At 33.5% G+C, this 72,089-nt stretch overlaps 5 protein-coding genes, 1 non-coding gene and 1 pseudogene across 10 annotated transcripts; 4 read left to right on the top strand and 3 right to left on the bottom strand.

Annotated features, from left to right (window-relative positions):
* Positions 1 to 5,315: 5,315 nt before the first annotated feature.
* On the bottom strand, positions 5,316 to 6,088 carry LOC133299981 (nuclear speckle RNA-binding protein B-like). The gene has a single exon (XM_061499469.1). The coding sequence runs from the start codon at positions 6,086 to 6,088 to the stop codon at positions 5,402 to 5,404; it is 687 nt and encodes a 228-aa protein (XP_061355453.1). The 3' UTR covers positions 5,316 to 5,401.
* A 10,632-nt stretch (positions 6,089 to 16,720) lies between these two features.
* Positions 16,721 to 19,024, top strand: LOC133299993 (LRR receptor-like serine/threonine-protein kinase RGI1; annotated as a pseudogene).
* Positions 19,025 to 24,379: 5,355 nt separating this feature from the next.
* Positions 24,380 to 26,086, top strand: LOC133299992 (uncharacterized). Its single transcript, XM_061499482.1, has one exon. The coding sequence runs from the start codon at positions 24,380 to 24,382 to the stop codon at positions 26,084 to 26,086; it is 1,707 nt and encodes a 568-aa protein (XP_061355466.1).
* A 13,346-nt stretch (positions 26,087 to 39,432) lies between these two features.
* Positions 39,433 to 43,381, top strand: LOC133299984 (uncharacterized protein C57A10.07). The gene is made up of 3 exons (XM_061499476.1): positions 39,433 to 40,415; positions 41,610 to 41,734; positions 42,939 to 43,381. Exons 1-3 carry the CDS (start codon positions 39,815 to 39,817, stop codon positions 43,254 to 43,256), a joined length of 1,044 nt encoding a protein of 347 aa, XP_061355460.1. The 5' UTR covers positions 39,433 to 39,814; the 3' UTR covers positions 43,257 to 43,381.
* Positions 43,382 to 46,186: 2,805 nt separating this feature from the next.
* LOC133300000 (small nucleolar RNA Z221/R21b) lies at positions 46,187 to 46,272 on the bottom strand. The gene has a single exon (XR_009750011.1). It is a non-coding gene; the product is annotated as a small nucleolar RNA Z221/R21b (small nucleolar RNA).
* A 3,490-nt stretch (positions 46,273 to 49,762) lies between these two features.
* On the top strand, positions 49,763 to 53,579 carry LOC133299983 (probable splicing factor 3A subunit 1). Of its 5 annotated transcripts, none has more exons than XM_061499475.1 (4): positions 49,763 to 49,892; positions 50,240 to 52,415; positions 52,533 to 52,827; positions 53,522 to 53,579. In XM_061499475.1, exons 2-3 carry the CDS (start codon positions 50,271 to 50,273, stop codon positions 52,800 to 52,802), a joined length of 2,415 nt encoding a protein of 804 aa, XP_061355459.1. In that variant the 5' UTR covers positions 49,763 to 49,892; positions 50,240 to 50,270; the 3' UTR covers positions 52,803 to 52,827; positions 53,522 to 53,579. The 5 variants fall into 5 exon arrangements, with proteins under 5 accessions (XP_061355459.1, XP_061355458.1, XP_061355455.1 ...); XM_061499474.1 differs by lacking the exon at positions 53,522 to 53,579 and adding an exon at positions 53,002 to 53,216; XM_061499471.1 differs by lacking the exon at positions 53,522 to 53,579 and having other exon boundaries at positions 52,533 to 53,216.
* Positions 53,580 to 56,611: 3,032 nt separating this feature from the next.
* LOC133299994 (protein LAZ1 homolog 1-like) lies at positions 56,612 to 64,012 on the bottom strand. Its single transcript, XM_061499483.1, has 9 exons — positions 63,885 to 64,012; positions 62,723 to 63,236; positions 62,540 to 62,596; positions 60,988 to 61,096; positions 59,218 to 59,402; positions 59,017 to 59,105; positions 58,329 to 58,584; positions 57,268 to 57,513; positions 56,612 to 57,167 (listed from the first exon to the last, which is right to left on the bottom strand). The coding sequence occupies exons 2-9, from the start codon at positions 62,861 to 62,863 to the stop codon at positions 56,880 to 56,882; spliced, it is 1,371 nt and encodes a 456-aa protein (XP_061355467.1). The 5' UTR covers positions 62,864 to 63,236; positions 63,885 to 64,012; the 3' UTR covers positions 56,612 to 56,879.
* Between the last annotated feature and the right edge of the window lie 8,077 nt (positions 64,013 to 72,089).

Here is a 72,089-nt window from a genome sequence, read left to right as displayed (position 1 = left end):
CTTTCGATTTCAACAAATAGACATGACAATATCTAGAAAAATTGTCTACGAATGTTATTAAATACTTCTGACCACCTCTAGTAATATAATTTCTAAAGTCACAAAGGTCAAAATGTATCAGATCAAGAAGTTGTGTGCTTTTAGAAACTGACTAAAAAGGTTTTCTAGTGATCTTAGTTTGTGCACATACTTCACATTTGTCAAATCGAATAGGAGCATTTAATAGAGTATCAAGAGTTTTAGCTAGACGTTGCATTTTCTTGTAGTTCACATGTCCAAGTCTATTATGTAACAACTTTGGATCAATTAAAGTTGAACTCACATGGTTTATGCTCACAGTATCTAAACTCAATCTATGCATACCATTAATCATGAATGCGCAACCAAAATAACAAGAGTTAACAAATAAAGTTACTCTACCATTCATAGTTGAGAAAGACATACAAGCTTTATCAAGCAAAGATATAAATTTTCTTTTAAGTAAAAGTACTACTCTAACTTGTTTTAGAGTTAGTAATTTACTTGAAGAAAGCACCAAATTTACAGTTCCAACATGAGTCACATCTGTCTCATTACCACTGCAATTTTCTACTGTGTCTCTCACTTCTATGACCTTAGTGAGTAAATTTCTATCATTAGTAGTATGACAGGTAGCACCGCTTTCCAACCACCACTCAAAAGAGACACTGGCCTTTCCATTCTTCATCATTCCAATGAAAGCTTGAGGCTCAGGTTCATTAGTTAACATATTAGCCTCATTTTGTGGTGTGTTGTTTTTTTTTTAACTTATTTGGTAGCTTACACTCTGCTGCCCAGTTATCTCACTTTCCACAGTTATGGCACTTGTCCTTCTTCTTCTTTTGAAGATAGTCGTTTTGGCCTCTAACTATGAAGAAGATTCACCTTTTGGTGACTTGAACTTCTTCTGAGTTTTATTGGAATGTGAAACTAAGTAGGCAATTAACTTTTATTGTCCTATTTGTTCCAAACTCTTCCTAGAATAATTTTGATCCTAAATATAAATAAACCCCTTTAATTTATCCAGTTCACTTTGTTCTTTCAGTCTTGAAAGAACTCTATTCAGCAGATAGTTTACTCAATGCAAGATCGACAAAAAGATTATCAGACATATCAAATTTATTATCTTTTAACTTGTTCCTTATGTTCTCAAGTTTAATTAACTGAATTCGTATTAAATTTGAATTCAAAGAACTTCTCTGCTATGAGAGCTTTGGAGAGCCCCTCTTGTTTTGGAACTAAGCACTCAAGTGATTTCATATCTTTTTTCATCGTCTTATATTCACTACAAGTCATAGCGAGATGAATATTTAGAGAATTTAGCAAGCAATCCCTACAAAATTATTCATCTTTGTTCCATTGATATTAATCCACAATTTTCAATGGTAAATGCAAGATCATTTAATATATTATAGAATATTTCATGTTCTTCCATGCCAAATTGAACATGTAATTTCCAACCATAAAATTCAATAACATCAAATGATTTCATTTCATAATATCATAGGAATTATTTTTAGGCATTTTAATCAGAGCTAAGAGTTAGAAAGAGTGCACCTTGTAGCTCTCTCAGATTTCGCAAATTAAAGCAAAAGCTCCAACTTTCATCAACTGCTCTATAGATTTGGAATTTGCCAAAACAGACCCCAAAAACAGATCCGGAACGCCCAAAAACCTTAAGATGAACTACCCCTATGGCCAGAAACTCACCGGAACATTTTTTGATTTTTAAAATGTCCCATACAGAATATTCCTTAACAAACAGAATATTTCCTCAGAATATTCCTTTTCGCAGTAATATTCTTTTTAGCATAAAAGTGTACCTATAACTTCAAACAGTCATATCTCCTTCCTCTGATCTCCGTTTGAGGCAAATGACCACTCAATAGGTTTCACTTTCTGAAATTGGCTAAAATTTCCGGGATCTGGACCAAAAGGTTGCGGCTGCAGTATCTTCAAACTCAGATCCTGGAAAATCCTTCCGTCGAATCACGAAAGTGATTTAAAATATGAGTTCCTTTCGTTGAGATCTTTGAATAGACACCTTACTCGCTCAAATCCGACACCCGAAGCTAATACTTTAAGATTGTTGGAGGTTATGAGGTTGAGAGAGAAGGGTTCAGAGGTGCTTAAAGTATTACACCAAGAGACATCAAGTTTGGAATGCTCAACAGTGTTACCTCCAGCTTAGGAAACCCTAGATATAATACAAGCTATTGGGCTCCAGCCCATATGGACCCAAATAACCATGCTTTCAACTATTGGGTTTATATGTGAACATACTATTATTGATTATACTATTAATATATCCAACAAGTCTAACCTATTTACACCCCTACTCCCAAACAAAGCCCCAGTGTATCACGTTCAAAGAAAGTTTTTGAATTCGTAGGTTGAAATCTCGCTGTAAATAGTTCTCCTTTTGACAAGCGATTTGCAAAGTTTTGATTGAAACTTGTGATATGTCTTATCTTTTATATTGGCAACTTCCATCTTTACAACAACAAAAAAAAAGTTTGGAACTCCCTAGTCCCAGCTTGTTTCTAATTCACTGTCAAATAATTATTCTTTCAGGCACTTCTTAATTGTTGTTGCCAAATTGATCTTTAATGTCCTTGTGTTTTCTTTCTAGAGGAAGGATATTTTTAATAAAGTAACTTTTTACCTCTAACTGCTCCCGCAAGTTGCTGTCAAATAATTATAAAATACAAAGATATAAACAAAATTTGGTTGAGTCTTGTGCTACACTTTTTGACTTTGAGGCTCTAAATCTAAATCGTGCTTGACCGTATTTATGTCTCTTGAGGGGGAATGAGCGACACTTTTTTTCCACCTTGTCGGACCCAGCTTCATTGTGCAAGTTACTTTGTCTTTTGTTTTGGGTAAGTGAAAGTTCTTTTTTCTCCAATGTTTTGATTTGTGTGTCTAATTAATAATCCACTAAACTGATTAAACTAAAACTTTACTTGCAATTAATCACAAAATAAAATTTTCTGATCCGCATTTTAACTATACTTAAAACTATTGCATGTGTCAAACAAAATGTTCAACTCGCTTCCCATGTCAAACAAAATTGTCATTTTCCTTTTTGGTTTTGAAGCTTAAGAGCCACTTTTTAAAACGACGAAGCAAAAAGGTCAAACTAAGGTGTGGGTTCCGCAATGAGAGAATGGTGTGTGGTGACCATTGTTTGGCTTGTCATTCAGTAAATGCTGGCCCCATATCCTGATTCAAATGAAAGAAGGTAATATTAGGACTTTCAGCAAAGTCCTTTTGATTCAATAAATGCGGGTTAATAAAACATTTTCAATGACTTATCTGTGAGCAGAAGAACTGAAGATTTAGGGTCCCCTAATAGGGACAACTTCAAAAAATAAAACTCAATGGTCCTATGAAATAGGGGTCCACGACTATGATTTACCCGTAAATGCAACGACAGGTTATACTTATTACGAAAGGCTAGCTAAAGTAGTAACCAACATCTTTATCCACCTCTTCCCTAGAAATAGAGATAGGCAAAATAATCAAAAAATTGAACCGAACCGAACTACTCTTAAAATAATCGATTTTTAAAAATCAGTTCATGAATCGAACCGGTTTTAAAGAACCAGTTTATGAACCGAACTGATTTTTAGAACCAGTTTAGGAACCGAACCATTTTGAACCGAACCGAACCGTTTTCAAACCGAACCAAAATTCTTATAACTTTATTTTTTAAATTTTTAAATTTATTTTTATTTTCAAAACAGGGTCAACCCGAACCGATTCCGAACTGAACTGTTTCCAACGAACCGAACCAATTTTGAACCGAATCAAATTATTTTTAAACTGAATCATTTAAACCAATTCGGTTAGATTTGACCGTACACAAGGAATACCTCTTTGAATAACCACTTTAAAACGAAATAATAACACGTTAACCATATGTTAGCTTGTGTTACAAAGAACATATTTGTCATCCCTTTATTTCTATGGTTATGTTATTTACAAAAAAGAATTTCTCCCTAACTTCACAGACATCTAATCACATCTATTCGCTTGTTCCACAATTTTTTTTCTCTGTCCCACTTCCCCCCCCCCCCCCCCCCCCCCCCTCTCAGTAATTAGTAGCTCCACATTGCTTTATGTGAGGTTCTATGATGAAATATGTTTTTGCAAGAGACATTTTCGTTATTTTTAAATTTTTAATGTAAAAACATAATTATTAAACAACCAAAGAAGAGTTTACATCTATATGAACCAATTAAAGCCATAACATATTAATCATATCTTGTGATTTGGACTAATACTAAACGACATGCATGGAAGGTCCAATCCAACAATGGCGCAAAATAAAGACTTAATCCATAAGGAAACACGTTAGAAATGCACAATCCCATGAAAAAATAGCTAACCTCCCAGAAACACATGATTGATAAGCCTCTTCAATAGAAAACGTGGTTCCAACTAAGTCTAGGAATCACAGCCCCACCAAAAGGCATCGCGTGTGAAAGTAGGCTAATAAAGCCACCTGAACCAACCATTGGGTAGACAGAGAACACCGGGAAACTATATGTACATAAACACTACTTTTATTTAGTCTCATTTTAGACTTTATTTAATTTTTAATTTACTTACTTTGATATTTGGATATTTGATAATCATACATTTCGTGTAATTTCAAACTATATTAATTTGTTGTATATTAGAAGATACTTTCCGTAACTCAAATAGTTCCTTATTTTAAACAATGATACTAATCATATATAGAAGAGCACGAAATTTTTTGTTATTGGATTTTCTTTTGGTTTGGAAGTTACGACTCTCAAATCTCCCTCACATTTTCAAACCATATCATTATTAAGAGCTGAAGAGCTCTTGCACTCATTGCATATCATATATTATTTATGCCCCTAATTAGGCCGGCTACAAATTATATCTATACATATTGCAGTCTTCTGAAACAAAAGTTGTATAAAAGGTTGGTAGATGATTTCTACTTTCAAGGTTCGAAAGTTGCAACCAAATGCATCTAACTCTTGTATCATAAGAAGAAAGAATGGATCATTCAAGAATATATATGTAGTGACCATGTCTCAACTAACTAAATTCAATGTGTAAGTTCATGCTATATATAAATGGTGTCCAAGGTGAAGGTCAAAAGATAGTTGAGCATAAAATGGACCTTTAATAAATAAATTCATTAAAATTGTATCCCCACAAACAAACAAAAAAGAAGAAGCTACCCACTAAAATAATAAAAAAAATTCCATTCTATTACTTTTCTAGGTTATTTTCCCAGTATGAAACTACTCCCACTATAAGGTAATTAAATTAGGTTTATTTCTCTGTATCTGTGGTAACAATTAATCGTCTAAATTGAACAACAAAAGCAACAAATTCATCAATCTAAGAAATTGTTGAACAAATCTATCTTTGGAGTTTGAGCTGAAAAAAAGTTTGAAGGGCTAGCCATGATGAAACCACCTTCCATAAAATTTATGTTACTGTGAAGGACAGGGCTCAAGTTATGAAGGAAGTTAACCATGCTCGGATCCGACGGCGGTGGCGAGAAGAAGCTCGCCGGAATGGGAGACATCGAAGCCGGTGCCGGCGACAAAATCCCATGAAACATGCTTGGTTCTGCCCCTCCTCCAACATCGACACCATTATTATTAATCCCACTTTGATGTTGTTTCATCCCTTGAGGAGTTCTAGCCTTTTCTATTGTGGCGTAACGTGCCGCAGGTGATATTGCACCGTGACCATTGTTGTCACTGATTAAAGGATCGTTTGTTGATACCTTATGGGAATTAGAGGAAGAGGAAGAAGAGGAAGATGAAGAGCCTGTGAGGCGTTGAACAAGGCTCATGAAGTCACCGGGTGTGGTGTGGATTATCTTTGGAGATACGGTGTAGATGATGATCGGTTGGCGCGGCGGAGCATGTGGTTGTGAGGGTTGAGGCGGCGGCGGCGCCAACGGTGGCTTCTTGATCTTGCGTGAGTCCTTGTTTATACTTAAAGGGGTGGGACGAGGACCTTGGAGTTCTCGTCTTGGTGATCTTCCTGTGGGGATGTCTGAAAAGCTCATGATTGATGCTAAAGAGGTGGAGAAGATGATGATGAGCAAAAGTCTTTAAGTTTTCCAATTCAAACTGAGGAATATAAGGGGCTGACATGAAACATATAAAGAGAGTTGGTCAAAGGTGAAGAGGGATTATTTTAATACGAGATGCATTTGCTCGTAAATTTGGCTTCTACTATGGTAAATTTTTTAATAGGGTTTTATACGTGAGGACTGTTTCGTGATGCTTTGGTTGTGTCATGTGTGAACTTGTCTATACATGTATTCCTTTTCTTTTCTTTTCTTTTTTTATAAAATTTTCCAAAAAGTCGGAAAGGGTCGTTCCCACATCAAAGAGGTTAATGATCGATATGTGCTATGATGGACGAGTAATTAATTAAACTGCTGATGTGGATTTCGGATAATAGTGGATAAGTGTGTTGAGAATTTGAGACTATGTGTATACCTGGGGCCTGGGGGCTTTACTTGGTATTAGTGAGTCTGTGGTTTATGTATAAAGTGTAGTGTACCCAATTAAGTCTCAATTCTTTTAGAATGAGCCTAGGCTTTTCATTAGCCAGCGACATAGACTAATCGATAGCAAATTACGGCTGGGGACTGACCTAGTGTTATACAATGGCTTGTATCATATTTGAATAGTTATTGTGGCATTTTTGGGTTTGGTGTCTTAAGTTCATTTTTATTTAAAAAAGAGAGGATAATTCTGAAGCTGTAGGGGGCTATTCGATTGTCTACTTTGCATATCCATTTGTGCGTGTAATTTGTTCATGAATTCTCTTACTACAAGAATTAACTTTTTCATATTTTGTAAAGACTGATCTATAGACATACACGGCATTTTTCTTTTACCTTTGATTATGCATAAGATATTTAAAAATATTTTTCACACCAAACACCCAAACATTAATAAAAATATTTTCTAGAATGATATCTCTTGTATATCGATGTTCTAAAGCACCCTGAGTGGCATCTAGTATATATTTCGCTATATAACTTCGAACGAACTTTCGAATTATATTGAGAATTGAGTTGTTCAGGAAGTGAATATATATATATATATATATATATATATATATATATATATATATATATATATATATATATGGATAGGATCAACTTACACCGGTGTAAGAATAATAAATCTTACACCAAATCTTAACCGTTGATTTCCGTGCATCCAATGGTTGAGATTTATTGGGAATTAAAAATTAATTAATGAGTGAGACCTAATAAATCTTAACCGTTAGATGTAGAAAATCAATGATTAAGATTTGGTGTAAGATTTATTATTCTTACACCGGTGTAAGATGATCCTACCCCTATATATATATATATATATATATATATATATATATATATATATATATATATATATATATATATATAGGATATTCTTACACCGATGTAAGAGTTAGAAGTCTTACACTCAATCTTGACCATTGATTCACTTGTATACAATGCCTCACATTACTACAAAATGTGAATCATTAGATATAAGTGAGATCAGCGGACAAGATTAAGAGTGTAATTTACACTGGTGTAAAATGATTCTAAGTCATATATATATATATATATATATATATATATATATATATATATATATATATATATATATATATGTATGCATTGAATTTTTATGTTAGATAAATATTTGGATCTTTTTCAAATGGTCATTTCTCCTCGTCGCGTTTTGGCAAGATAGGGCTTTGTTTTGCATGTTAGCTATGCATAGAAGGTTCAATTTCCACGGGTGGAAATAAGGGGTGGTTATCACGAGAAAACATATGAAAGTAACAATATTTGCTATCAAGTACTGTTTGCCATAGACAGTATTTTAAGTTACTGTCTGTTAGATCTTCTGCTTTTTGTCCCTTTTGTTAGTTGAAGACGTCTCTAATCTTCTACAAGAATTAAATTATATCTCACAACGCTATGTCTCTAGAAAAAAAGTCTTGTTTGACGGCGCACTCGAAGTTGCTTGCTTTGAACCCCAGCTATCTCTTGCGTTTAATATACATCTTAAGTAACCCATATTTCCATATTAAGAATTTAATTACGCACATGTACATATTCAATAGTTAAATACGTTCATGAATGTTACCTTTGTTTTGTTTTTTGATACGTCAGAGAAACATTTACCACCTATACCCTTTATCATCATATTGGGTGGAAGACTTTTCTTTTCTTTTAAATTTCAGCAATATAAACAAAAACATATAAATGAGATTACACAATTAATCTACCCAAGATCGATGTCATTGATCGTTTTACTAAGCAAGAACCATTACCTGCTACTGCACAATTGCTCTGCAAGAGAAATTGCATTCTAAAGGTCTAATTTCCTATTGTCAACGGAGCAGCTAGCTAGGAACTCTCTCTCTCTCTTTCTCTCTCTAAAAGTAGTAAATTGCTATTGTAACTTTTTTTTTTTTTAATAAACCACGTGCATCTTTTACGGAAAGACAATCTTATTTCAACCGTGAACATTTATATTATGGTGGGGTCAACTCTCCCCAAGTAAAAATTTTGTATTCATAAGTATTTGAACTCAAAATTAAACAGAATCAAACATGTACACTTGAACCAATCTCTTTCGGTATTGCTATTGTAACCTAATGCATATTATACCCATTTGAAATGTTTGATTGATATCAATTATCATTACCTCCAAAAAAAAAAAAAAACCATATTGGAATAATATCTCTAAAAGTATTTATTTTATGGATTAGTTTTTTCTGAAGTTACTGCAAATAACTTATCTGCAGTAAGCTCAATACGACGTTGTTTTGAGACGGAAATCATGTTGTTTTTGAAATTTTAATTTATTTTAGGGTTATAATAGTCTTTATATTTATAATTTTTTAAGATTTCAATACCAAAACAACGTCGTTTTGAGAATAAATGCAGATAACTTATCTGCATTAAATGTATAAATATTTTTTCCTTATTTTATTAGTATAAAGCAAGACATGTCATTAATTACGGTAAGTTTTAATTCACTAGAAGCCGTGTTCGAAAATTTTGAATGAATCGTATCTGATACTCGTCTTATCTACGACATCCTAACCAACCTCACCCGTAGTCCGATCTCACACAACTAGCTCATTGAAGTTGTCAATGAACTGAACCAATCAACATGAAGCCAAATAAGTAGCTTTTAAATATTTATTTGACTTTGATTTAATTTATGCATAAAGGGCGGATATCAATGAAAATATATTACTAAAACACGAGTATGACCCTGGGACAAAGTTCCACGCTTATAAAAATAAATGAAAGGCCATTTGAGTTTATAAATTGCACCTCAGAATTATAGAATTCCAAAATGTCAAATGAAATGCTATCTCGAATTAACATTTCTGCTGTGATACCAATATATATAGGCTACGCATGGCTACGAACGCGATAATTAATCTAACTAAGATTTTAGGAACCTTTTCATACCTTTTTTTCCATAGATTCTTTGACATTATATTTGGTTATATATGCAACCTTTTGGTTTAAAAGATGTACCGGGTCTGACTGGACGTAGGAATAGGAAAAATGTTGACTTAGCATCACAAACATATACGAACAATTTTATTTTTTTCACATTCTTTAAAATTGTATTTTTATGATATATATGAAAACGTTTTATCTGACATTTTACCCAAAAGAATAAATTTCTGATTCTCTTAAAATAAAAATATATTTGATAATTGAGATATCATTTTTTGCGTATCCTAAAATTACAAATTAACAAGGCTGTAGCTCATTATATTTTCAAAAAACATCACCTTAAACTTTGGCTAAAGTGCGATTTGTCCCTAATTAAGAGTTAAAAATGATTTGAAAAAAAATAATTGAACTTTACTAATTGTCCAAAATCCCCTTGATTTTTTTTTTATAATTTTCAATAAACCCCCTGAATCTATTAAACATTCATTCAATTAATAAGAAATTGTTGAGAATCTAAATATGAATGATTGAGTGAAAAAGTCTCATATTGATTAAGAGTGGACTAAGTGTACCATATAAGTGAAAGGACCTATGCATCTAATGCCTTAAGGTTTTGAGTTTGATTGTGGTGTTCTAAGTCCACTTAATGTTGCTGCTCACTTAGTCTATGGTTGGCGGTAGGAGTGTAAATAGGCTAGATTAGGCTAGACTTTGCCTTAAATATTCTAAGCCTATGTAAGAAATATTGGGTCTAGTCTGGCCTATTAGCCTGTGCATGCCCCAAATTAAAAGTTTGATTTGACCTATATTTTAACAAAAAGAAGCCTTGGCCTAAAGCTGTTAGCTTGTTTAAGGTTTTTTTAAAAGTCTAGGCATGTTCTATTTTACTATTTATAATAGGCCAAGTTTGCCCTAATATAGGCTAGGTCGTAGGCCTCTGCAGGTCGACCTAGCCAAATTACACCCCTAGTTGGCGGTCTCCCCCCGCCACGAGATCTCCCTGCACGGCCCAACAATTTGTATCAGAGCTAATGGTGGATTTGTCTATGGTGATCCTAGTATGTCTTAATGTAGGAAGCCAAGGTCTTAGTGAGTGTAACCAAGCCTTGACGAAAGAGGCAATGTTTGATGAGAAGCCAAGCATTTATGAATCCCATGAATACTCGAAGAGGCTTCTCCTTGAGGGGGAAAGAATGTGGGTCTAGGACTTACACTTGAGGGGAAGAAGTTGAAGAATACAAGTGTGAATGATTGAGTGAAAAAGTCTCAAATTGGTTAAGAATAGACTAAGTGAGCACTATATAAATGGAAGGATTCATACACCTAATGCCTTAAGGTTTTGGGTTTGATTGTGGTATTTCAAGTTCACTTAATGTTACTGCTCACTTGGTCCATGGTTGGCGGTCTCCCCCGCCACGACCTCTCCCTGCACGGCTCAACAGAAATGTTATGTTTACATGCTTGGTCACTTGAAATTATGATCATATATATAAATACTTCAACAGCCGTGAAAGCACCCGTTTAAATAGCATCAACAATTTTAGTTTTTGTGAACGCAAAATATTTCTTTGGGAGAGGTAACCCGACCATAATGACGATGTTCTCTCGAATAGGATTGTCGATCTTAGAGGATACATATGATTTAGATTTGGATGAAATTTAGTTCTAAATTTTATGATTTTAAACATCTTTTATTGTTAGTGTTGAATTTCAGGAAAAGATTAAGAGGAACAGTGACCATTGTGCCACTGTTCCAAGACAAATTTACTTAAATGCCACGCCAAAAAAGAATTTTACCAAACTGCCACGAGGGCAAGTTCGCCCAGAGTAATAGCGAACTTGGTATGCTATGTGTTAGCTTCCTGGTGGTGGCTGAGTTCGCTTCTGACACAGGCGACCTCTGCTGCATGCAAGCCACGTGGCCTGGCAGGTGAGACATTAATTTCAACCGAGGTCGCCTGTGTCAGAAGCGAACTCTGACACCACTAGGAAGCTGACACATCAGCATACCAAGTTCGCTACTGCTCTGGGCGAACTTGTCCTCGTGGCAATTTGGTAAAATTGTTTTTTGGCATGACATTTAGGTAAATTTGTCTTCTAATAGTGGCACAAAGGTCACTATTCCAGATTAAGAATTATGGTGTTTTCAAGTGATCACGTAAATTGAGTAAATGGGAAAAACATACACAAAAGAGAGAGAAACTATAAAGAAATGAAAAAGAAAAAGTAATGGAGCCTACTATGTTTTTTGTGTCCATGGCAAGCAGAAATAGTTTCCCCTTAAGTAAATATGACATTTTCCAGTAATGAAGTGGATGTTTGATAAACGACGAAAAAAATTGAACATTTAATAATTATTTAATAGGGTTCACTTTTTTTGCAGTTATTGCAGATAGTTATCTGCAGTAAACCCAATATCACGTCGTTTTAGGACTGAAATCATGATATTTTTGTAATTTTAATTTATTTCAGGATTATTTATAATCTTTATAATTATAATTTTTTAATCTTTCAATCCCAAAACGATGTCATTTTAGAAGTAAATGCAGATAATTTATCCGCATTAACTGCAAAAATATTTTTCTATATTTAATATCTTTTTCGACGATATAATTTCATGGGATAAATCGCACATCAAACAAAGTTAAAAGGAATTTCTTTTCTTTTCTTTTACGTACGTAAAGAAATCCTTTTTTTTTTTACATTTTACCATATCCTAAATATAAGATTAATATTTCTCATGTTATAGAAAATAATTTTATCTTCTATACATGCATAAAAATGTTAGGCCATTGAAGAGAAGAGAGACAAAAAGAAAACATAGACCCCTTGTACTTTTATTTGTGTATAAGAGATAAAATTATGCTCACAACATGAAAAACACTAATCCTCCTATATACATACTTACAATACAGAATAATAAGAATTGTTTACCTCATTTTTAGGGATAATTATATTACTTTAATTTCTAAGTTATTGATTTTAAGAAATTAGCCTTTGGTTATGATTTTGATCACTTGAATTACGAACAATTTTTACATGCTTTATCTTATTCATGCTTTTGGTAAGTATGTAAGCACATGTTAGTTAAAAGATTATCATGAAAATCCCGAATACTCTTTAGCAGTGTTTTAAAATTCTGCCCCATCTCCCGGGTTGACTCGGGTCAACCCTGACCCCTTCCTTCTGAGGGTTGGAGTCACAAGTTGGACCCTATATGCATATCGACCCCTCCGACCCCCAAAACCCGGTCGAGTTTCAGTAACTCTCGGGTCAGAGGGGTCAAAGGGGGTCATTGCATTTTTTTTTTAATTTTTTTTTTCATGAAACAACATTGTTTTATTAAAAAAATAAATAAAAATGCTTGGAAACCTAAATCTAATTGTTCTCTTCTCTCCTAGTGACCTAAATGTTTTCAATCTTCACCTCACTGCCGTGAATCTTCTAGAAAAGGTAAGAATTTTACCCCTTCAAATGAAATCCTTACGAGTTGTCGATGGAAAACAATAATTCATTCTTATTTCCTTTAAATTTTCCTTTGTCAGAGACCTTCTCAAAAGAGGCAGAACCGGGTCAGTGTAGTGACCCCATTAGAATATGAGTTTTGTACTTTGGTATCTTGATACTTTAATTAGGTTGTATAATATTTGACTTGTGGTTATAATTGGAGAATTATGTTAAGTATATTTTGAATCTTTGATGATTGGTGGTTTGTTTTTTAAAATTTTCATATAGGATATATCTATATTTTTTTTTTAATATATAAAACCGGGTCAGCGTAGTGACCCCCTGACCCCCCGGTTGAACCCGTGACTCTGTGACCCCTGACCTCAGCCGGGTCGATGACCGGGCCAGGTTTTTAAACACTGCTATTTAGTTCTTCTTGTTTTTGGGGTCGTTAGATGTTTAATAATAGGATATTAGGAAAACTATATAAAAAATATAATTTTTTTAATTGATTATTTGTTTTAACATAATTGACATAAGTTGTTGGGCGTTTGGTAGATGATACATTTTTTTTTCTGATTTCCAGGAATATGATGGAAAAGTCATTTTTCAAATAATGTTACCAAAAAGCTATTTGGTAAGACAAAATATTATCAAAATTTTATTCTAAAAAAATATAAAAATTTTCCCACACATGAGGTTCCAAGAATACCACCCTTGATATTTTTTGGATGGCATTTTGAAAAAATCACAAATGTCATATTCTCGAAAAAAAATTCAGAAATTTTATACCAAACATAAATAAATAAGATTAACATTATCACTTTACCGTGAATGTAAAAAAATTATATCCGCCAAATACCACTTTAAAGTTTTCATTTCCCCCTTCAGCTTTTTTTTTTTTTTTTTAATTTGTGAATTCCTCTTCTTTTGCTAGCTATTATTGGGAGTCATCAGTGAAAGGGAGAGAATTGAAGATATAAGAAGTTGAAAGTGACTACCCAAAAAAAAAAAAAAAGTTGAAAGTTTCAATTGGGGAAGCGCAGCCAGTATAGGGTCAAAGACTCAAAGGAGAGGGTCCAGTAAAGAAAAGAGTAACGGTCAAGATTAAAAGTTGACAAACTGCCTTAGACCGGAACGGACCGTGACCACTGACCAAGACACACACGGCCTCTACTTACTCTCTTCTGACTAAGCTCACCGCAGCAATGCCATTTGTTTCTTTCAGCTTTTTTTTGTCTCATTTCATCCTCAACTTGATGTGATAGTTCCATTACGAAACCTTTGTGTTGCTATATATAGAGTTACGAAGAAAATAGGGAATGTTCTTTAATTATTATTTCTTTTACGGAATCATTGCCAAAAAATAATAATTTAAAAAATGAGATAAAATAAACAATTATTTAAAATTCTTGGTCAAAAATTAAAAACATTATGTAGTTAAAGATGTTAATATATTGTGAGCTATTTGTGCGAGGAGATGGATTCATTATAACCTAGCTTAATTATAAAAGTAGTTAACATTTGGGGATCGAGTAAAAAAAATTCTCGTAACTATATGTAACATGAGAATCATAGACAAATTAAAAACATTATTTTCTAAAATAATATTTATTAAATTATATAGATAGTACTTATACGTAATTTTTCTTTTTAATATAACTTACATGACATCAATTAATATATTTCGTAGGAAATATACTCCATATATATACTATTTAGATAAAAGATGCTCTTGGGAAAATTTGTAATATGGGACTTGTTTGAATAGTTTTTAAAATTTATTTTTTGATTTTCTGAACAAAAACTCATTTGGTAAAGCCTATTTTATAAAAAATATATTTAAAAACGATAACTACTTTTTTGTTTTTAGAATCAAATTTAAAGAATATATATAACTTGTTTTTGTTTTATGTTTTGATTTTTAACTTTCAAAACAAAAAAAAAACATAAAAAATAACTATTTCCATAACTATTTTATAAAACAATTTTAAAAACTAAAAAACCAGAACAGAATCAAACAATTTGTTCGGTTCTAAACTTCTAGTAACGATGAAATCTCTCCTTATTAAAAAAAAGTCAACATATTTTCTGTTTTTTCCCTTTCACTTTCCTTTTTTGGCTAAACTTACATTATGTGACTAATGTTAATTCCGTACTCAAAGCTAATAGTATAACTGAATAAGATGAAATTGTAAACATCTAATGCGGCTTAATACTTTTTTTCTTATTGACAAAATCATTGTAGTATTTTTTTTTCATCATATATATATTATTATTAAGTTACTCAACATCTCCTTTAAGACCTATGCTACTGAGAAATCGATCATTTTCTGTCTTCTGAATTTTTTTGTTCTTCATATGAAAGTTCTCTTTGCTGTTATCCATTGGTTATTTCCAATTTATCATACACATCGAAAATGTCATATAATGATAATTTAGAAGTAATACTGAATATCTAAGCATCCGTGAAAACCTTTGATCCACATATTTCTCTACACGCCCACCATGTAGTATGGACCCAGAAGTAAAATTAAGTTGGACGGCAAAATTTTCATTTTCCCGAAAATTTGATCTGATAATTGATATATAATCTATTGTTAAAATAATAATTTCTCCAAAAGAGTAAAATTTACATCACTGTAATTTGGAATGGACAAGGATCATGCATCGGAGGAAAGTTATATATATAAGTTGATAAGAAACAACTTTAATTTATCAAATACAAGTTGATTTTGAGACCTCACCATGCACATATAATATAAAAAAGGTTGAGGCCTTTTGTGTGTACCACTTTATTATTCATATATGTCTATTCTGTGCTTAGTAGGTGCTGCTTGGTCCATCTCAGAACAAGGAATGTTATGCCAAGTTAGATGAACCATCTTTTATGATGGGTTGGTAGATCAATCACTGAAGTTTCGCTGCTCAAGTTTCTACAAGTACTTATACAGTCAAAATAACATCATTTTTTTTTCTTTATTTTATTCTATATAATAGTGCCATATAAGTTTTTGAATTCTCTTTACTTCTGCACTTGTTGATTACATATATATGCTCATATAGGGAGAGAAAAAGAGACCTCAGACAACCACCTTTTATGCTTAGTACATTTAGGTCCATTTTATTCACCATAAGAATGTTTTGCAAATTATTGTAATTTTGTCCTTTTGTTTTGTTGAACTAGCTATTTTGCTACATATAGCAGCATGTGCCTATGACCCAGAAGACACTAAAACAGCCAATGCAGTCATTTTCACAGTCGATATCCTTTCACATAATATGTTGCATGCTGCTATATCACGTTCTGTTGAATCATATACGAAAAATTTTGTCAAGATATCTGGTAAACAATTTAGTGCACAACTTGTTCATGTATTTTCCTTTCACAGTCAACTATGTAAGTTACTGCAATAAAGGGTTAACAGGTTAATAGATCAACTTGACCAAGTAAAGTAGACGAAAACATTTGATTACCAAATTAGCACATTTCCTTAATGGCTTTATCCATCTCTCTGATTAATGCTTCAAATTTGTATGTTTCTTCAGTCTTTTACTCTTTTATCTAAATCTACTTCAAATATAAACGGTAAATAGTGAAATAGTGTTTGAGGTTGAAGAATAAAGGAACAGTCTGCATGTTTATCAGTAACTTTATATATATGAAGAATAAAGGACATAAAGAGAAACTTCAGGAGACTAATGCTGCAATTTTTGGAAAAGATTGAACAGTAGTAGAACACGGACCTCATCATGTCAAGCAATGCATTTACTCTTTTTATCTTGTTTCTTATTATCTCCTTGTTTCCAGCCACCTTCTCTCTGAACCAGGAAGGTGTTTCTCTACTTCCATGGCTTTCAACATTAAATTCCTCTATTTCTGCTACTGCCTTCTCTTCATGGAATCCAACCCACAAAATTCCATGCAGATGGGGTTATATAAAATGTTCCAAAGAAGAGTTTGTTTCTGAGATCATAATAACATCCATCGATCTTCATAGCCACCGTACCACTCTAGTCATCACAAATGGTAATCTTACTGGTGAGATTCCTAGTTCAGTGGGAAACTTGTCATCTCTGGTTACTTTGGACCTCAGCTTCAAAGCTTTATCAGGAACCATTCCAGCTGAAATAGGAAAGCTATATAAACTGAAGTGGTTATCTTGGAATTCAAATTCTTTACACAGTGGAATTCCAACCCAAATTAGAAACTGCTCAAAGCTTAGGCTGCTTGAACTGTTTGATGGCCAGCTCTCTGGCATGATACCTGGAGAAATAGGACAGTTGAGGGATCTTGAAACACTTCGAGTAGGTGGAACCTGGGTATCCATGGTGAAATACCAATGCAGATATCAAACTGCAAGGCTCTAGTTTTTCTAGGACTTGCAGATACTGGTACTGTTAGAAAACAAATTTGATTTTGCAACTATCCACCGCCAAACCAGAAAATTTCGGAAGCCATGAGATGTATGGAGAATGAGGCATATGGAAGATAAAAGAATCAAGTAGAAAATTGCACCGCCATTCAAGAAGTAGCTACTACCGCCATATCAATGTTCTTGAAAGGAATAGGAGTTGAATGGTTAAAGAAGCAAAAAGATTAAAAATAATAAAAGAAAAGACAAAGTTGGAAACGAAAGAAAGTTGTAGAAAACTTCAGAATATTATATGTTGGCAAAGTAAGAAGAAAAGACGGATGGAGAAAGTTGACGAAAGTTGTAGAGTTTAAATATTATAATATATTAGGAAAAATCGGTTAGATGAAGTCTATAAATATAGCTGCATGTTGTAGTTTTATTTATGTGAGTGAATGTGATTAAGGAATTAGAAGTGCCGAAGCACTAATTGAGAGTAAGAGAAGTATATGTGTGTTAGTGGTATTAGAGAAGAGCGGAATTGAATGAAAAGAAAGGAAGTGCCGCAGCACTTAAGAGAGGAAAATAGAAAGAGAGAGTTCTATTAGTGTGTGAGAAAAGAGAGAGAAGAAAAGAGAGTTTAAGAAAGAGTTTTATCGTTGAAAGAAAAAATTAGTCATAGTGTTCTAACACTTGTGTTCTGTATTGTGTTTTGTTTCTATATAAAAGTTTGATACTATTCTACTTGTTCTGTTTATTATTCCATCTTCAACAAGTGGTATTAGAATATACCATTAAATTTTTCATAATTAGTATATGAGGAAATTGAAATTTTCCTACAATAGTTTTTAAAATGTCTAGTGTTTTTAAAATGTCTCCTACAATAGTTTTTCTGGTTCTCTTCCTGATACAAAGTTCTTTCGGGATCTCCCAGCTTCTGCACTTGCTGGCAGCCCTGACCTTTGTATTAACAAGAGTCAAGTAAGTGGACATCGCCAAGGCATCAAGTCAATAAGAAATATTATAATCTACACTTTCCTTGGTGTTATTCTAACTTCAGTGTTTGTAACTTCTGGAGTAATTTTAGCTCTCAGAGTTCAAGGGGGCACTTTTGGGAGGAATTTCGACACTGGTGATATGCAATGGGGCTTCTACTCCATTCCAAAAACTCAACCTCTCCATCAATGACATTGTCACAAAGTTATCAGATTCAAACATTATGGGAAAGGGTTGATCCGGAATTGTTTACCGTGTAGAGACTACAATGATACAGATTATTGCAGTGAAGAAGCTATGGCCACCAAAGAATGCTGAGCCACCAGAGATATCAGTTTTTTACAGAAGTTCATACCCTTGGATCAATAAGGCTTAAAATATAGTGAGTCTTCTAGGATGCTACAACACTGGAAGAACTAGATTGCTCTTGTTTGATTATATATGTAACGGGAGTTTGTCTGGATTGCTGCATGAAAATAGATTGTTCTTGGACTGGGATGCAAAGATAATACTAGGAGCAGCTCATGGTTTAGAATATCTTCATCATGAATGTACCCCTCCAGTCATCCATCGGGATATTAAGGCTAACAACATCTTGGTAGGTCCACACTTTGAAGCTTTTCTTGCAGATTTTGGCCTTGCAAAACTTGTAGGTTCCTCAGAGTGCTCAGGAGCCTCTTCTTATAGTTGCAGATTTTGGCCTTGATGTTCTGACAGCTAGTTCATTTTGGATTTATGCGGAAGCGGTTTAGGACTTAGTACATTGGTATGCTTACCGAATCATCCTCGTTTCACGATTACCTCTTGGTGCGCAGATATCGTGTAGAATCTTCCCATGTATGATTCCTCTTCACGAACTGCTCACCACAGCGCCGTAGCACGAAAAACCTCCTTGAAGTTGGACTGTGGTAGATCTTCCAGACTATGTCTCAAGGGGAAACGGGAAGTGTGTGGGCACTCACTCACTATCGGGGAGATGACCTTACCTCAGCCTCTGCAACCACCAAGTGAAGACTAGAGAGGCTGATGACTATAAGAGTGGAATATATATGGGTTCCAAGAAACCCTATCCCTAAGCAGAATGAGCTTTAGGTTTCTTGGGCTCTTCTTACGCTCTAGACCCTATTGGGCTTTAGTGAAAGAGCAAAACCCAACAATCTCCCACTTGCTTTTGAGTACAAACTTGAGCTCAAAGTCCAAGTCCATGTATCCCACTAGTCGTCATCAACTGAAATTGTCCCATCCCTTTTCCTGAGCTAGCCTGGGGATCTACCATCTGTTATTAATCAAAGCTCTTGATAATCAACAAATGATTATCTAATTCGGTGCTACTCCACTAAAAGCCCGAACTTGAACTCCAAGATTAATAACACTTATAACATGAATATGCATCGCTCCTTTGTAGAATGTCTATAATTGATTGACAAGTTTTATGTAACTCAATCAATTATTTATTCCCTTGACTACGATAGTTTCTCTAATGGATTACATGCACTGTCCAGTGTCTTTAATATCCAAGTACCGAAACATATCAAGGGGACATATCCTACAAATTCCATGTTGTTTATCTCATAAATACCGATAATCAAATAATCTCACTCCCAAAATACCAAGTTATTGGCCATCAATAGATCGAACCTCACCCGTTGGTAAATCAAATAATGAAAACTATTTGATTACCTATTTATAATAAACTCAGGATTAAGAGCAATCACATAACTATAGTTAACTGGGGATTTGATACCTTATGATAGAAAAACAACCTTAATCAAATCTCTCCTTGATCATTTCAATGTGAATGTTAATTCACACCAATATTTTACAATGATTCGGACAAAACCATTTCATAAAATATTGCAGCCTAAATAAAGTGCCCAACTTTATTTAACAGCTGTGAATCTATTCATCAATTGTGAGAACCTATGATCATGTCCCTCATGAACGTATCCATATGATCACATACTCCACAATTGATCCGGACCTTGATGTTTGTAAATAGTGCGAAAAATAAATAATACCTTATTTGTAAAATTCAGAAAATGATTACATTATTTCATTGTCTTACTCCAAGAGCACAATGAACCCAATATCTCCCACTCGCTTAATGCAAGTCTGGGATCCTCCTAAGACCCAAAGAAGTAACATGCCTCTCGAACACAAGTTCAGGCAAACTCTTAGTAACTGGGTCTACAAGATCCACCTCTAATGCTATCTGAGTTTAGTGAAAAACTCATAGCTCGAGGTTGATTTTCTTGAGTCAATATCCACTTGAAATAATTGAATTTGTGAAAACTCAGCTTTTCAAAACTCCCACTAGAATATACCAGCATATAATCTCTCGTTCTCCAAAGATACTGGAGTACATGTTTAACAATAATCTTAGTGTTCCTCTATATCCAGAGTGGTACTATCTCACTACTCCCACTGCGTGACAGATGTCTGGTTTAACGTCCAACACGATATGCATGAGACTACCTTTGCCAAAGCATAAGATATCCTGCTCATGCATTCTTCCTTCTCAGGAGTCTTTTGTTACTCCTTAGGAAGATGAATTCCACATCTGAGAATTTTAATTCTTCTCTTAGAATTCTCATGTAGAACTTTGGCAAGAGTTTTGTCAATGTAACTAGCCTGAGCTGATGCCAACAACTTATTCTTTCGGTCTCATAAGAGTTTTATACCAAGAATATAATTAGCTTTCCCAGTACTTCCATACCAAAACACTAACTTAGCCAACTCTTTATGTTTGATATTACCTCTATGTTGTTTTCAATAAGGATTATATAATCTACATGAAGTACCAGAAAAAACTATTGTCTTCCATTGGATTCTTTACATACAAATACACATCATTCATCAAGGTTCTCTCAAAATCAAAATTTTGATAACCTGATCAAAGACTGATGTTCCAAGACCTGGATGCTTGCTTAAGTCCATGAAGTAGACTTTCACAACTTGCATACCATGTGTTTATGCCTATTTGATATAAACCCTTTTGGTTGAGTTGAGAGATAGTTTGGCCCCGGTTAGTTAGAGATATGTAATTGTATTAGAAACTTACAATAATAACAAAAAAGACTAAAAGTAAAAAATATAAATTAAAATAGTCTGAATACAACTTTAGTTTTTTCATTTTTCGATTTGTTTCATTTTCCCAGTGGACACTTGAGTTGAGAGAGTAGAGCCTCTCCTAATTGCTCTACAACTTTATCCTTTCATTTTCCGATTTGTTTCATTTTACAGTCACTTGTTAATTTTCTTTTCACTGTAATTGTCTCTGTTCACTGTCATTTGGGTTGTAATGTTCTTTGAAACTTCATGAATATATAGAAATTTCCTATTCTCTGGTGTTAGTTCTGTATTTGTGCTGTAAGACTCTATCATATGTCTTCAAGGATTCTTCGCAGCCCTTAGTCCTTAGGGTAGGAGCTTGGACAGGTTTATTTTTACGACCACCTTTTAGTGTTCACTCCATTGTCTATTTAAGTGTCTTAGCAGTTATGCAAATAATTGGGCTTCACATTTTGTCTTTTATGTGTTTCTGCTAAGAGGACAACTCAACGGCTGAGAGTGGATCGTGTAGTGACCAGGCTGTCTGACACCACTGGGACGCGTTTGCGCAGGTGCCATGTTCAGTTGCATTAAAAGCTCCAACGATCACGGGATGGTCATTTGCATGCTACATGAAACGCGGTTGTTTTCAGAACGCGTCTTAATACGGTACCTAACCTCCCGCCTCGTTATGCATTACATTGGTATATCATTCCATCATGAACGTGTTCTGATGATACATTTTCAAAAACGAACTAGTAGGGTTAAAAGGCCAATTATTTTTTAATACCCCATATTTTTACCCCAACCCAACCCAAGTGAAATTGACCCGCTAGTCTTAACAAATTCAAAAAACCCTAGCCTGAACCTCCCACCGTCACACCTTTAATCCCTCTTCCTCGCTGCACCCACTAACATTAACGTACCGTCTCATCGACACAACCATTATCTTTGTGCGTCCACAAACCACCCAAGTTCCAAGATTTTCCAGATTTCACCACAAACTCATATCGGCTTCCTCATCCCAAACCCATCTTCACCGTCAAAACCTCTTCTCCGCTAACACCCTTTGTAACTGCCGACAAAAACCTTGCCCAGCCGAACCCATTGCACTCCACACGCCGATAGCAGCTGCGACCATCACCATTTCCTAGGACAGCCCTCGAACCCAAGAAGTAGTGCATTTTTTATGCTCGATAATAAGAACCCTTGTTCACAGTAAGGTCTTCTCACTTGCTGTTCTAAATTATTCTCACCGATCTTCATTTGGGAGATTGGGTTTATTGTGCTGAAGAATATGGTATATAAGAATTTTTTGTTTTCCTTTTTCTTATTAACACTAGATTTGAATAACGGAAATTAACTTTTTCTTTCTTTCTCTTTCAATTTCGCATCTGAATGCAAACGAAGACTATATTTTATTTATTTATTTATAATCTATATATCATCAATAATATGGTTTTCTTTATGATTTTTATTGTTATGTATAGTAGTACTTGATTTTTTTTCCACTTATACTTTCATGATTTGTTATTTTTTACCCATTTCCTTGAGCTTGATAAGTTTAGTTAATCTGGGTTACTTTTCACTTTCTTTTATTTTCATTGCAGGGGATTGATTTTCTTAGCAAGAGGTCGCTTAGTTGGTGTGTCTGTGTGTTTGCAGATAAGGACAGAGAGTTATCAGAAGCACAGGCGTAGATCAAAGCCTTGAAGCTCTCTGAAAGACTCAGAGAGAAGGCAGGTCACCTCTAATTTTCAGTTTAGTTGTATTAAATTAATTATTAATTTCCAAAATGGTATCGCTTATAGGATTATGGATATTACATTACTAATTTTTGCATTTTTTTTACTTCCGCTCAGGGCCTGTTTGGTGTGACGTATTAGGCATGATAGTATAAGCTTATACTATACGTTATTTGGTGTGACCATCGTATAGTATAAGCTTATACAGCATAATCTCTTAATATATTAATATATCAAAACGATGTATAACTTAATCCGGCCTAAGGGTGATGGATAAGGCCTGATAAGAGAGTGATGTATTAACATCGTTGATCAATGTAATTCTCAAAAATTAATATATTATTTTAATATTAATCTATTAAAATAAAAATTTCAATATATTAATTTTTAAAATATTAAATATTTTTATTTTTATAAAAATTAATTTATATTTTGGACACACTGATCAATAAATTTTTATAAAAATTAATATCATATGACATTTTTTAAAGAATTATATAAATTCTTTATTAAAGGATATCTTTATTAAAAATATTTATTTTTATCATATATAGTATTATACAATGCATTACCAAATACTAGATGATATTATCTTATACAATATATTATTTTATACAATATCGTGTCAAACGCTGGATAGTATTAAAATTCAATTAAATCTTATACAATCAGGCCTTATACTATCAGGTCTTATACTATCAGGCCTTATTCTATATTATGCACCAAACATGCCCTTATAGTAGTACTTATCAAAGAAAAAATGTGTTATTCTTTTCTACCAAGCATCTGTACACGTCTGTGTTTCCTTCTTGGTGAAATTGTGGCTTTTGTTTTAACAACATAATTTGAGTCTTATTGGGAGTGAGCATCTTGTCAACGAACTGGTGGGTGCTTGGTGGTGTCTTATTGGGTGCTTGAGAGAACTTGTAGTGATGCACTTGAGTCACCATAAGTTATTATAATTGCATACGTTTCAGTTTTAAGGCCTTTTATAATTTTAATAATTGCAGACGTTTCAGTTTGCATGACTTTATGTTTGGTTTATGGCTATTTCCGTTTTGTATTAGTTTTAAGACCATTGATGGTCCTTTATTGTCAGTTACTTTTTGTATTGCCTGATTAAAAGGCTTGTTAGAAGGATGTGAAAAGAAGACTTTGATTTGTTGAAGAATAATAATATAGCAGAAAACTTCTGCGTTTTCCTGAAAGCCTACTTTTCATATAATTCTGCATCATTTGGTATCAGAGCTCGGGTTGCCTTAAAGATGGCTGAGCAGGAAAATCGCGGAGGTCGTGGTCGTGGACGAAGAGGTCGCGGCGGCAGAGGACGCGGTCAACCTACCGATGACGATTATTATACTGATGCGAGAGATGCTGAAATTGAGGAAAAGGACAGACGGATCCAAGAACTCCAACAACTGCTTGCAGAGGCACAGTTGCACGGGTCAGAAAGGAGACAGGAATCTGAACTGTCATCTCTAGAGGAAGAGGAAGACAAAAATCCATTTTGGAACCGCGAAAGACCAAGGAGAGGTCGAACCGGTGATCAACCCTTCACATCCAATTTTGGGATGAAGATCGAGATTCCAGAGTTTGAGGGATCAACTCACCCTGATGTATTCATCGACTGGTTACACACCGTTGAGAGGGTTTTTGATTTAAAAAACCTCACAGATGAGCAAAAGGTGAAATTAGTAGCAATCAAATTGAGGAAGCATGCCTCAATCTGGTGGGAACATGTCAAGAAACAAAGAATCAGAGACGGAAAGTCTAAAATTCAAAGATGGGGCAAGATGAAGAAATTGTTGCAGCACAAATTTGTGCCTGCTCAATACAGACAAGAGGCCTTTATTGAGTATCACAATTTCAGGCAACGTGATCTTACGGTGGAACAATACACCACTGAATTTGATCGTCTTCGAATGCGTTGTGACATGGTCGAAGAAGATGAACAAGTGATTGCTCGATATCTAGGTGGATTGCGGGATGAAATTTCTGATGTTGTGTACTTACAACAGTATTGGTCTTATGAAGATGTGTGCAAACTGTCCTTGAAGGTGGAAGGACAATGTAAAAGAAAGGGTGACCGTTCGAAGTTTCAATCAAGATTTCCTAGAAAGGAATTCGGAGCTAAATCAGTGAGTTCATCAGCAACTTCACCTGCGGAAAGGGGTTCTACGCCTCAAAAAAATATTCCCAACAAGGAAGGGTCGAGTAAAGGAAGTAGTGCAGGGAAGAGATGTTTCAAGTGCCAAGGAATTGGACATTCTGCTGCAGATTGTCCAAATAAACAGATTGTGACATTTGCAGAGGCTCCAATTTTTGATGAAGAACCAATCTATGACAATGTCGATGAACAAGAAGAAGCAGAATCTAAAGAGGTGGGGATTGTCTATGCTGATACCGGAGAATCACTAGTCGTTCGGAGGGTCTTGAATGTGGATATAGTGAATGATGAAACATGGCTTCGACACAATATTTTCCACACCAAGTGCACCAGCGGGGGAAAAGTATGCAGTGTGATTATAGACGGAGGGAGTTGTGAAAACGTGGTTTCTACCACTATGGTAGAAAAATTGGGGCTGAAAACAGAAGAACACCCACAACCGTACAAGCTGTCTTGGCTAAAAAAAGGGAATGAGGTGAAAGTAACCAAAAGATGCCTAGTGTGTTTTTCAATTGGGAAAATATATTCAGATGAAGTATGGTGCGATGTCATTCCTATGGATGCTTGTCACATTTTATTAGGCAGGCCATGGCAGTTTGATAGAAAGACAAAACATGATGGTTTCAAAAATACTTACACCTTTAAGAAGGATGGCCACCTTATTAAACTAGCACCTTCAGATTGGAGGAAGGAAGCAAAGAATTCTTTGCTGTCCAAGTCAGAAATTTTAGAACTGGCAAAATTCGCAGATGTAATGCCAGAAGAATTGCCGCCTGGATTACCACCTGAAGAAGTTGACTATTGACGCAGATTCGAGGGCGAATCTTTTCGTAGCAGGGGAGGATGATGCACTTGAGTCACCATAAGTTATTATAATTGCATACGTTTCAGTTTTAAGGCCTTTTATAATTTTAATAATTGCAGACGTTTCAGTTTGCATGACTTTATGTTTGGTTTATGGCTATTTCCGTTTTGTATTAGTTTTAAGACCATTGATGGTCCTTTATTGTCAGTTACTTTTTGTATTGCCTGATTAAAAGGCTTGTTAGAAGGATGTGAAAAGAAGACTTTGATTTGTTGAAGAATAATAATATAGCAGAAAACTTCTGCATTTTCCTGAAAGCCTACTTTTCATATAATTCTGCATCATGTAGCTTGGTGTTCGAGCTGGAACAAAGCTGGTCTTCGGGTTTGCTGTTAGAACTAGTTTCTTGTGGTTTCTTTCATCCTGTTTTTTGCTTGTGGCTTAGGGTTTTTGTTGGTATTGTCGTGATATTGTTTTTCTGCTCTAATCTGTGATTTTAATCCTGCTGGATAGTCTGGATTTTAATTGGACTTAATAAAATTGCAAGAACAGGTCCTTGGATATAGAATCTTGATAGAATACCAAGATTTGAACCAAGTAAAGACTTGTGCGCTGTTGCTTTTGTTCTTCGGCTGTTTGTTTAAAAAATTCAGTTTCTGCGTTTGGGAATTTGATCCCAAATTCACAACAATATATTATAAAACTTTCCCCCTAGTTATTTAATCCTATCACATCAAAACTTACAAATTTAATTTACAAAAGTAATAACTAAAAATAAAAAAAGCAAATGTACTCGCGAGCTAAGTTAATTTTCGTTTAATACATTAATTTTAAATTTTTCACAATTTTAGAAAATTGATTTGTAAAAAATTTACCAAAAAATAAATCTTACTAATATATCTTTCTCTCATTCTAAGGCAGTTTGGTTGCAGACTTGCAGGTTATTTTTTTCTTTATTTTTTGTATTTACTTTGCAATCGGGATTGGGCCACTTAGAGTATCATATCAAACAGATCCAAGATCAAGTGCTTACACTTGCAAATTTACACAACAATAATCATCCTGACCCAAACCCAAACCTACACGAACCCTTCTCATGGGAGATGTCTTTGCTCCCTTTATATATCGATAGCTGCCGTCATCACTTTCCCACATTGAACTATTAGTGTTTCTAACTTACAGTGAAATTGCAACAATTTCAGCCTCTTCCAACTTTTAAGATGGTGATGCTAGGGAGAGTTGAATATGATGCTGCTTTATTCTACTTAGATCGGTATTATATATATCATGGGCACTTGTAAAAACAGGGAGAGTCGTGTCTGACACGGCGACGGATACGCGATTAATTTTTTCCGACACGTTGACCATTCCGACACGCAAATTTGACCGTGTCCGACACAGTCAAATGGCATTTTCGTAATTTTTTTTAATTTTTTTTTTTTTAAATTTTTTTTTTTTTAAAATTAAAATATATTAATAAAGCTTCCACCTGATCATATCAATTTTATATTTTTGTCTTTTTTCCCCTTAAGTAGATAAGAGATCATCTCAGCATTATTGTTGTCAATTCCTATCACGCTCTTGTTGTATCTCCTTGTCTCTGATCTCTCTCATATGATTTGATCTCTCTATATGATATTATATCTCTCTCTCATCCCAGTTCTTATTTTTTTTATTAAAGCTTCCATCTTTATAACGTGTTGATGGGTATTATTAATTTAGTTTCATTTTTTTGTTAAATTATTAAATATTAAATGAAATATACGCTATATAAATTAAAAATATTATTTAATATTAAAACGTGTCCCAACGTGTCAAAATTTATAATTTTTTAAAAGTCGCGTGTCGCGTGTCGTATCGGTGCTAGATAGTATATATGTTACTGTCTCCAAATCACTCATCTTACCTTTGTCATTGATTGCATCCATTTTTTTTTGTTGGCATCTTTTTTCCTATGTAAACTTACTGTGTTGTCTTGTGTCTACTAGATCCATGAGTGAGGCAATCGCGGCTGCTCTTGTCAGATGGAAATCATTGATGATGTCTTGTATTGCTTCGCCTTCTCTGTTATGCTTTGCACTATTGTTAGTTTTCATGAAAGCCACTCATCAACGACCGTGATTTCCTTGATTAAATACAGGTAAGAGAGCTACTACTGAAAACGTCACCATTCTTAAACAGAATATATCAACAGATATAGGTGTCTCAATTTTTGAGAGGGAAACATTGACCAATGATAGAATTTCTGATGGAATATTCCATCAAATAGTTATTGTCTTATATAACGAGACAAAACATAATACAAACTCCATAACCTATAACCTTAGAAATCATTTTTTTTTTCTCTTCCTTTTCTCTTTCCTTTTCGTTTTGTAATTTTTGTCCACCTTGCATAACACAAGACTCTTCTCATAAATGTCCACGATAGAGACAAATATGGGCGTGTCTACCAGGAGATGTCTACACTCAGGGCCCAAATGCAGCTTTTGTTCAAGTGTAATTTTATATTTCAATTTATTTTTATTCTTAGGATTTAAGATTTGTAATTTCTCAAAAATTTTAATATCTTTAGGTAATAACATGTATTGTTAGTAATTGGTATCAATTAGAGTTTAATCTATTAAAAATGACAAAAACAGGGTTAACAATTGGAGGTGGGAGAAAAAACAAAATTACAGGTAAAGAGATACAAATTTAATCCGAGGTATTATTATTTCCAACCTTTTATTAATTGATCTCTTTTTTTATTTTAGGTTAGTTAGAATTGGAACAAAAGTAATGCTCTGCAAGATATACAAATTTAGATTGAGGTACAATTTCTCACTCTAACTTTATTTTTGTTTTTGGATTCTCTGTGACCATCTACCAATTTCTCACTCTGAATTTCCTGTTCTCTCAACTATTTTTATCCATTTCATCTTCTTCCATCTACACACGGGTCGTTGTTGATCAAGACCGAACCATTATTTTTACTTTTCTTTCAATTTTTTTATTTTCCCTTCTCACAGATTCAAATCCCTTATATATATTTATTATTATTAAAAAAAAATGAATGATGAATCATTTACACATTTGTTGTAATGATGCTCTTAATTTTTTTTTTTTGCTGTATGTAATTGTTGGGTGGCTAAGGCTATTCTCTTTGGGTGATTTAACTCATTTAAGGTTATTCTGATGGGGTTGTTGTAATTGATGCGTACCTACCTTTGAATAATCCATTATGTTGTAGTGTGTGACTATAATGGTTTCTAATATCCAATTTACACTACTGTTCATAAAAGCAATTGGTGGAATATGTTTGTATGATGGCCGTGTGATGGAATTTTAAAGTGCTTGATTTATTATTGATAAGGTTCGGACAGCAAATGGATTTAGGGAATTTGATATATTGCTATGCATTTGAACACCTCTAATAGCATACTCTATGTTCATTTGATTTTCGTGGCTGTCTACATGTTAAGTGGATAATCAAGCTTCCCTGGTTGAGTTAAGTAGATTAATCTACATGTTTATTTTGGCTAATCACTGGATAATAACTAGTATGCATTCATTTAATATACATGCTCATTGATTCTGAATAAAAAAAATAACTTGTAAGTGTTCAATTTATATGATTACTAATTTGTAATTTGTGTTCCTTATATATAACACTTTCTGCTACTTTATCATTATTATCTGATACAATTCCTGGAATTACGCTGTCATACACTGTATTTATTAGTAAATTTTTCCTTGCTGACATTTATGGGTACTCCCTTGCTGAAAAATTCACCTTCATGTTTCTTTTATTCACTGATTTATTTTCCAGTGAACAATGGCACCTAACAAAAATACAAAAATTAAACATGGTGCTGTAAGAGGGAAGGCAGTTCATACACAAGCAACAAGAAGTACATCAGCAGCTCAGTCTTCTTCCAACCCTCCAGTTTCAGAACGAGTATGTCAACGTCTCAAGGAGCTGGATACAGGCAAATTAAAAATACATTACGAGAGAGGATTTGACCTGTCTGAGGAAGGAGGATATATGGAGCTATTTGTATGGCATCACGTCAAGCCATGGCAATGGGAAGTTTTTGCCGACCATCCATCTGTTAAGGTGCCCATCAAGTTGGTTCATGATTTTGTGGCCAACTTCCCAGATGAAGAGGCACCACTTGTAGTCTCAGTAAGAGGAAAGCTGGTGGACATATCCCCTGCAAAAATTAAGGAGGTGTATAACCTCAATAAAGGTGGAGATTACAACTGGTACCTGAAGTTCCTTTCAGACCGAACTCAGGAGAATGTTCATTCAATGATGGCAGAGAAGCTCACTGGAAATCCCAAGACAGAATGGGATTCTGAGAAGATGTTGACAACAAGCTCACAAAGGAAGCTCAAGTTTGGGCTAAATTTGTTAGACATCGCATCTTTCCCAAGCTTCACATGAATCACTTGTCCACTAGGGTTGGTGTAGTGGTTTACTGCATTCTGCAAGGTTTGTCTTTTTACCCTGAGAGGCTCGTACATCAAGAATTGTGTGAGAATTCTAAAAGAACATCAGGGCCATTTTATTTCCCATGTTTGGTGAAACTATTGTGTGATGCTGCTGGAGTTCCTTCTTCCTCTTAAGATGGAGCATTGGTTTCAATCTCTAATTCACCAATGAATGAAATCTGCTTGAAGAGGATAGCTGAGTCTAGCCTGAGAAAGAAAAGAAAACCATCTTCAGCTCAACCTTCTCAAGGAGCAGCCAAAGGGCAGGTTTCCGAAATGGGGGATCAAATTACGGAATTACAACAATGTGTTAAGTGGATGATTCAATATATGAAAACCTCTAGACAATGCTGTATTAAATCTTACAAGGAAACCTTTCCTCATGAGGAGTTCCCTGAAATTCCTGCCTATCTTTTGCAATAGCTTGGAGATGAGGGAACTTCAAAAGCTGCAGAACAAAATTCAGATGAGCTGGTTGATTTGGATGACGCCTTCTCTGAGAGCTGAAATTTCTTGTTGGTACCCAGGTTCTTAATTTAATTTTATTATTATAACTTATTTATCTATTTGTTTATTTTTTGCAATTTTTTTTATGTTCTGCTGTGAGGACCCAGCTTGATTTTAAGTTTGGGTTGATTATATGCTGTTACCAACAATTTGTTGATTGGTGCTTAAAAATGATAAAAATTTGAAGATTTTGTATGCTTGATTAGCGAAGTGGTAACTTGGAAATGATTTATAGCCTTATGTGTTTAACATTATCACTGCTTAAGTATAGTCAGATTTGATTAAATTAATTCCTAGTCAATTAAGGATTTAACTTAGTTGATCAGTATTTATATAAGCTGAAAATCAATTTACATGCCATAAAAATTTTTTGTTATCCGTGATTTGCTGATTCACTAATAAACCACTGGATTAACAACCCATGTGATCCAAATGCAGCTTTTGTTCATGTGTAATTTTATATTTCAATTTATTTTTATTCTTAATATTTTAGATTTGTAATTTCTCAAAAATTTTAATATCTTTAGGTAATAACATGTATTGTTAGTAATTGGTATCAATTAGAGTTTAATCTATTAAAAATGACAAAAACAGGTTAACAATTGGAGGTGGGAGAAAAAACAAAATTACAGGTAAAGAGATACAAATTTAATCCGAGGTATTATTACTTCCAACCTTTTATTAATTGATCTCCTTTTTTATTTTAGGTTAGTTAGAATTGGAACAAAAGTAATGCTCTGCAAGATATACAAATTTAGATTGAGGTACAATTTATTATTATAATATTTTTTATAAAAATTATTTTTAACAAGTATTAATTAAGCAGTGGTGTGGATGCTCCCGAACAAGGACAACCCTATTTTCAGGAATCAAAAACGGCATTGTTTAATATAATTAATGGAAAGAGCCTACGCATAGAAGTAAAAGGTAGAGACATAAATGGATGTGTAGTAGGAGACGTCTACACAATTGGTGAGACAGAGACATGTTGTGTTCAGTTATAATTTTATATTTCAATTTATTTTAATTCTTAAGATTTTAGATTTGTAATTTCTCAAATTTTTTAATATCTTTAGGTAATAACACGTATTGTTAGTAATGATATTAAATATAGATGTGCGTGTAGATACGCTACACTTTCTGTTCTGTCAGTGAGTCAGTTAGAGGATCAATTAGAGTTTAATCTATTAAAAATGGCAAAAACAGGTTAACAATTGGCCGTGGGAGAACAATCAAAATTACAGGTAAGGAGATACAAATTTAATCCGAGGTATTATTACTTCCAACCTTTTATTAATTGATTTCTTTTTTATTTTAGGCTAATTAGAATTGGGACAAAAGTAATGCTACGCAAGAGATACATATTTATAATAAGGTACAATTTAGTATTACAATATTTTTATAAAAATTATTACTAATGTGTAATAATAACAAGTTTAAATTAAGCAGGTGTATGATGCCCCGAAAAAGGACAGCTTTACTTTCATGAATCAAGAACTGCATTCGGAAAAATAGTTTCAAGAAAGAGACTACTCATAAAAGTATACGATAGAGATGAATATGGACGTCTAGTGGGAGATGTCTACACTCTTGACCAAGATCCATGTTTTGTTTAGGTATAATTTTATATTTGTAATTTCTCAAATAAATTAATATCTTTAGGCAATAATATGTATTGTTAGTAATGGTAGTAAATGTAGATGTTTATCTGGATGCACTACACTTTCTGTTCTGTTATTGAGTTAGTTAGAGGATCAATTAGAGTTTAATCTGTTAAAAGCTTTCTCCTTTACTTTCTCTATGCTCTCTTTCATTTATTAGGAAATAATGTTGCATGAAGGATAGGATAAGCAAGACACTACACTTGGTATGATGACAGGGAGTGGCTAACAATGGTAAGCACATCTAACCTTTTGTGATGACATCAAAATTTTTGTGATAGTGTCAACGAGAGGCAGAAGAAGAACGTCGAGGATTGTGGGAGAAGGAATAAGACCCAGAAACATCACGAGACTATAAAGTAAGAACCGGTAGAGAGAGAGAACCAGAGAATCTGAGCGAGAACTGAATCTCGTAATTCTGTAAAATGTAAAACTGACTGAGAATATATACAAGGGTTTATTTATAGACATGTTAACAGAAGGCTTACACAATAAGCTTATTATTAGCCTAATTCCATAAGATACGAAACTGACTAAACTAACTGATACTCTAATACAGAGATACTAGAAATTACATAGGATTAGGATCTGTTTGATTGCATTATGTTATTTTTGTTCTTGAAACTTTTGTAAAGAGTAGTTAATGAAATAGGTATTTTCTATGATTTTTTGTATAATTTGAAAGCCAAAAGTCAAATTACAAAACAAAAATAATTAAAACATGTTCTCTAAATTTTATTCTAAGAATTAAAAAATAGTTATATTTTGTAAAATTATTTTTATGAAACAAGCTTGTCTTACCAAAGAGGTTTTTTTTTTTGTTCTGAAATGGACAGTTGCCGTTATCCTTGATACCATTAGATTCAAAACATTTTTTGGGGGGTTTGATTGATATAACAACTCATTTTAGGAAATTCTGTTAAATAATATGTTTGATGATGATAAAGCATTTCTCCAAATGTTGAGTTGCTATCTGATATGTTTTAGGATGATAAGGGGAGAGGAAGGAATCAAGTGGATGCTGAGATGCAACAAAACCATGTTCATTTATGGACTCCAGACATCTGATAGGAGAAACGGGATTGGTTAGAGTCCTGCATTGATTCTATGGGAGAAAAAAAAATCAAATAAGTTTTGCCTAACATTAATAAAGATCACGTAATAAATTCTTTACCATCCATCATCTACCTTAAAATCATCTTTATCGAAAGTTGGCCATAAATTCAGCTCAATAACATGGCACGCCTCGTTGCAAAGCCTTTATGGTTTGTTCTTTACTGCAATAACTGCTCAGTTCAATAAAGTTAGATAGGAGCACTCGTATCATGATGTACCTGGAATGACATTTATTATTTGCCAATTAGCAAAATAACGGTAAACCAAAGTTTGAATTCTTGAGGTGAAATTGTAAGATTGGTTTTGACAATTTGGTCTACAACCCTTATGCTTGGAAACAAAAGTTCTCTTTGTTTTCTTGGTGACATATTACCACTATGTCACTTTCCTCGTGCAGCCTTCTCAATTGCAAAACCCTTCTCAACAATTTTCTCTGAATCTGATCAGGCACAGTCCACCTCGCCCTAGTGATCCAACAAGATTCGATGGAGCTGCTCCGTGGACATGTGGGACCCTCCTCTGGTGAACTTGGAAAACGCCTCCTTGAGATCCGAAGGTGGAAGAAGCTAGGTCACCTTGTACTTTTTGATTTGAAAGATGTACATTATTTGATAAAACACCATTTTTTGACAAATAATTTATATAGAAAGTAATTTATCAAATAATTACTTTGAAATAATGTCATGTACATGCAACAAAATTCTCAACGACCCAGATAGAACATGCAACAAAATTCTCAATGACCCAGATAGAACATGAATTGATAAATCAGTCTGATCAAGAACAGAAATTACAACTGAGACGTGTAAGAAATTTTCATATAATAATTGAAAACAAAGATTGATTGATAGATAAAATATCATATATCAATTTTGATTCTGAGAGGAATTTGTGTACCTGATTGGGCCATCTTATCTACTGAGCGAAGAACCTTGATCTCATGGCTAGAGTCTTCCCGCTGAATGCATTCTTGGGGAGGGGGCTGAACCTTTGGCCATCACTGACCCCCGCACTCCGGATTAGTCTCATAGCCGGCTCAAAGAGTCGAAGCTTGTGGGGATACCGGAGGGAGCCAACTCGCCTCAAGGAGGTAATTAGGGTTGGGTAACTCCAAAAAAAAAAAAGAGTCTTCCTCTCTATGACTTATTCCAAAATGGCAGCCTTCTGTGGTGGGAGCATTACGGCTCATGGGACTTAATCTCAATATAAATAGGCTAGAGAGGGGACCTAGCCAAATACCCTAAAAAGAGTTTGTGTCCACTGGGTCCACCCATCACGAAAAATCAGGATCACACTAAAACCTACACAGCTGCCCAACTAGGCCCAATACCAACAGATGCCAAAAGCTCAACTCAACATGATCACAATGGGCTTATCAAAATAATACAATTGAAATATTCATTAACCTGATTAATTTTAAAATAGAAAACTGATTAATTAATATTGCCCACATAAAGGAAAATTTCTAACATTCTCTCACTTGGGCTATATTAATTAATTTAATATTATTTTAAAAATCATTTTATTTTGAAAACGACTCTATCGGGTTAATAACTAAAAAATCATTTTACGTGGCCACGATTTTGAAAAATAATATTCCAATTCCAATACCAGCATCCCAACACAATTCAATTCAACATAACCCCATCATAGGAACATGGCGATCAATATACCAAAAATATCATAGCATATGACCTTCCATACTCACATACAATGGGTATTACATCTTCATGAATCAAGGCCTAGTAGTGTAGTAAGAATTAGTGCGAAAATGTGATCAAAGACGTAACACACTAATTCTTAAAGGTCCTCAATGTAATTTCTCAGCAACATGAAGTTACATTAGTGCAATTTCCAAACAACGTGAAATTACACTCCATAATGCAATTTCTTAACAACATGAAATCGCATTACCGCAATCTCTAAACAACAAGAAATCGTAGTAACCCAATTTCTAAACAACATGAAATTGCCTTTTTCAATTCAATTTCTTAACGACATGAAATGGAATTAACGCAATTTCCTAACGAAATGTAATTGCTTAGTTTAAATAAACCAACGTGTCACAATACAACATGAGATCTCAAAATCTCAAAATTTATGACATCCAATCATCTTTAAGCGGTCACAACATGCTTAAAGATACTATTCATACATATATTTCTCAGTCTACAGCAGAAATAACAATAATGATGATCATCAATCATTAAAATTCAAACAAAAGTCACAAAAATCATCATCAGTTTGCATGACCAAAAAAGCAAACTAAATATAACTTCCACTGATCAAGGGAATCAAAAGAATTTAAAACACTCAAAAGAAAGCCTCGAGTACAACTCCCACTAATTAAAGGAATCAAAAGAATTTAAAGTACTTATATATACAAGGGAGGCTACTTCAAGGTATTTCCTATAAAACATTTTTAGATAAAAAAACTTTTATTTCATTCAGTAAATCATCATCTTACTGAAAAATAAAATATCATCTACATAAAGTACTAAGAATATACTTCTACTCTCACTTACTTTCACGTAGATGCACTTCTCAAATATATTTAAATTAATTCAAAGGAATTAACAAAAATTCACTGTTAAGGCAAAACGAATGCATCCAAAAAAACTATAGGACAAAATACAACTTCAACTAAGGCAAGTTATTACAACGAGACAAACAAAATAGTACATTCCTCTTTGAGCAAAATGCACATACCAAGGTTTAAACCAAGATTAAAGCCTCAGATGAATCAATCAATGAGTATACACTAGCTTCAGAGATCTGTCTCCTTTGAGCAGACAGATCACCTAGACCAATGCACCCCAATAATTTTATTGCAGACAAGCTTCTAATTAAAACACACAATAACTCCCCTTGGGCAGGAAATTGCATGAAATAATCAAAAGCATTCCTCAAATTTTAAAAAAAAATTACATGAAAAATAAATCAATCCCACTTTAGCCGTAATACCATAGTAATTCGTAGAAACTCTTACAAATCTTGTCCAAAATCATGATGCATTCCACAAGGAGGTGTAACACCTTCACTGATCATGAGTTCAAAAATAATAGCATTCTTAAAAAGGTTTTACACTTAAACAGTTCTAGCGAAAGCATATAACTCAATAAATAAAAATATTCTATAAACTATACATCTTCATTTCTTATAATTTGACATAGTAAATAACTTAACAATAACATGTTGTTGTTGATGGCAAAAAAAAACTAATTGACATACACAATGCAATAAGATTAAATTCGGGCAACAACAAAATAATTTATGGGAAATCTTTTTCTTATGTTGTTGGAGATAGTTATCTTATGTTAGTGAAACAAAATTATAAGAGGGGCCTACAAATGAATGAAGAGAGAAAAAATAGAAGTGGGACTCACGTTTGTTGTGTGTGTGTAGGAAGAGAGATTATCTCATGTTAAATGAGATAAATATAACCCATAATTTATATACCATAAACCCTCCCTTTGGACAGGGAATATAATATACAAATATTTTTTATCACATGAAGATTTGAACAACAAGGAGAATTACCAGGGCTGTGCATACGTTAGGTCGGGTCAGGTTTTTGTGCTGACCCGACTTGGTTTGATAGTCAAGTATTTTGACCCGACCCAGTTTAATTTGATCCAAGTCAGGTCTGACTTGATTTGAATTTTTTTTGAATTGGTTCAAACTAGATCAAATCTGACCTGACTTGATTTCTGAAGTGGGTCTGACTTGGTTTCAAAATCGGGTCAAATCCGACCTGACCCACTTTTAACTTGGTTTCAAAACTTGTTTTTATTTGATTTTTTTTATAGTTATTGATTTAATTTTAAAGTCAAGTAATTTTATTATTTATTTGTTTTAAAATATATAAATTGTATAATAAATTTGATATTTGTTGAATAAATACCGATTCTTAAAAAAAAATGCTAATATTACTATTCCATGGTATTATTCAGTGTCATGGGTAGCTCATTCTAACTCATAATTGATATTTGCAATTAGCAATTATCATGATTTTATTGGATCACCAAAAAACTCCAAACTTATGATAAATAAATAAAAAAATTCAAACAAAAAATTATCCCATAAAATATCAACGTAAGGATTCCATTTACTTAATGTAAGAAATTAAAATCAGCAGATATTTACGAACAATTTCTATAGTATGACTAACTCTTATTTAATCAACACTAGTGTCTACAATCTATCTCATTGCTTGACTACCCCATGAAATCTTGGAGGCTTATAGCACGTAAAATTTTCAAGTAGACAGAATAATAATTATCCTATCACATGTTGTATCAAAATCAAAGCCTGTGTGTTATCAAAAAAAAAAAAAAAAATCAAAGCCTGTGAATTTGTAATCCCTTTTGGATTTAAAGTCACTAGATCACAAATATATTTTCACATTGATCTCCAAGCACTCATATGATATGATCCAATTTCCCTCTCTACCATATCTCTGATAGTACTACTAAAATTTAGAACACACTAGTTACATTGGCTCGTATTCCAACACCTCAAACAAGCTTGTTTCCATTCTTATCGGGAGAAGAGAGAACCTAAGTCCCAAATTGACTTACCGTGATTTTTGGCTATTTTTTTCTTCACAAAATGGGTTTGGGTCAATCAATGGCGGACGCAGGTGAGTGCAAGTGCCTGCACTTGCAGACACAAAGTTGGGGGAAAAAAATTTCATATGAGATGAGTGATTCAAGTCAAGTAAATAAGAAAAAAAAAAAAGGGAAAAGTTCACCAATGCCCCTGTGGTTTACTTCAGAATCACTTATGCTCCTGTGGTTTTTTTCTTATCACATATGCCCCGGTGGTTTGTAAAAGGGTATGTTTTTTATCACATATACCTCTGTGGTTTCTTATTTTTTACAAAGCACATGGGCATATGTGATAGAAAAAAACCACAGGGGCATAAATGATTCTGAAGCAAACTACATGGGCATTGGTGAACTTTTCCCAAAAAAGAATTAGGAAAATTAAAGGAAAAAGGTAAAAATATGTCCAACCCAACCAACCCCTACAATTAAAAGCTTAAAGTTTAAACCCTAGCCCATTGCTTTGTCTTTTTTTTTTATAAACCTTATTAGCTCCAAATCTTAATAAACATCAACATTCCTGAAATTCAATCTTCGAGGAGAATCGCACGGAATTTTTCATGTTTTTTTGTGAAATAAAAATGACCAACTTTGGATCAAATAGACATCGACAAAGGTGAGTTTTTGATCGATTAACTCTTACAATTATACTATATTTTACAAATGTCTTTTTGTGGTGTTTATTTCTTTTTTAATTATCATTATTTATTATTTCCTTAAGACTTTGGTTGATTCACCAAAGCTTTACTTTTGAAGTGGAAGCAAAAATTGAATCATGATGGTGATCTTTAAAATAAAAATAAAAATATTGTGCAGACATAAAGAAAATATGATGGGTTCGCCACTGGGTCAATTATTAAAACAAGTTAAGTTTAAAACTGATCCAAATATAAGTAATTCAATATTTAAACCTAGTTAAAAAAATATATATATATTTATGGGTAAAAAAAACCAATTTTTTTCGCACTCTCACAAACAGACACACTCACACTCACACAAATTCGGAATTTGGATCTCCTTTTCGATCCCCTGTTCCTCTGCGAAACGAAAACTATAATTTCGCATAGCGCTGCAATACCATGTTGTAATTTCAATCATGCAAACTGAAACTTTCCAATTTTCCATAATTACGGTCCATTGAGTCAAAATCTTATTCTTATTTTTATTATTATTATATTTTCTCAGCTTCCAAGTCCAGATCCTTCAATTCTCTTTGTGAACCTTCAAATATCAAATCTTGTACTACTCACTCCATGTAGCTTCTCCTTAAACTGCGATTCAATGATTCCGTTGCTTCGCTGCACTCTCTTTTCGGGTACGTTTAATCATTTCCCCTTTTTCCAAATAAGAAAAAATATAGTACAATGAACAATTACCCTTTCGGATCCCAAGGCCCCAAGTCCTTTCACGCATACCCAAGAAGTGACTTCGATTTAGAATCAGGAACCGTCGTCAAACGAACCAGAAGACCAAAAAACTCATCTTTTCACCCCTTCAGGATGATCAAATCATTTGGGAAACGTTTTCACCACTATTTCAAGCTTCACCCACTCATGGGTCTCTTCTTCATAGCCTTGTCTTTTGGGGTCACACTTATCATATTTATCTCTTTTTATGGAACCCATTACGGGGTGCAGCAGAATGTTTATGGTAAATCTGATGTGGGTTTGTATGATTATCCGTTCCCCAAGCTTCAGAATCTTGTTATGGTTGCTGGGCATTCCATTTATACAAGCAGCAACTGTGGGAAAATTGACAAAGAGGATTCTTGGTTTTTGGAGTCTTATCAGAAGAATCCTGGTCAAGCTACCACTTTTCTGGCACATATTCATAAAGGGATTGAAATTGCAGCCAGGGATGACTCTGCTCTGCTTCTGTTCAGTGGTGGAGAGACTCGCAGAGATGCTGGCCCTCGTAGTGAGGCGCAGAGTTATTGGGCTGTTGCAGATTCGAAAGGATGGTTTGGTGAGTTTCTTCATTTTATTGAGTTTTTTTAGAGTAACTGTTTTGGCACTGGCAGCATATTATCTTATCATTGAAATTCAATGCTTGCTCTGGCTCACTTTTGGAAATTATAGAGTAGGAAGCATCACCAAAGGAGAAGGAATAGATTTGACTGATTATACTATTGTTATTTATCATATACTTGGCACAGCAGCTTTAGATACGTATTTTGTTACTGTCAAGTGTATCATTCACTATATGTAAGACATGAATGTTGAAAAACAAATTATAAATCATAATAAAAGGAAATAGAACATAGTTGATTAGCTATGTGAATTCAGCTGGTATTTAGATGCACTTCTGCAACCCATCTATGTGAATAGAAACATGAGAATTAGTTAATGCATCTTTGGTTCTTTTTTTTCGGCATCTTGCCACCTTGTCTCATTAGCAAAAAAATTACACCTTATGTGAAGTCCAAATTTTATGAGTGAAATATCATCTGTTATCTTTTATCAGAATTAATTTTCATGTTATACAATTTATTTTATGTTTTACAACTCATCAATCCATGCAAAAATAGGATTGGTGCATGAATTAGGCATGTAAGCTTGAAAAATTCGTGAGTTAACTTCAGTTCCAATAGTTGATTTTAATCCTACATCTCGAGTACACTCATTTCCATTTGAGTCCAACTTGTGATCTGAAAGCAATACAAAATCAGAGGATGTTTACTTTAAATAGGGAAAGAAATGAGAGTACAGATAGGAACTTTCTTCCGCAAGAAAAGTGTTTTTCTTGGCCTTCGTTATAATTTAGGAAGAAATACTCTACCTCAGTTTAATCAGTTTGTACTTGGATTAAGTTTGTCCCTGGATCCACTCTACCATTATAGAGACCTATGATAATTGTATTCTTGCTGCATTCATTGAGTTGCTATCATGTTTTATGTTACTAATAAAATTGCTTACTTCTTTTTTTGCTTTAGAATTTTTTAATGCATACTTAATGAATCCCACTATATTAGCTGCACATATTTTTCCTATAACTTTGTAATGTTATCTTGATGAGTGTCCACTGCATCATTATCTCTATTTCCTCAGGATGTTGCTGATATGGATGACATAAAGTGTTTCACCTTTAGTTTATTCGCACATGCTTCCCTAATAAACTGCTTTGATCAGAAATCCTCATTTTTTTGGGTTGCTTATGTAGGTAAAGAAGAAAGTGTGAAATGGAGAGCACTTACAGAGGAACATGCACGGGACAGCTTTGAAAATCTTCTATTTAGTGTCTGTCGATTCCGAGAGCTTACTGGCTCCTATCCCCAAAATATAACTGTATGTATTCCTACCTTATGCGAGTTGTGAAGTGTTCTGTTCTTTCTTGTAAAAAGATGGAATATGTTGATATTTTTGTGGGATGATGAAAATAAATGAAAAAGAGGGAAACAAATTTAATAAAATATTTGATTATACTTTCGTTGCGTGACAAGCTCAAAGCCGCCTCTGATTTTCGTAATGGTTGCTGATAAATACTCTGATTGATTTGTAAAAAAGGTTATTAATGTGCATACAGCATACATGGTGCGAATGAAGTCTATCATTTTGTATTCCCAATAAAATTAACAGGGATTAGTCTTTAATGATCATGCCTCAGTCCTATAGCAAATACTGAGAATGTGAAATTGCAGAAAAGAATTATGAATTATTCATTACTAATATGTTAGGAAAAAATGCTGTAGTTCAGGTACTTATTTGAAATATGATTCAGAGAATTTTTTGCTCCAGCTGACTGACATTATGTTTAATGATGTTATCTATCAATCGAGCATATATAAATATGTAATTATGATTTTCTGGTGGATAGATCCTCCATGGACTAACAAATTTTGGCTTTTATTGCTGCATTGCACATTTGTCTTGCAATCTTTAGTCCTGACGTTTTTGTTGTGAATGAGGTATACAGTGTCATCAATAGAAGTCTAGAGCAGCCTATTAAGTTTTCTGTTTCAAAAGTCTTTTCCTATACAAGTTTCATTCTTCCTTTAAAAAAATAAATAAATGATAATCAGATATTCTTTGACTTATTGTCTCCATGTGACTAAGGGTCATAGGTTCGATTCATGTAATCACCCTTTTGAAAATGCAAGACAAGGCTATCTACTAAACTACACAGTGGGTTTGATCCTTTTCTAGACCCTATGCATAGTAGGTGCTTTATAACACCACGTTGCCCCTTTTTATTGGTGATATCATGATTTGCCTTATTTTTAGTTGCATCTTGCTTTACATTTGTGTCCAATGAGGTTTACGGTGTCATCAATAGAAGAAGTCTAGAGCAGCATATTAAGTTTTCTGTTTCAAAAGTCTTTTTCTATCCAAGTTTAATTCTTCTATAAAAAACAAATTGAATGATGATTAGAGATTCTTTGACTAATATATAAAATCTCTCAAATATTCAAAATTACCGATGACATCATGCTTAGCCTTATTTTTAGTTGCATCATGAGATTCAATCTGATTTTTTGAATATGGGAATCAGGTTGTAAGTTACGATTTCAAGGAAGACAGATTTGCGCATCTACATCGATCTGCTATTGGGTTTCCAGAGTCAAAGTTCTTCTATGTTGGCACTCCCGCTACATCAAATGCAAAAGCAGGTGCTCTGAAAGGCGAGGAATTGGTCAGAACTCAATTCCAAAGAGATCCATATGGATGTCGAGGTTCACTTTATCACAAGAAACTAAAGCGTGATCCTTTCCATCGGTCAATTCCTTATCCAAATGGGTGTCCTGAAATTGAAGCTTTATTCAGATATTGTGAACCAACTCCTTATCCTGGTGCACTCCCGTGGTCATAGTAACCATAACTTAGTATATACAAGTGTAAACTAACAAGATAGAGATATTAGATACAAATACGATGACTTTACATTGCATGAATTTGTTGATGAATGATATGAAGATTAAATTTTGTTGAACTGAGATGATGATAAATTGTGTAGATGAAAATGATGTTGCTTCTTGGGTAGAAGAAGTCTATCAAGGTTTATGTAAGGCTATCTTGCACCGACACGAGACACGATACAGTTAATTTTAAAAAATATTGGAAATGGATCCTCTAATGTAGAAAAAAAAAATGATATGGTCATGTGGGAATATCACAACCATACAAAGGTAAATCAATGGTTATGATTTCATAATTACTTATTTTAACATTTTTTCTCTCTCCTCCTTTATTACCATTGATCCACCTTTGTATAGTTATGATTCTCCACATGACATCGACATGTGAATTTTCACATGAGAGGATCTAGATCCAAAAATATTAGATTTCGATACATTAGAATATCCCATCAATATTATATTTAATATTCAATAATTTAATAAAAAATAAAGTTAAATTTATAATACCCATTAATATTGCAAATAAATATTTATATTAAATTCAATAAAATAATAATCGTAATCCAACGAATTTAATAGTTGAAACTAAAAATGCAATGCAAATTTTGAATCTTTTTTTCAGTCACAGTAATGCTTGTTGGAGTATCGGACACCACACGTCAATGTTTTTGAAGTGTGGTGCATCATATATGTAAGGTGATTTATTTAAACTCTTGGTGAAATGAAATTAATAATTGAATGAGAAGTCTGGTAACCGCCTTCTGAGAGAGATGCATTTCGTTACATGTTTTATTGGCTTTATGCTGTTACAGATGTTGCCATCACGGTAAATATGGAAAAGAATTGTGTCCAGGCTTCATCTTTCCACAATTGGATATATTGGCATAGATGTAAGACTCTTAGAATATGACAGTTTTTTGTATTGCATTGTGATATGAGATTATGAAATGGTCTTGCTTAATATGTCCCTAAAATTTGTACTTAAACAGCAGATTATAAAATGGTTTCTTAAAATAAACTCCTTTTTCTTCTTGTTGGTCATCTCACCTGTGAAGCAGCACATATAACGAGACTTTCTTACCTGTTTTCATTACTTCTGAGCATAAAATTTCTGATAATTGAACATGCCTACTACACGAGTAGGTTAAAGGGGGCAAGGGATGGCACTCGTACTACAACGTTAATTTACTCTACCAAGTGTTGCTCGGTATAGGACAGCTTGAAAAAGCATCTTCAGAAAAGCCATCAACACAGGACCTTACAGGAGACCTGGGAATATCATATATGATAACTCTGTTGGATGGAGTTAGACAAGTCAACCTATTTAATTGAGCCCAACCTTACTCAACATCGGATTATCCATTTTCAGTCCAAATTCTCATACTTCATATTTAGGACATGTACCTGCTTGTATGCTTTTCTGAAATATTTTAAACATAGAAATGATTTGATTTGATTTAATTTAGAAATAATATTTGAACCCTTAATAAAAACAAATTTTTAATTAAATTAAACATGACAAAACCCACTAAAGATAAGATTGATTTAGCCTTATTTTAATAATTAAGCTATTTAGTTTTCAAAACAATGCAATTTCTACTACCCTAAGAAGTTAGATTTCTAGAACAAAAAAAAAATGAAATTTAAAATTTTTTGATAGCAAAAACATTTCTTTTTTTTTTAGATTTGTAACACACTTTGTTCAACAACCAAAGGACATAACAATTAGAGGAAACTCAATCTAATTAAAACAATAGTGAAAATGTAAAATTTACTTTTACTTCATCATCATAATCTTAATGTATACAAAAGCTTATCCACCCCAAAGATTCAATAAAAAACCTCAATTGGAGATATGCATTTATCCTTTGTACCAAGTCCAACACAACCGCTATATAATCATTACTGGTTAAGCATGTTCCTGACTGCTCGTTATGCACATTACTGCCACAACCTACCAAATTTACGACCGTACGAAAATAGGCCTTTTTGTAGCTAGGTATTTGCAAAATGGTGATCCTAAGAAATCAGTTCAATTAAACGGTGGCTTTCGTGTGTCATAAGACTCATAACAAAGTTTCTACTCCAGATGACCATTTAATTTTTTTAGCTGCTCTAAGTCTAACTTCTAAACCCAAATCATCATATTTCTTATCTAGTTCATCATCTGAATATGATTGCATAAGTATTCTTCCACCATTCCATATCCAAACCTTCACAGGTATTACATCACGATTTCAAATTAACTCAAAGCTTCCCAAACAATGTTGTTAATTATGCTTTTAATAAGATCCAACACCAAAAAAGGGTTGATTTCAACAGAAATCCCCTCTTCCCCACTAATCAGCCACTATCAAAATCTTGGAAGGCGTCTTAGCCATACCAAAAAAAAAATAAGAAATAAAAAAAACTGATTTAAAATAATTAAAATAGCCTGACAGAGAAACCAACGATTCAGTACTGCAAGAAATATTGGATATACTAGTTTCTAATGGGATTCAAGGTTTTACTCCAGATTTTAATCGTATAATCTAATTTGTCCTTCCAGAAATTAGACAACATATTAAACAAGGAAAATCAAATGCAACGCTAATAATTTAATAAAAAAACATTAGGAAAAAAAAAAGCATAACAATTTCATTAAGAAGGAACAAGGAACCATCAGAAACCAAAATTTTATCCCCAGAAGCTATAAAAGCTGTACGGTCCGCATCATGGTTAGGGTTACAAAACCCCCCATCACTTGGTTCCAGTTTCAAATTGGTTTCCAGAATCTGTTCACTACATGAATTCACTTGCAATCAAAAAAAATTCATAAAAAAGTCAAAAACAACATTTCATTAAAATAAAAATTAAAACTTGAATGGTAATGATGAAAGGAAAAGAGCTCAGATAAAATGGGTATGAGAAAATTATCAGCACTGAATAATCAGAGTGGTGCATGACATTCTCTATGACTCATCACAGCCCACAAAATTCAACTTTAGAAGCAAAACACACTAAGAATTCATGAACGTAAACGATTGTTGAAAATAACGAAATTGAGAAATCGAGGAAGAAGATGGCGGAGGAGTAAGGGTTGCAGGCTCGGTTATATAAGGGAAAGTAGAGAAACCCTAGTTCGCATTTCAAAAGCCCATTTTTTGTTTGACATATTTACCCTTATTATGTTTTGTTAATAACAGTGATGCCACACAAAAATGGCCCAGTCCATCCATGATCAGACCACACGGCCCAGTTCTCCTTTATCAAACCAACTAAGTCCTTCCAAATAATTTCACCAATATGCAAAAAAAAAAAAAAAAAAAAATGTGCCAACAATTATAATAATAATAACTTCGTATATTTACCAAAATGTGTTAGTTTGAGGAAACGAATTAAATTTTTTTTGATTATGTGGTTTTGAATCGATTTCAGAAATCATATGCATAAAAAAAATATTATATCTTTGATTTAGCGTATGTCACAAAATTAATTTTTTGTTTTATCGGCTAAGAGAATACTATGATAAACTAAAAATAATAATTAAAAAAGGCATCTAAAAGGATCCCAAAGGGTGATTAAATAATAATAAGATTGGTGCTGTTGGTCTTTACCCATCAGCTTACCCAAAAAAAATTAATAATAGCAATAAGATTGAATTTAACATTTTAAAGCTTATGCAGTATCAAAGTAAAATACTTACAAAGTACTTATAAAAAAATAATTTTAGAATTTCAAATAACAATTAATCAAATGTTAAGCTGAAATCTAAAAAAGATGAAAAGTTTATCATAGCCCAAAATATATCCTCTTACATCTTATTTTAATATCATATCATCACGTCATGTAAAAGATTTGCGTTACTTATTTATAAATTAACGATTATTTAACTGTTTCTTGATTTAAATCTAATAGATTATTATTTTTATTGTTGTTGTACCGTGGTTAGTAAGCATTCATATAAGCTTTTACATTCCTTGACTAATCCATCTCTCCAACTTGAGGAAAGGTGGACTATTCATGTTGAGAATACGAGATTAACAAAGTTGTTGCAATCTAACCTATATAATTGACATGACTATGGTTTAAGGGGGTGTTTGGGGCTTTTTCACCCTTTTGCCTCTTATTAATTAATTAATAATCATTTTGTCCCTGATTTGAAACTATTTATCAATCTGCCCCTCTTTAGTCGACTACCTTGCATTTTTAATCGACTAAATGGCCAAAACAGATAAAAAATGGCTGCTGGGAGATTTAGTCGACTAAATCTCCCTATTTAGTCGACTAAATCTTCATATTTAACAAAAAAAAAAATAAGTCAGTATGATTTTAATCGATTAAGTAGGGAGATTTAGTCGATTAAATCTCCCAACAACCGTTTAGTCGATTAAAAATGTAAGGTAGTCGATTAAAGAGGGGCAGATTGGTAGATAGTTTCGAATCAGGGGCAAAATGGTTATTAATTAATTAATAAGGGACAAAATGGTGAAAAAGCCGGGTGTTTGGTATGGAAAAAAAATTATTATTGGAAAAAAAATTTAAAATATGATGAGAAATTTTTGTGTTTGTGTAAGTTACAAAAATGTGTTTGGTATGCAAAAAATTTGCTAAAGAAGTTGGATTATTTTTACTAATATTTTATTTGGTTAATAGTGAAATATTGATTGGAAGTGTACTTGATACAGACTTTTTGAGGTTATTTTTGTCTACAAATAGTAAAAGATGTTTCTCATTCTTGAATTTAAAAAATACCACACTTCAAATGACTATTTTTTTCCCATTGTCTAGTTCAAAACAAAAGTCATGAGAAAAATAATATACCGATTTTTATAACTTCAAGACATATCAAACATGATTAACATATTTTGCCTACCCTACTTTCCCAACATTTCTGTTAAATTCTCAGTACCAAATATCCCTAAATTTACGAATATGTGCCGATCCACACATGACACACTCTCACCACTTGACCAACTTTTTAGGTTAAACTAAAGTGTTTAATTTTGATGTATTATAAATATAAATGCTTTCACAGTATCACTCAATCATGTATTGTTACGTGATCAAAATATATAATTTTAGAGATTGGAAGTAAAAAATTTAAGTTTCAAATTATATAATAAACACACCAGTAAATAAGGGGTCTCGATTTTCTAAAAAAAATAAATATTTTTTTTGTCCCTAACAAAAAACACGGTTCTCACTTTAGTCCCTTACAAAAAAAAATTAGTCTCAAGGTCCCTAGGAAATTCAAAGTGCACCCATTTAGTTGAAATCGTAGTCCCTCACAAATTCAAAAAGACCCATATTAGTCCTCCAAAAAGACTAAAATGGATCCACTTTAAATTTTATAGGGACCAGTCGACTAATATTTTTTTGTAAGGGACTAAAATAGGAACCGTGTTTTTTGTTAGGAACCCAAAAAGATATTTACTAAAAATAAAAATAAAAAGATACTGCACAAAAATTGAAAGATTACCATAGGAGAGAATAACCTTCCTGCAACAAATAGTATAAAACACTTTAATACTAAGAGCAGATAAAAAAATTGAGTAAATACCTTTTTCCATTCTCAATAAATTTTATGATATCTGCTTTTCCTTAGTAAATAAAAAAGTTATTCGTGGTCTTTAAGAAATTTAAAATTTATTTAATCATTTTGAGGAACTAATGTGGATCTTTTTTGAATTTATGAGGGATTAATATGGATCTTTTTTGAATTTATGAAGGACCACGGTCATTTTAAATTTCATAGAGACCACGAATAGCTTTTTTATTTGTTAAGGATTAAAGCAGACATCATAAATTTGCTGAGGACAAAAAATAATATTTGCTCAAAAAAATATTAAGGGTTTGTTTTTTCTAAAGTTACTTTAGATAATTTTATCTAATGTTCATCGAAACAACGTCGTTTTGGGACGGAAATTATGATCATTTTGTAATTTTAATTTTATTTCAGGGTTATAGTAGTCTTTATTATTCTAATTTTTTAATTTTTCAACCCAAAACGACGTCGTTTCGATGAACATTAGATAAAGTTGTCTAAAGTAATATCGAAATTTTTTTTCCCAAATATTAATCCTAAAAAATTATTTGCCACATATATCTAGAGGTGGCAAAGTGGGCGGCCCGCCCCGCCCCGCCCCGTCCCGCCCCGCCAAAAAATGAGCCAGCCCGCCCGCCCCACTTCTGAAAGTGGGCTCAAAAACTCAGCCTGCCCCGCCCCGTTTGGCAGGTTGGCCGGGTTGACCCGTCAACCCGAGTTTATTTTACACTGACCCGCCTCGGCCCACCTATGCCCGCCATCAACTCTCCAAAAAATGAGCCCGCCCCGCCCCACTTTTGAGATGAGTTGAAAAACTCAGTCCACGTCCGCCTCATTTAGCGAGTTAGGCGGATTGGCCCACCGAGCCGAGCCCGATTTGCCGGCTGTACATATATCTAAAAAATAAAAAAGCGCAGTGCAATTACGCGTTTAGGCTTTAGCAGAGTAGAGGATGCAGTTTCTAATCTCCACCGGGATAGGGTTTTGTAGGGTTCATCACACTACTCCCCCTTCCCTCTAGCGATTCAACAAAGTACTGCAATTCCTTCATCTTTTAGTTTTGGTAAGACCCGAAATCGAAAAACATCGACCGTATCTCGCGATGCGGACGATTTTTTCTTCCTCAATTGGAGCTTTGTTTAGATTGTTTTGTGATTTTTTATTTCTTTCTGAAATCTAAATACAAGTGAAGCATATAATTCAATTTTACATTTTTACTAGCATTCATATGCCTTGTGTGAATGAGATTTAATGCAAACGGGGGAAGATCCATGAATGAAGTTTAATTTTTGTGTGATTTTATAACTAATGTGGTCTTTTTTTTCAGTTTTGGTTTGCGTTGAACTTGTTACTTGTTAGCTAGAAGTTGCTTTTTTTTATGCTTATTTCAGTTCCGCTTTATACAATTAGGTAGGTTTGAAGGCTATTTGGGATTTACGTCATGCTGGGTGCATTGCCCATATTGCCTCTTCCTGCTCCTCCCTCTGATGGAAACCTGGGTCCTCTCCCTCTATCGCAAGTGACTGAGGAGAAGAATGATGAGAAACCGTCTAGGGAGGAGCAGATCAAAGCATCGGTTGCTACCCACACTAGAACCATTGGAATTATACATCCACCTCCGGACATTAGAACCATTGTTGATAAAACTTCCCAATTCGTTGCCAAAAATGGGCCAGAGTTTGAGAAAAGGATTATTGCAAATAATACTGGCAATGCCAAGTTCAATTTTTTGAATCCCTCGGATCCATATCATGCATATTATCAGCACCGGCTGGCTGAATTTCGTGCCCAGAACCAATCTTCTGCACAGGAACCTCCTTTGCAGCCTGCAGATTTATCTGTTTCGGAATCAGCTCCGTTGACTGAGAGCAGTGATGCAGTGGCAGCAAAGCCTGATCCCTCTGCCCAATTTAAGCCTGTGAGGAAAGCACTTGAACCACCCGAAGCGGAACAGTATACAGTTCGGCTTCCTGAAGGGATTACGGGGGAAGAACTGGATATTATAAAGCTCACAGCACAATTTGTGGCTCGAAATGGAAAATCATTTTTGACTGGATTGACAAGTAGGGAGGTTAATAATCCCCAATTCCATTTCTTGAAGCCAACGCACAGCATGTTCACATTTTTTACTTCCCTTGCGGATGCATATTCCAGGGTTTTGATGCCTCCTAAGGGGTTGACAGGGAAGCTGAAGAAGAGTGTCTCTGACATGACCACTGTCCTTGAACGATGTGTGAATAGGCTAGAATGGGAGCATTCACAAGAGCAAGCTAGGCAAAAGGCTGAGGATGAGGTTGAACAGGAAAGGGTACAAATGGCAATGATAGACTGGCATGATTTTGTAGTGGTTGAGACAGTAGATTTTGCTGATGATGAGGATGAAGAGCTACCTCCTCCAATGACCCTAGAGGAGGTTGTAAGGAGAAGCAAGGTGTCAACCATGGAAGAAGAGATTATTGAGCCTGAAAAGGAGATAGAAATGGAAATGGATGAGGAAGAGGTTCAACTTGTTGAAGAGGGCATGAGAGCAGCTAGTTTGGAAGACAATGGTGATGGGAAGAAGAATGAAGTCAAGGTTACAGATGAACCTGATCCACCAATGAGGATTGTGAAGAACTGGAAGAGACCGGAGGAGAGGATTCCTACTGAAAGAGATTCAACAAAGTTTGTTGTTTCCCCTATCACTGGTGAGCTGATACCTATTAATGAAATGTCTGAACATATACGAATTTCTCTCATTGATCCTAAGTACAAAGAACAAAAAGAAAGGATGTTTGCCAAAATTCGAGAGACAACCCTTGCTCAGGATGATGAAATATCAAGAAACATTGTTGGACTTGCACGGACTCGTCCTGATATCTTTGGTACTACTGAGGAAGAGGTCTCCAATGCTGTTAAGGCAGAGATTGAGAAGAAGAAAGATGAGCAACCAAAGCAGGTTATATGGGATGGTCACACTGGGAGTATTGGACGCACTGCAAACCAAGCTATTTCACAGAATATTAGTGGTGAGGAGCAAAGTAATGCTGCTAATAGTGAAGCTATGAACCTTCCTGGACCAGCCGCACCTCCTCCTAGACCTGGTATTCCTTCAGTTCGTCCTCTTCCACCGCCACCTGGACTAGCATTGAATCTTCCTCGAGTTCCTCCCAACACAATACAATATTCTTCACCTATCAGTGGTGGCCTTCCAGTTCCTCCGCCCAGACCTCCAGTCATTCCCATGATTCCATCAATGCGGCCAATGCCACCTCAAATGCAGATGACTTCTGGACAGCAGTCAGTTATGGCTGGTCAACCACCCCCAATGCCTCCATCAATTTCTGTGAATGGACCAGGAATTCCCATACCCCCACCACCAGGGTCTCAGTTTACACCTGTTCCAATTCCTCGACCTTTTGCCCCTCACCATGTTCCTCCACCAGCAATGCCTATGATGCCTGCACCACCTTTGCCTCATGGTCTACCACCACCACCACCACCTGAGGAAGCTCCTCCCCCTCTTCCAGATGAACCAGAACCAAAGAGGCAAAAGCTTGATGATTCCCCTCTTATCCCTGAAGATCAGTTTCTGGCTCAACATCCGGTATGGAGTTTACAACAGTCCCTTATTTTTCCTTTAAGTTTTTTCATTAATGTTTTATGTCCTGTTAGTATTTATTTATGGTAATCCTTTCCGACATCTTGTTTTTTTAATCCCCAGGGATCTGTTCGAATCAGTGTATCTGTTCCTAATGTTGATGAAGGAAATCTTAAAGGACAAGTTCTGGAAATAACAGTGCAGTCTTTGTCAGAAACTGTTAGCAGTCTGAAGGAGAAAATTGCAGGGGAGATCCAGCTTCCAGCTAACAAACAGAAATTGAGTGCAAAACCTGGTTTTCTAAAGGATAACATGACTCTTGCTTATTACAATATTGGAGGAGGAGAAACACTTACCCTGACCTTGAGAGAGCGTGGTGGTAGAAAGAGATAACTTTTTCCTCACCTTGATGTTCAAGGTGGTTATTGAAACTTTTGCCTCATTGTGGGGAATATAATTTCTCATACCACTGGTAGACACCAGGATGATATCATCATAAATGTTATTTTTGTAGTCTTTATTTGTAGTTTGTATTTGATGAGGTTTTGAACTTAATATTGTCTTCAAAACTGATGTTAATTTTGGAATACAGATTTTCGCACCTTGACGCTTGTCTCTTGAGGATAAGGGGAACTGGGGAAGTAATTGAGTTCCTTTTGTCTGAAGTGATCAAGTCAATTTATACATCACTAATTACTTGTTTTCTTTTGCGTTGCAGTTGATTCCCCACAAAGTGTACCAACTTGTTTTTATTGGGAGCTCATTTTCTGTTAGGGGGGATCACATACACTATTTATATTTTTTTTATCTACCACGTAGTTGATGTTTATTATTTTTGCAAATATAGTGGAAAGAAATGATTTTGTTATACAACAAAAGAAAGTAGTTATTAGCCTTTTTCCCGCTGGTGTTTTCTGTTTTGCCTACTATTAGACATGTTCAGTTGGACGTTTGGTAAGAGGGCGTTTTTAGCTGCTGAGGATATGCATCTTGTATGGGTTTTAGTCATAAGAGGTTGTTTTGTTTTTAATGCCATTTAAACTTAATGTAGCCAATTCCATATAGTTGCTGGGATAGTTGTATATTTTGATTTTGCTGTTTTGTCATAACAGAAACCCTACTTGGACATGTGGGAAGGTTTCTGCAGCTTATGTGAAATATCTTTGAATGGTACGAGGGAAGTAGAATGGTATAAATTGTTCTTGGCACTCTAATATTTTTTAACATTCACATATTTTACTTGACGTCAAGACAGTTTTTGCCTGCAAAGTCTTGCAGCATGTTGCAGGTTTGATTTCACGCAGAGGTGAGATTTTTTGGGAGTTCTGAGAAGCCCATTAGTTTGTTAGGGTGGTTTTTCAGCAAGCGAGGATGCAATTAATCACAGCAGATATGTGGGTCGTCAAGAAAGCACGACAAAAGGGTTGGAAATTTTAACATCATAGAATTGACTGATAATTACAATTTTTCCATTACCGAAAACAACTAGTTCTGTGTGTTTTTGTCATTTCCATAATAGAAAGTTAAAAATCAGAACAAAAACGCCTTGGGGATGTTCGCTAGTTCCTGTTCTAAAAGCAAAAGAACAAATGTTCTTAGAATTATTTTCACTGAACATCCATTATCAATTAATTTTATTTTATTTTTATTTAAAATTAAAAATTATTGTGTAAAACAGAAATCAAACAGGTTTATAAATTGCTAGTGATAATTACACAATTCTCAAAATTGCAAGTATTGCCATTTAGTGTTATTAGAATTGAATCAGCCAATCCATCCTGTTCAAGCAAGATTCGGACTACCCACCGGTCTGGTCCGATATTTGGATTGAATTCCCTGAAGTCGAACTTGTAAACCGCTTCTGAACGGAATTCAAGTGTATCATTTTCATCTGAATCAAAAAAAAAATTGGACTTTTATGTAAAATGTTCAAAGTTTTGCTACAGTTAGGAATCAAACCTGGGAGTTTCTCTGAGTTAATAACCGGAATACTATTTCTAGTTGTACCAAGTAAAGTTAAATCGATATCTGTGTGCGTACATCAATTATAAACAGATAGTGCATAATAAGTCATGCTACAATATCATTTAGGCAGACTTGGCAAAATATTACTCATGCTGCTTCATAACTATCATGATCTGCTTAATGTTTATGGCGTAAAGCTTTTTGGATCGAGCAATCATTGTCATGATTTTGAACATTCCACTGCTGGCTCATTAAACATTCTCGTAAGAGCATAAAACTCTATTGTAGTTAGGAGTGGATCCTCTCATGTGCTAATTAACATGATCATATCATGTGGGGTAATCATAATCATACATGAGTGAGTTAATGGTGATAAGGGAGGAGAGAAAAAAAATATAATGATAAGAAATTACACAATAGGACTCTAAAAAATGTGTCGTTGCTTCTGGATTTTTGTGACCCAGGTACGTCACCTGACTCTTGGAATCATTCTTCATTGATAGTCACTCTCACTCCCATAAGAGGATCAATTTTTCCCTGATATATATGTTTATTGGGAAATACTACTCTCATTTGTAGTTATTTCCTTTTCTCTCACTTCGAAAATCGTGCCCCTTCTTTTTCTTTTTTTTTTTGCTTTTAAATAGCAGGTCCTACTTGAATTCTCTCTGTAACATAAAAAACTACTCTCATGTTACATGAGAGTAATATTACCCATGTTTATTTTGAATTCTCTCTGTAACATGAGAAAACTACTCTCATGTTACATGAGAGTAATATTACCCATGTTTATTATGTACATATTCAAGCGCACATTCTCCCAAAGTAAACATCATCACTTTTCACTGCTCCTACCTGTCTCAAATATTTCCAATATTTCCAAACATCATTAATAGTCTCTAGTACTTCATTTTGCATAAACAATTAATTTGAACTAAATCTTAAAATATCAAAAATGATTTATCATGGAGATACCAAGGATGAAGATTACATATAACTTTGTCAATAACTTAAGAAATCAACCAAACACACCATCAATTTACTCGAAAACCATAGGGGTTTTTATAACACCCTCATATTTACTCGACGTGTGTATTGCTAGGGGTAAGGATGTCAATTTAAAATATATAGAGTAAATAAATAAATTAGTAAAGATCTATAATTAAGTATTAGACAAAAGAGTGGTGGAATTAGGAAATTTAAAACACCATTGTTTTAACCTTACCCACAAATAATTAAATCGGACACATTAAATGCAAACATGAAATTTATCATGGGTGTTTTGTTAATCAGAGTTGTTACTCGTTGGTTGCTGTCTTGATGAAATGAGTATGCTGTGTGTTTTATATTATGTGGATTCCATTGTTTTCACTAGTTGGTGCAGGTACACTTGAAGACCGAAACACAGAAATGGTTTGGGTGAAGGATCCGTTTATAAATTGTTTTTATAAATTTTTACAAATTACATTATGTACTCTCAGAAGTATATAGTGTAACCTAATATATTTCTGGGAGTACATAATGTAATTTATAAAAATTTATAAATATAACTTTTTGCATAATTTGAGACCCATTGTTTTATTGAGATTAAAGTCTCACCCTTGCGGTTTTATTTTAGGTCCATTAAATGAGGCAAGTGCTGGACGAGAGGACAAGGAGTCTCTTTAGATAATTAATTGATATTTTGGGTTTTGTTTGGACTGTCATGAAAGCTTATTGCATTTTGGTCTGAGTTAGATGTTAATGGACTGCATAACGTAGGCTTTAAACAAGAGAATGTCGTGTCCTATGTAAATGCACTGTGTGTTTTAAAGGTCTTATGTAATGGTTTGTGTTGTGTTTACATTTTGGGCAGAAGTGAAATAGTTCATTTTTTATATATCCATGTCTATTTAGTCTCCTCTACAACTCACCTCCCATTTTTTATTGTTTATTTTATCTATTCTTCCTTCTTTTTTTTATATAATTTCATTATTTGATCTAAGGTGATATTCCATTAATACTTACTATATTTCTATTAATAATTTAATTAACACTTAACCTTATTATTACTATTAGTAAAACATGGATCTCATGGTAACTGAGCTATTGAGTCTCAAGATATTTGTTGGAATTATTTTGTCTCAATTAGGGTTACCATTCTTACTGTATTAATGAGCTAGAACATAGTAACAATACTATACTAATACTTGGTCTAATTAGTATAAGTAAGACTACTAAATCACATGATACACCATATCAACGTAATATCATAAAGTTATAATTTCAACTACTTCCAGTTGCATTAAAAAAGATGCATTGGTTTCGTTATGCCGAATGCGGGTACTATTGTTACCTGATATTCGGACCCACATGTCAATACCTCTTTCGTTACCTGATGTTAGACATCTCAATCTAAATTTTAGTAAATTCACCGAATTACATCGACGTATTTCAAAATTTCACGTCGAAGTCAACTTGAAATGTTCTATATGTACAAGACTAAATACTTCGAACTGTTAAACACTATCTTCTAATTCTGGTGGCTGTTGCTTTGGATTGGAGATGCTGTCGCTTCCCACTGGGCAAGCCACTATCACTGACACTTCCTTCAAGAGTATCATGAACGTCAGAATATTCTTCTGTTCGTGAATGTAAGGGAATAAGATAACTATCATCCTTGGTGCTTCTCGTACGCTCCTCATGGCGTTTCACATTTTCTGATATCTGATGGAAGGTTTTGTTAATCTTTGCAATACCCCTTTCAACAGGTTCTACCACATGTGAAACCGTAAACTTCATGTCATCAACAATCTGAAACATAAAGACAGTAGATAATAACAGCAATAGTGAATTTGACAGAGACATATGAGAAAATTTAAAGGTTGAACTGTTTTAAGGGTTGATATCTCACAATTTCACCACTTCCAACAACCACATCCCGAACACTATGGGTGATTTTCATAGGCTTTTTTGGCTCATTATGTCCTCCCAGCCGCATTCTAGTTGAGCGCTCAGAGTCTCGAATCTCCTCAGGGTCAGGAGCTGTTCCTAGAGATGCATAGTTAGCCATCACTGCTACATTACGGACACACCTCTCTCCCCTTTTGTAAGGTACGGCAGGGAAGACATAAAGGTGCACAACAGCAGCCACGCCCATCTGTTAACAAATTTTAAGATAGGAAACCACATGAAAAAGGCCCATCTGATTGAAGACTTCTTTCAAGTAAACAACACTCAGAATTTATAGTTTAAAGTTTAAACATAAGATAACATACTTCAAATGAAGAAACCTGACTTGACATAAAACTTTATACATACAACAGCTGATCAGTATAGCCTTAAGTAACCAAAATGAGCCGGTCTCAGTTCAAAAGCAAAGCAGGCATTAGTTGCAAAAGATGCTCCAAAAAGAAAAGATTACAACCTAATATTTGATATTTGAGGTTTCAGAATGATTATTTTATGAACTCCTTAAGTCATTCTGGAAACAAGTCCCGTCTATGCATGTGCCTGATCCTCAGACATTCAGGATCAGGGATAAATCTATATAACATTAAACAAGTCCATCCCTCATGTCTTAATTATCCTACTACAAATCATTGATTACGCAGAAGTGTGTTGTCAGCTTCTGGAAAAGACAGCTTATGTTACATCACACTTTTAGCAGAAAAAGATGAGTAAATAATAAGCATATGTTTAAATGCCTTCATATGTAATACAGATATACAACAGTCAACCTGATATATCCATAAAGGCAGAAAAATACCCACAATATCATATATCGATATTTGTGACAAGAACCTGCAGCTTTCATGCATAGATCACCACATGATAAAAAATAAAGTTTTAACTCGTTCGAATCACATTGTTGCAAATGATCGAATATATATTAGTACACCTTAAAATCTAAGTAATTTAATAATGCAGTATTAGACAAGACAATCAAAATTATAACAAGCCCAAATGGCTTACCTCTATACAGATGATATAGTCTTGTATCCGTGTTTTCAACTCCTGAGCCAACGACCCCCTAAGTGCTCCCACATAAAAAAGAAATGCAATAGCCACACTTTGCCACCATGTCAGGAAGACAATTGACTTAAAAGTTAGAAACTTTGCCAATGGTTTGATTGGTTTCAACTTATCTTTAATGACAGAATAGAACTGTACAAGGCAATATAGGGCCCATGTCTGACTAAAATTAAGAATAAGTGCCAAGTAGGGATACCTGCCAAGCACAACAGAGAATCAGATTACAACAGGGGTCATAAAAAATACATCCCTCACCCCCCCCCCCCCCTCTCTCAAAAAAGAAGAAGAAGAAAGAAAAACGAAAAAGTCATCAATATTGACACTTTCAATTGGTATTCTTTTCAAGGACTAGCTCTCCTAAAAGCTTAAGCTATTATGGAGAGATCATGAATGATTTTATCTCTAACATGTCCCCCTCATGCAAGATTTCTTTAGGTTTGAAACATAGACAATGCACCGACCTGACAATGATGACATTAAGGACTAAACTTCTAATCACTTGGTTCAATACCAAGTCAAAGACCAACTCTCCTAAAACCTCAAGCTAATAGGTGAAAAACAAGAATAATTTTCCTATCTCTAACAATAAACATGTAAACAAGATCAAGACAAGCCAATATAATCTTACCCATATTTCCATTCAAACTTCCCCTCTCCATAAACCCCAAAAAACTGGAGGATCATTGCCAACAATGCACAGATCATCTTCAGTATCATCTGGAATGTAGATTTTAGTAAGCAATGAGAAAGACATGGATTCTTCTTTACATAGAAATTCCAAGTTGGAGAGGGGGGATGGAATCACTCAATTTACGAAAATCATACATACATATTGTACAATGCCAATTTTCACAGATTGATAGAAATCAGGACCAAGATACCAATCCCTTAAGATGAGATTTAAGGGAAATGGATGCTCTACAACTCCATATGCATATGCTTCTTTTAGAAGAGGAATGCTAGAGTCCCTTACGCTCAAACTTTCCATAAATTGAATTGTTTTGTCCTCACCACCTATAAGCAAGCATATAGGAAGTTGTATTAGAAAGCATGACACTATAACAAAATTCAACCTACAAATAAATTTCAGATGCATCATATCCTCTCTTAGTGACGATTTATAACATTCAGGCCTCTCACAGTCACAGATTTCATAAATTTTGATGAAACTTGAGAGATGAGGGAAGTAGGAGAGGAAGAAAATTTTATTAAAAGATCTGACCTTTTTGCATTTCTGGAAAATATATATACATACGAGCAATAGCAATTGTTAGAGTAGTTATTAGAATAGTTCAAAGTATATATTGGGCTTAGTTCATTAGATCTTTTAGTCTCTTTTACAAACTCTTACGAACTATACTATGTACTACGGGTAGTACATACTAAAATGTATTACCCGTAATACATAGTATAGTTTGTAAATATGACTCTACCCCTATATATATATATATATATATGTGGGTAGGATATTCTTACGCCGGTGTAAGAATAAGAAGTCTTACACCAAATCTTGATCATTGATTTGTTTGCATCTAACGGCTCATATATCTAATAACTTGGTAAGCTTCGTTACTTCTTAGGGATTGAAGTAGCACAGTCTAGACAGGGCTTTTCTATCTGTCAAAGGAAATATGCCTTGGATATCCTAGAGGAGACTGGTATGTTGGGGTGTAAGTCGGTTGATACACCCATGGATCCTACTATCAAATTACTACCCGGACAGGGAGAGTCATTATCTGATCCTGGACGTTATCGGAGGTTTATTGAGAAGTCAATTATCTCATTGTGACGGCCGGACATTTCTTTTGTTGTTAGTGTCGCTAGTCAGTTCCTTGATTCTCCTTGTGATTCTCATTGGGATGCTGTTGTGAGGATCCTTCGGTACATCAAAGGAGCACCAAGGAAAGGTTTATTATATTCAGATCAAGGAAATACATAAATGTGTGGTTATTCATATGCCGATTGGGCAAGATCACCCTCGGATAGGCGCTCTACTTCAGGCTATTGTGTCTTCTTTGGAGGAAACCTGATTTCTTGGAAAAGTAAGAAACAAATTGTTGTTGCTCGATCTAGTGTAAAGGCCGAGTATCGTGCAATGGGAGTTTCTATCTGTGAGCTAATCTGGTTAAAACAGTTGATTCGGGAGCTCCATCTATGTGAACAAAAACAACTCATGACTCTCATTTGTGACAATCAAGTTGCGCTACATATATCCTCTAATCCTGTATTTTATGAGAGAACCAAACATATAGAGATCGATTGTCATTTCATTCGAGAAAAGATTCAGTCAGGAGAAATCAAAACAGCATTTGTCAACTCCAATGATCAACTCGCGGATGTCTTCACTAAAACTCTTAGGGATCCTCGGGTTGAATACATTTGTGGCAAGCTGGGTGCTTACAATATATATGTTTCAGCTTGAGGGGGAGTGTTAGAGTAGTTATTAGAATAGTTCAGTGTATATAGTAGGTCTTTTAGTCTCTCTAAATAAAGAGCTCTTGTACATTAAAACACACTATTATTCAATATACAGTTATTCTTTAATCTCAAGTGCAACAATTAATGAAAATCATATGGGTATACGATCCGTTTGACATACCTAAGCAAGCTATGAAGTATCTCTCAAAGCAGTATAATGCAAAAGCTTCATAGCATTCCCGGATAACTTCACTATTAAATGAAGCACTAGAATCCAATAGTGACACATACTGCACCATAAAAATATCAGAACTTAAGAATGTGAGAATGCACTATCACATTCTATTAGAAAAAGAAACATCAAAGAAAACGAAGTAAAAGATTAGGAAGAGTAAGGAAAAAGAGGATTAAGAATTGGATTACGTATAGCAAGTACAAACACTAATAATAATGTTTGTTGCAACTCAGTATTGATGGTCCTTGTGGGAAAATAAAGTAGAGCTTTTTTTAGTACGAGTCTTGCAGTAGTAGTAAAGTTGCTTCTTTGTGAATAGAAGGTCACAGGTTCGAGTATAGAAAACAGGCTCTTTGCAAAAATAGAAAAGTTAGGTTGCATACAATCAACCCTCATCCCGACCCTCACAAAGTCGAGGATCTTTGTGCACTAGGATTTTTTGCATTATCAATTGAATGGGAACAAAATCCGGGAGTATATTATGAATAAAAAGGAAGCAGTTGTTTATTTAAGTATCAAATATCAATTAGTTATACATGTAACCATTTTTTAATGATAAAACATTCTCAGAATTACCAATGCCCCTGTAAAGAATCAATTCAACACAAAAGTTTAAGCTTCTTAGGTGAAGGTCACATTAATAATTTTATATTATATTATTCTAACTTGACTCCTCATACAAGAGTTCATTGAGTTTGAAAGGTGGACAAAGCACACACCCACCCACCTATGCTAATAAACTCCACAACTTTTAATTATTTATTAATAAAATGGATGGCGGTGAGGATCGAATTCATGATCACTTGGCCACGAATACTCTAATACTATGTAAAGAATCAATTTAACCCAAAAGCTTAAGTTGTTAGATGAGGACCACATTAATATATTATATTTCTCTAATGACCCCCAACATAAAGATGCAAGTGAACAATCCATAATGGGTGGTAGTGACACGGTGGATGTAAGTTGCATCTCTCAGGGACAGGACATGGGTTTGGTCATTGAGAAAACTCCAAGGGGGAAGGGCCATACTGTTTCACTTCCGGCCCAATGGTAGTTGGTATCCCAGAGCACGCACTCACCATGGCATGGCTCATGACCACCAAAACTCCCTCCCTATCTTAAGAAATTGTACCCAAATAAAAGAAAAAAAGAGAGATGCAAGTGAATAAGTTAAAAATGCAGTATTTTAGTTTGACAATCAAATAAACTGATGCATGAACTCTTCCACCGATCAAATAGTTCATTAAGCAAAGTAAAGTTGAAAAACTAAGTCAACGGCATGTAATAAAAAGCTCATGAGATAGCAACTAAGTTTAGCCAATAACGAAAATTGAAAACAATTGCAAGATGAAAATTATTTAGATTGCATACCAAAAAAGAAAAAGAAAAAAAAGGGAAACATGGATGCACATTAGGATGAATGTCATAAATCCAATTAATAAATGCATTATAAAGAGAGCAGATAGTACTAGGCCATTTAGTTAGTGTCTCTTACTGATTCCAATGCATAAACAGGAACCATTAAAATGATGCCAATCAAAAACTTCTGTTCCTGAATAAAATAAAATTAAAAAAAGAAAAAAAACAGAATTAGCTATAGACAATACTATGAATGGAAAGGGAAATAAAATACTGAGGTGAAACAGCGAAGTCAGTTAAAAGGGAAAACAGGATGTACCTCAGGCTGATTATAGGAAGCTAGATGCTCGAATATTAAATAAATGGAGAGAACAAGAGCAACAAGCACAAATATACTTGAACTAAAGACTGTCCAACTGACAGTTCCTGTGGTCTCCACCCCTAGGTTTTGGGGCCACATATTACCTGCTCTGCTAGTAGACTTTACGGTGTTAAAAAGAAATGTAGAAGAACAGAGAATACCCGTCAAACCCAGTCAACATAAATTGGTTGCAACAAATGGTGTGCCCTTCATCAAATCTATGATTTTCTATATTCGAGGGGATGATCAGAAAGCTTTTATTTTATTTAAGTTTCTCTCCTTCTGTCTTGACTGTGTGGCAACCAGTAATCTGTTACTATTTGACACAAGAAAACCACCCTCCCGGTTCCCGCTATAACCACACTTCCTCAAATTTAATATGCAAATGCAGAACTAGCACATTCCACCAATAGAAGATAAGGATGTTTGCTTTTGATACACAGAAAATCCAAATTTTGATATGCCATGAATCCTGCATTGACAATCAGATGATTTAAAAAAACTTCGACACTATCAAAAACATAAAAGCTTCGATATGTTCTTTTGCACCATAAGAATTTTTTGAAGCATCATTCAGCCTCTACACATAAAGATATTAAACCCATAACTCCAAATCAGTATATATTTGATCACACACACAAGCAGGTCCACCAAGAATTCCCAACAGCAACAAATCTTCAAATTGAGGGTAGGGGATTTGGATGCATAATCATTTGATGACTTTTGTTCCGCCTAATCAAATAAAGACGGTAAGAAAACAAAATAGTAAACTCAATCCATTCCTGAATTATTTAGTTACAAGCCTTATCGTTAGGATTTTTATTCATCTCCAAATCAATTATGAAACACAGACATGAAAATTATGAAATGGAAAACATCAATTATCTTCCATTCTTAGTCTATGAATTTCTGTAGGCATTAGTTCATTCAGAAATCATAAAAGGTACAAACCACAAGTGATTTCGATCAAAAAAACCACACATTCGTCGCCAGCAAAATATGTTAAGAGGGGAAAACGAAAAGCTAAAACCCTAGGCCTAGAGTATATGAAGAAAGGGAAAACACATACACTGCGTGCCGAAAAAAACTCAGTGCAATAAGATAACGATACTTATGATACCTTGCAGCAGTCATCGAAAAGAAGAAGAGATTTCAATACTGTAAGCAACTTTTTCTTTCTTTTTTCAGGAAAAGTCGAGATGGGTATACCTACCCAGTAGAATGGAAATTTGCTTTGGCAGTTGGAAAACACTAATCATAAAACTCGAAAAAAGAGATTATTATATTAAATGGAATAGTGGTGAATGAAATTTGATAAAATATATCATGGAAGGAAAGCTAATGAAACACAATAAAATTTATTTTATTGTGTTTTGTTTGATGGTTTATCATTTTTATTATTTTATTCACTTTTTAATTAATGAAATAGATTTTCTTTTTTATTATAAATATTTAAAAATAATATAATAACTTTATTCTATTTCATTTCATTTCATATTATTAAAAAATAATGTACATAATTACAAGTTAATTTCTTAAAAAAATTTGACAGGTATCAGTTTTTTTTATAAAAAAAATTCTTCAAAAAAAATTGGTGAATGAGAGCCGTTTATTTTCAGTTATGGCAAATTTTTGTCGGAGAAGGATATTCTAACAATCAATTAGTGTAATTATCAATGTTACTACCAATCAATTTCACCGTTAGATTGTTATGTTGATCTAACGGTTATATTTATTTTTATCTTTGTATGATTATGATTCTTCATATTTGATATTTTATATTTATTTTCACATTTATATGGTTATGATTTATCATATTCAATGTTTTCATATTAAATATGGGGAATCATAATCATACAAAGAAGAAAATAAATATAACCGTTGGATCAACATAATCGATCTAACGGTGAAATTGATTGGTAGTAACATTAATAGTAACACTAGTTGATTGTTACAATATCATATCCTATTTTTCTTAGGTTAAATTGCAATCTTGATTATATGTAACCACTGTAGATCATTATATCCGTTGTGCCCTAACCTTTCTTTTATGGATTGAATAGATTGAAGGAAAAAATATTTGTCAATTTAAATGATATAACACTCTGTCCTTTTAAGAGAGAGACAGACAGAGAAAAAAAATTTATTTAAATTTTAAATTAAAAAAACCAACAACTTTCTCTCTCTCATGATTTCTATTTTTCTGTGTCTATCTCTCTCCTAAAATGACATAACTTATGTCATTTAAAATGACAAACACCAAACCCTAGATTGAAACACAAAATTCTTACATATTAATTTTAAACTAATTAATTTTCTTAAAGGATTAATGTTTCTATAACTTTATCTCATATATATACATGTAGGTGAAAGGATCCCACTTTTTCTTTTTCTCTATTTTTTCTTACAAGGCTCCACCTATTTGTATGTGCGCCACATTAAACTCTTTTTAAATTTACATCTTAGATTTGTAAAATTATATTTGAATCAGCTAAAAAAAAGTTGTTATTAAAAACAAAATTTATTATTTTTAAACAAACGTTCATCTCGTTCTATTGTCATCCTTCTTTATAAAGACTCCCTAAACATATATCATTCATTCTATTAGTGATCAAATATCACTTTGGATTTGAGAAAAGTAGAGAGCTACATTCATCAACATGGCAACTAGATGCTTAGCCTTGGCATTCTTTGGTGGTTAGTGTCACTCTCATGCTCGGGAACCTACTAAGCATCTCCCCATAATGTATAACTAGCGTTCCACCCCTTGAGAACCTATGTGAAAGGTTGTCCAAAAGACAGGGCCAAAAATTCGGCCATCAAAAGGGTGTCATGGGGTCTTAAAATGTGATGAAATCCTCTGCTTATGCAAATTTGTTGACCCAATGGTTGAGAAACAGATCAGCATGGATAAATCGGTATATGTAGTCGGGACTTGTGGAAGCAAAGTTCCTGCTGGAATGCAGTGTGGAAGTAATTAAGTTTATATCTTTCACGTGATTTAATTTCTTTCTAAACCTTTTGATTCATGTTATGCAGAACATTATCTTCCCCTTTACGTACTATATCTTGATGGCAAATAGTTTTCTCATCATGGATCTCGAAATTTTTTTTTTAAGTATATATTTCTGAAAATACATAATTAAAAGAAAATCAACAATAGTTTTTTAATTATGTACTCCTGAAAGTACATAGTTAAAAAAATTAACTTTAATATTATAATTATGTACTACCAAGAGCACATAGTTAAAAAATGGTTGCAGGAATTCCTGCAACATGAGAAAAGAGAGACCCTATCTTGATTTATGTACTTTTAACTGTTGAGATTAAAAAAATTTAGTTTTTAATATGCATGCACAATGAAATATATATAAAGAAGTTTTAAAATTTGAATGTTGGAATCAGTGTTATTAAACCCGACTTGATATGGTCGGGTTGATCCAAAAACCAGTGAATCGATGATCTAACCCGTTTGAGTTAGCCAACGGACTGGTTATGCAATAGACTCGGTGAGAACTGGTTTGACTTAGTTGATTTTTGTCAAAATTAGTGACCTGGTAGATTTTTATTAATCCGGTCGAATCATGCATTTTTTTAAAAAAAAAAAAAAAAACTTAAAGCGAAACAACATAATTTTTTTGGCAACGACCAAATGCAAAATCTCTAAATTGCAGTGCACCATTTTAATTCACAAATACAAATAACAATCACATGAAAAAACAAAACACGATTAAATATTTACCATTGAGAAATGTCAAGTTGAAATGAAAAGTGAAAACCCTATCAGAGTTGGATTGAATTTTGAAAGCATATAATACATGGGGGAAAACTAATTTGAAATTTGAATAATAATCCTATGGATAATTCTTTTTTTTTGTAACTAGAGAGGGCCTAACCACAAAAAATTGAATTACAAAGATGCAAGAATTATATAGTTATCAAAAACAAGTAAATTCCCAAACAGTAAACTGATCATTTAAGGAGGAGGCTGATTGGAGATTATAACATCATCTTCTATGCCAAGACCTTGTTTGGCAAATCAATTCTTGTATTTGCTGCCGAACATAATTATGGATAAATATAATTATGAATTTAATTTGCTAAACATAGAAGTTATCATAAAGAAATTTTAAGTATAAAATATAAATTTATATACGTCTCAGTCATGCGGTTCAATTAGTGACTCATTAATTAAATTAGAAACTCGATAACCCGATACTCAATCAAGTAACTAATAATTCACTGACCTGGTATTCGGATCGAGACGAATATAATAACATTTGTCGGAATACTAAAAATACTATAATCTTGAAGTTGTAACATTTGGTACTTATTTATTTCTGAGTATTAACTCTATCATGTGACTTCTTTAGGTTATACTGTTCCACCCTACCACAAGGCTCTCCTCCTAAGGCATGAACTGCGACATTCAGGACGCATGCAGTTATCTTGATATAAATAAGGCAAACATGGCGCGCTTCTTTTATTTGCCTCCTTTGTATTTTCCTCGTTTGAGTTAAGAGTTAAATATTAAATGTTGATTGAATAAAGTCACAATTAGTTCTGCTGTTCCTATTTATTTTCTTTATTTGTTTTTTTCCTGTTGCTATTATCCGTTCACTTTATTTTATATTTTTTAAAGACAAAGGTATAAACTTGTCTTGTCTTTATAATTAAATCCCCACTTACCTCAAGCATAAAAATCTTCGCTTGCTTCAAACACATGAGTAATGAGCGGTTATATTTATTTTTCCTTGAATAATTAATAACCACCTTGGGATACATCAAATTGTTGGAGTGTCCAAGGCCTTATAAACTCCACATTAGTTGCACATACAACTAATGTGGAACTATATATCTCAACATGTCCCCTCACACGAGAGCCCATTGGGCTTGAAGAGTGGACAATGTAACAGACTCAGCCTACATGTGCTAAGAAACGCCACAAGAGAAAGTGAGGGGCGGCGAGACTCTAAAACCATGTAAGTTGAATCACTTAAATCGAATTTATGTAAAAAAAACATAATAAATATATAAATAAAAGCAATATAACAAACAAAGTAATATGTCAAGTGGTTAACATTTCACTTCCCTTAAGTACCAAATTTGCATCCCAGATATGCGATTGTGATGGAATATTTTGCTATAATTTTCAAAAATCGATATATGACTAGTTCTTAACGAGATTGTATACATAACCGGTTAATTGGCTTAAGCAGACTGATTAGTGGTCCGATTGTTAATTGGCTTAAGCAAACTGATTAGTAGTTCGATTTTCGGTTCAACCAATTTGATCGATCAAGCCGGAGCAATTTTAATAACAATGTACAGTCACTAAACCATAATGGATTAACCTGCCAAAAAGAGCTCAAGTTATACATAAACAAGCTCTCTTTTAATGCATGAGCTTGTTATCCGAAGCTGGCAAATTTTTTAAAGCAGGTGATTTTAACAATTTTGGCCAATTTGGATAATAGAACTTGATAAAAAATCAACCCACCTAAAAGTTTAAGTTGATAAATGAAGGTTCATAAGTGAATTTTATATTTCTTTAACGTATCCCTTTACACAAGAGTTATTTGAGTTTAAAACGTGAATATTGCATATATATTTTTTTGTTATATTTTGTACTAACTTAATTTCATTGAAAAATGAAATAAAATGAGGTTTTTACATTTCTATGTGTATAATTAGACTGAACTTTAATATCAATTTTTAAATATCAGTTTTCAAAAGTTATTTTTAAAATTTTTTAGTATAAAAAAAGTTAGTGGTGCTTTTATATTTTATTTTATTTTTTAAGTGATTTTCGGATTGATTCTCCGTGATGATGCTTTGGGAACGCTCGTTATACCTCCTCAAATAAGTTTTTTCCCAAAAATTATTAAATTGCAAATCTCTGAAAATTATGATATTACCATATTAATACTTCAAATAATTTTTTTTGGTAAGAATAATTCAAATAATTTTATTACTAATTAGTTTGTCAAACATTTGAAATGTAACTGCATTTCTTCATAATTAATTAATGGGTCCCCAACTTCTCATGTTGCTGCAAAAAAATTTCTCTTTGCCACCAATTACAACTATGTACTAAGGTAATATATAGTTATAATAATAAAGTTATTTTTTTTCTCTCTCTTTAGATATTATTGGCTAACGTGGCAGAAAGAGAAAAAATAATTTTACCATTATAACTATATATTACTCTTAATATATAATTAAAGTCGACTGCAAAAGAAAAATATTCTGCAGTAAATTTCCCTTAATTATTACGTGAGGCCAAATTGTAGAGACTTTGCTGTAAATATTCTGCACTTTTTTTCGCTCCTCTATCTAGTGGTAATGCATATATATTTGGTTTGTTTAACATCTTTAAAATAGCGGCAAATTACATAGAAACATGGTCTTTTTCAAAAGACGTTTTTGTCCATTTCGTCTCTCGTTCATTCATTTGTTCCTCTTTTGATTTTTTGAATCCAAATCAATTTCCCAAATCATTTCAAATATCTATTTGCAAAATTTTGGGTCTCGAGGAGAGAAAAAGATAGAGCAACACTTAATATAGTCTCTGTGGTTGTGAATGGGGGAGGAGGTGAAGATGAACCACAATGATGGAGAGCAGAGCAGGTTTTAAAATGGGAGATCAGTCTCCCTACCACCCACATCATACATTTGCTCAGTTTTTCCCCTCAAAATATGGTTCAGGCCTAGGTGTTTCGTTTCTGAAAAATATGGTCTACTCCCAAAAGATTTTAACTCCGTTTGATAGAGAAAGAATTTTTTTTTTATTCGAGAATCATAATTTCTGATAATATGATGGGAAAATGAGTTTGTAGGGATGTTATCAAAAAATTATTTGGTAGGCCAAAACATTCTCGGAATATTAGGTTAATTTTCTTGACACTATGTTTGGCTATTTTTTCTAAAAAAATTAATTCATATTTTTTCATTATCTGGTATTGTTGAAATACCACCGTCTAGATGATATTTTCTCTGGTGATATTTTGGTTTAGAAAATACACACAAACCAGAATCCCGAACAAAAATTCTCCAATATGCTACCAAAAACGAGATTCTAAGAAACTCACCCTCACTTTCCCATGTATCTAAAAATATTCTTTCAACCAAACACTATATTAGGAAAAAGTTCATAAACCTACGTATGATTTACTCTTTTATAAGTTACATTCCTATCTTTTTTTCTTATCAATTATTTCACCGTAGTTTTTTTTCGTCCAAGTTCTACTTTTAACATAACCAGTAATTAAGTTAACTTGCATATTTGACCCTAATTTAATGTTACTATTTCAATTAGGCGGTTAGTCGTGAGGACATAAGATTTCTAGCATTTTTATATGTGAAAAATTGTGTAATTTTAAAGGATATATAATTGTGTCATTTTAAGAGAGAGAAATAGATAGATAAAAAAGGAGAGAGAGTTGACAAAAAAATAAAAGTGTGAGTCTCACCTCTTTGTGAAATGACATAAGTTGTGTCATTTAAAAGGATAAATACTTTTCCCTTTTTATATTTTGAGTCATCAATTTTGATGTAAAAATGGTTTAAAAACCACCGGATTTCAATTCACGTTGCAAACAAGTTCAATTTGGGTTGTTTGATTCTTAAATTGAAGATAACTCAAATGATGAAATACAGAAAAAAATAACATCAACAACAGGAATAAAATAATGAAATGCAAAATATAAATAGGGAGAAAACCAATTTAGAATCAAATGTCATCTCAATCAAAGTTATTACCAAAAATTCTTTTCTTTTAATTGATCACATTTTGTGTATAATGAAAAAAATGTCTGAAGAAATTCCTTCCAAATATTACAGTATTATCATTCTTAATTAATAAAGTTGTAACTCAATTTGCAGCACCTCAAAATTTAAAGACATTGTTAATGTTGATGTGATGGGTTAAATCTATTATAGGTTATCACTTTTCTCATCCTGAGCTTAACTAATAAAATTATATATATTATGTTTACCCAAAAAAAATTATATATATTACTGGTAATGCTTGGGTTGTCTAACTTCGTAAATGAACATCCCCAAATAATTTTATTCACAAAATTATCATTTTATTTTAATATTTATTCCTACAAATTATAAAAAATATTAAAAGGACAGTAATGAAATTATTAGTTGTTTAGTATTTTTTTTATTTAAATAGGAAGAAAACACATCACCAAGAGGGGTAAGATGATGAAATTACCAAAAAAAAAAGATGATAAAAATGTAAATTATATTTTGGGAGAAAAAAAAATTTGTGATTAAATGTCATCTTAATCAAATTATTACCAAAATGTCTTTTCTTTTAATTGATCAATTTTTTTAATAAATAAATATTTGAGGAAACCCGTAAACTAATATAGTCTTTTAAATATTTTTATTACCAAATTAATATCTCAGATATTTTAAATTTCATACCACATCTGTAATGAATCTATAGTTGAATTGACACCATTCCAAAATTTAAAGACTTGGGTGCAATGTTGCTGTTATGGGTAAATATAAATAAAATGCTTAAATAACAATAAGGCCAATTAATTACTTAGTACTTCTTTAAAATAATACTAAAAAAACACCTTCAGCAAGAGGAATAAAATAAAACAAAATTAAAATATATGTAGGGAGAAAAACCGATTTAGAACTATATGTTATTTTAATCAACTTATATCCAAAAAAGTCTTTTCTTTTAATTGATCACCTTTATTTCTTATAAATGAATGCTTGTGGAGTTCCCTAAGTAAGACAAGAAAGATTATATTGTTACTATATTAGATATTTCTAAAAAAACTGTTATTAAATTAAGGGAAAAATATCTCTTCTTGGAGATAAAGTTATTTCCAGTGAGCCCAAAACGACGTTATTTTGCGTTGTAAGATTAAAAAATTATAATAATAAAGACTAATGGAATAAATTAGAATTAATAAAACACCTTGATTTCCGGTCCAAAACACGTCATTTTGGGCTCACCGGAAATAATTTATCTCTACTGACTGGAGAAATCTTTTACCCTTAAATTAATTACTTGAATATTTAAAATGCTGCCATATTTTTTTTTTTCAAAAAAAAAGTTCAAAAATCCCTATGATTTTGCTTTGAATCATTTATACTCCAATATTTTTTTTAATCACTTATTCCCTATTAATATTATGTTTTTACCTAAATTCATCCTTAACACTGTTAGAAACTTAATTAATATATCTACTTTACCCTTCAAAGAAGAAAAAAATAGATTGAGGGCATAAGAAATAAAGAATAAGACAAAAAAATGTTGGAAGCTTACAATACTTACAGAAAAGACTAAAAG

The sequence above is a fragment of the Gastrolobium bilobum genome, unplaced genomic scaffold (genome assembly GCF_033153095.1).
Source record: "Gastrolobium bilobum isolate Gb01-03AN ecotype WA unplaced genomic scaffold, APGP_CSIRO_Gbil_v1 utg31836, whole genome shotgun sequence".
Classification (NCBI taxonomy): Eukaryota; Viridiplantae; Streptophyta; class Magnoliopsida; order Fabales; family Fabaceae; genus Gastrolobium; species Gastrolobium bilobum.
The sequence above is the reverse complement of the archived record's forward strand: the minus strand, read 5'-3'. Positions and strand labels throughout refer to the sequence as shown.

Excerpts from the sequence above, each read along its gene's own strand:
- LOC133299981 (XM_061499469.1), bottom strand. The coding sequence starts at position 6,088 with ATGAGCTTTTCAGACATCCCCACAGGAAGATCACCAAGACGAGAACTC.
- LOC133299992 (XM_061499482.1), top strand. The coding sequence starts at position 24,380 with ATGGCTGAGCAGGAAAATCGCGGAGGTCGTGGTCGTGGACGAAGAGGT.
- LOC133299984 (XM_061499476.1), top strand. The coding sequence starts at position 39,815 with ATGAACAATTACCCTTTCGGATCCCAAGGCCCCAAGTCCTTTCACGCA. Across the intron at positions 40,416-41,609 it reads AGATTCGAAAGGATGGTTTG|GTAAAGAAGAAAGTGTGAAA; the intron begins GTGAGTTTCTTC and ends TTGCTTATGTAG. Across the intron at positions 41,735-42,938 it reads CCTATCCCCAAAATATAACT|GTTGTAAGTTACGATTTCAA; the intron begins GTATGTATTCCT and ends TATGGGAATCAG.
- LOC133299983 (XM_061499475.1), top strand. The coding sequence starts at position 50,271 with ATGCTGGGTGCATTGCCCATATTGCCTCTTCCTGCTCCTCCCTCTGAT. Across the intron at positions 52,416-52,532 it reads AGTTTCTGGCTCAACATCCG|GGATCTGTTCGAATCAGTGT; the intron begins GTATGGAGTTTA and ends TTTAATCCCCAG.
- LOC133299994 (XM_061499483.1), bottom strand. The coding sequence starts at position 62,863 with ATGTGGCCCCAAAACCTAGGGGTGGAGACCACAGGAACTGTCAGTTGG. Across the intron at positions 62,597-62,722 it reads CTTCCTATAATCAGCCTGAG|GAACAGAAGTTTTTGATTGG; the intron begins GTACATCCTGTT and ends TATTTTATTCAG. Across the intron at positions 61,097-62,539 it reads CTGTTTATGCATTGGAATCA|TATGTGTCACTATTGGATTC; the intron begins GTAAGAGACACT and ends TTTATGGTGCAG.